General features: G+C 36.9%; 3 protein-coding genes across 6 annotated transcripts in view; 2 read left to right on the top strand and 1 right to left on the bottom strand.

Moving 5' to 3' along the window:
- Window positions 1–6,593: 6,593 nt before the first annotated feature.
- On the bottom strand, window positions 6,594–22,084 carry LOC6038247 (N-alpha-acetyltransferase 60). Of its 3 annotated transcripts, none has more exons than XM_038262302.1 (5): window positions 21,687–22,084; window positions 14,238–14,523; window positions 8,325–8,545; window positions 8,151–8,261; window positions 6,594–7,458 (listed from the first exon to the last, which is right to left on the bottom strand). In XM_038262302.1, the coding sequence occupies exons 1-5, from the start codon at window positions 21,704–21,706 to the stop codon at window positions 7,320–7,322; spliced, it is 777 nt and encodes a 258-aa protein (XP_038118230.1). In that variant the 5' UTR covers window positions 21,707–22,084; the 3' UTR covers window positions 6,594–7,319. The 3 variants fall into 3 exon arrangements, with proteins under 3 accessions (XP_038118230.1, XP_038118231.1, XP_038118232.1); XM_038262303.1 differs by lacking the exon at window positions 21,687–22,084 and adding an exon at window positions 14,640–14,827; XM_038262304.1 differs by lacking the exon at window positions 6,594–7,458 and adding an exon at window positions 7,992–8,010.
- A 12,637-nt stretch (window positions 22,085–34,721) lies between these two features.
- Window positions 34,722–46,612, top strand: LOC6038246 (nucleoporin Nup188). The gene is made up of 4 exons (XM_038262269.1): window positions 34,722–35,204; window positions 35,289–39,696; window positions 45,228–45,608; window positions 45,670–46,612. The coding sequence occupies exons 1-4, from the start codon at window positions 35,179–35,181 to the stop codon at window positions 46,564–46,566; spliced, it is 5,712 nt and encodes a 1,903-aa protein (XP_038118197.1). The 5' UTR covers window positions 34,722–35,178; the 3' UTR covers window positions 46,567–46,612.
- A 4,509-nt stretch (window positions 46,613–51,121) lies between these two features.
- Window positions 51,122–70,709, top strand: part of LOC6038240 (glutaminase kidney isoform, mitochondrial) — a 20,984-nt gene continuing 1,396 nt past the window's right edge. Inside the window, exons 1-5 of one of the 2 annotated variants that reach the window (XM_038262286.1) lie at window positions 51,122–51,776; window positions 55,797–55,888; window positions 69,646–69,681; window positions 69,808–69,904; window positions 70,066–70,709. The exon at window positions 70,066–70,709 is cut by the window's right edge and continues 1,396 nt beyond it. In XM_038262286.1, coding sequence (XP_038118214.1) covers window positions 51,531–51,776; window positions 55,797–55,888; window positions 69,646–69,681; window positions 69,808–69,904; window positions 70,066–70,709 — 1,115 coding nt within the window. In that variant the 5' untranslated portion in view covers window positions 51,122–51,530. Of the gene's footprint in view, window positions 51,777–55,796; window positions 55,889–57,386; window positions 57,549–69,645; window positions 69,682–69,807; window positions 69,905–70,065 lie in introns of those variants that run through there. The other variant, XM_001848014.2, reaches the window with a different exon arrangement.

Raw genomic sequence — 70,709 nt, forward strand, 5'->3', positions numbered from 1 at the left:
CTTTGGGGCAATGCACAGAATGGTCAACCAAACAAAACGTGTTTGGCTCTATTTTTCGTTTATTCATGACCAAACATTAAAACGCGTTTTTCTCGGAACGCCAAAAAGCGACAAACGACAAGATAACACAACAACGTCGATTTTGTAGTATCCACGATCAGAGTGTAAAACTGTTATACGCAAAGAATTCTCTCAGAGAGAGTACCTCTCTTTACCCAACTGTACTTTGAATCTGAAATACATCGTTCTTCTTAGTTTGACCACACACGCGACTGGACGTATTTTTTATTAACACCTCCGACACCGACTTATAACTTTACATTATCCAACAAAGTAAGTTAATTTAACTGGCGACGAGTGATAAAATTTCGGAGATTTCGCGTTATTTGGTGCCTCGCGTGTGAAATTTTGGCGAGTGAAATTATCGCAAGCAGTATTTTGGGCAGTGATTTTTTTTAAGAAACCAGCGGAGTTAATTTTTTGTGGTGCACATACAATTGCACGTTTGATTGGCACATATTTTCTCGCTGTAAATTTTAAAGCCCACTGATAATTATTACTGCAGTGTTCAATCGTTTAAAAATATAAAAAAATTGAGAACAAACGTTTAACAAAGAAAGGGCTTGAGGTGACGCCAACCAGGCGCCATTTTGTAGCATTTCTTCATTTCGCCTCCACAAAGGAGAGGAAGATTTATTCTTCTTTTGTGCTTTGTGTTTTTTTAGCGTTGGTTTTGTTCGCTGTTGAGGAAAGTTCTTCTCAACCAGTGATTTGACACACACACAAACACACGTGTGTGAGAAGCTTTAGTGAGCAGCGGCTGAAAAGCGAGCGGCGGCTGAAAGGTGAGCAGCGGCTGAGAAGTGAGCAGCAGTTTCACGAGGGAGTGAGCATCAGCGGCGGCGGAGCAGCCGGTGCAGGGTGCAGTGTTGCGTGACATTTTGGATTTTGATTTTTCCTCCGTCTGGTGACGTTGAGTTGATTTTGACTATCGACCAAGGTGAATAAGGATGCCTTTGACGGGTACGACTGATCCGTACTTGCCTGGATCAATTCCTTTTCACCAGTACCTAGAACAACTTGAATGGGTGTTTCAGCACAATAAGCTAGCTGCAAATGATTATAAAATTTCATTTCTTGCTGTTTGTGGGCAAGAAGTTTACACCATGCTTAAAAAACTATTTCCGGGGGAAGATTTTAAGGATTTAACTTACGCTCAACTCACGGACAAACTCAAAAAGCACTATGACAAGAGTGACTCGGAAGTCATTCACAGTTTTAAATTTTGGTCTCGCAAGCAGGGACAACATGAAAAAGCAGAAGATTTTATTCTTTCTGTGAAAGTTTTGGCTGAAAGATGCTGTTTTGGTGATTTTAAAGACAGAGCTGTGAGAGATCTTTTAGTCATGGGTGTTTATGATCGTTCTTTACAAAAGCGTTTGTTTGATGAGGAAAATTTGACAGCTGAAAAGGCGGAGAGGATCATTTTGAACCAGGAGTTGTCCACTAACAGAACCAGAATTTTGAACAACGATGGTGATCGTGGAACCAGTTTGGTGAACCGTTTAGGACGAAGGCCTGAGCGAACTCACAGGAGGGTTGGTTTCAGGAACAGAAGTAGGAGTTATAGTAAAAATCGTTCGTTTTCGTCTGACAGAAATTCTGGCAAGCCTGTTTTTGAATGTTCGTTTTGTAAACGAACAGGACACACCAGAAAGTTTTGTTTCAAGCTTAACAAAAGTCCTCGTAAACAAAAACATAGTGTGAAGTTCATTGATTCGACACCTGCTAATTCAGCTAGTTCAGGGCTATTCAAACGTTTGAAGAAGGATTTGAGTGATGATGACGACATGCCCTGTTTGATGATTTCTTCGGTGAACAAAGTCAATGAACCTTGCTACGTCGAAGCTGTCATCGAGAAGCGACGGCTGACCATGGAGGTCGATTGTGGTTCAGCAGAGAGCGTTATTTCCGAGGAATTATTCAACAGGAACTTCAAGAATCTGGTGGTGAAACCCTGCAACAAGCGATTGGTGGTCATTGACGGGAAGCGTTTGACCGTTTTGGGGAAAGTTTCGGTGCATGTCATCCTGGAAGGTGTTCAACAACAGTTAGACTTCGTCATCTTGCGCTGTGAGGTTGATTTCATCCCTCTGATGGGTCGCACCTGGTTGGATGTCTTCTATGGGAATTGGAGATCAACTTTTGCTAAACCGACTTTGCCTACGCAACGAGTCAATGCAGTGGAGAATGACCAGGTTGTTGTTGATTTGAAAAATATCACTTGGCGGTAGAGTGCTTTCGGCGCACAAACGCCAGATCAAAATCCCCTCGCAACCTCGCAAGAACACACCGCATTTTGTGTTCCATGGCGAGCAAGTTTTGTCACCGCAACATGCACCGCACACAAGTAACAAACGAAGCCGAGAAGATGCATTTGAAGATTCTGATGCAGAATCAGATTTTTATGGATTTGCTGCTGATTCGTCGATTTTCGAGGAATCTGTTTCGACGTCATCGAGGCCGGAACCTGTACGACAGGATGCTGAACGAGTTTTACCGGTTCGTCGATCGGCGAGACAAATCAAGAAGAAAATAAAAGTGGATTTCAAGTACTATTAGGAGAATTTTTGAATTTTAAAACGTTTAGCTCTAAATGTAGAATATTTGTTATAAGTTGAATTTTGTGGAATATTACTCCAATCGATTTAGTGTTAGCTAAACAAGCTTATCTGAAATTAGGATTTTTTTCAAATTGTTTGTTTTCAAACCTTTTAAAGGATAAAGGACTGTAGTATCCACGATCAGAGTGTAAAACTGTTATACGCAAAGAATTCTCTCAGAGAGAGTACCTCTCTTTACCCAACTGTACTTTGAATCTGAAATACATCGTTCTTCTTAGTTTGACCACACACGCGACTGGACGTATTTTTTATTAACACCTCCGACACCGACTTATAACTTTACATTATCCAACAAAGTAAGTTAATTTAGATTTCAATGCTGTTAATCGTTGAAATCAACGGCGTTTATATCATCGATGTCGATGATCGTTGATTTAAACGTAATCGTAATCGCAGCCATCGTTGATTTAATCGTCAACGTCAACGGACTCGTTGATTAAAACGGCGTTGATCAACGCGTTGATTATCGATAATCAACGAGTTGATCAACGGCGTTCTTTTATAGTTTTCTAGAGTTTTATGAGGAAAGAACGATTTTTTCATAAATGTTTTGATTGGGAAACATTCTCAAATTGATATGGCATGGTTGTTCGGGGATCCGGGTGTACCAAGAGGACCGAAGTGACCGGATTTTAAACGTAATTTAAGCCCAAGTTAATTGCTGGTCACTTCCATCTCCACTTTGGTTCCCAAGTCCAACCAGGATTTTCTTATGTAAATGAAACCGAGAACGGACAATTGGGAACCGAGATATGGTCGAATTTTCACCGGAATTATTGTTCCGGCGGGTTCAGTAAGAGTCTCGCGTGGCTAAATATCGACACAATTTGTTTTTCTATGATACAATACTGAATTGACCACATGACCCATGTTCCAGAACCCAGATTAAGATTGGCCAAGATGTCAAACTTCGTGACAGACCGGAGTAGCCTACTGTTATTGATCAATGAGTAAACAAAATATGTATGACCTACTGCGATTGGTTTTCGAAACTCATTGATCACAAACAGTAGGCTACTCCGGTCTGTCACGAAGTTTGACATCTTGGCCAATCTTAATCTGGGTTCTGGAACATGGGTCATGTGGTCAATTCAGTATCGTATCATAGAAAAACAAATTGTGTCGATATTTAGCCACGCGAGACTCTTACTGAACCCGCCGGAACAATAATTCCGGTGAAAATTCGACCATATCTCGGTTCCCAATTGTCCGTTCTCGGTTTCATTTACATAAGAAAATCCTGGTTGGACTTGGGAACCAAAGTGGAGATGGAAGTGACCAGCAATTAGCTAGGGCTTAAATTACGTTTAAAATCCGGTCACTTCGGTCCTCTTTGTACACCCGGATCCCCGAACAACCATGCCACATCAAATTGAGAATGTTTCCCAATCAAAACATTTATGAAAAAATCGTTCTTTCCTCATAAAACTCTAGAAAACTATAAAAGAACGCCGTTGATCAACTCGTTGATTATCGATAATCAACGCGTTGATCAACGCCGTTTTAATCAACGAGTCCGTTGACGTTGACGATTAAATCAACGATGGCTGCGATTACGATTACGTTTAAATCAACGATCATCGACATCGATGACGTTGATTCAACGATTAACAGCATTGGTCGATTTGATACATTGGTCATTTCGCAAAAAATGCATTTAGTTGAAAATCAAAATACAGTCCAGACTCGATTATCCGAAGGCCTTGTCAAAAGTTCACTTCGGATATATCGAATAATAAAAAAAAAAATAGTCGTCTTTTTTTTGGCTGTCGAGTCCCTAAACTACTTTAAAGTGATTTAGTAATTTTAAATCTAAAATGGCGGTGATGAAATATTCAAAAAATGCATTTTGTAATTCAATAATCAACTATTTAGATTTGATTGGAAGGGTTGGTCGCAGAACTCGAATTGGACGTAAAAAAAAATGTTCATCGCCTTCATCCAGCTAAAATTTATAGACAAATCAGTTCAGTTAAACAAAATCTAGAACAAATTGAATCCTGCGCATCGAGTCGTCGCATTAAGCTATCGTTGCTGTTCAATCCTTACCACGTAGATACCGTTTTGGAAAATTGTCCTTTGCTGAAAATCACCGCTACAAAAAAAAAACTTTTTTTTATGGAACGTCTTGAAGCGTCCGCGTGGTTTATGGATGGCCTTCTACGGTTTTAATCTTAAAAAACACGTAGGAGAATTTAATATTAACGTCATACTTTTATAAAAAAAATCCCAAAATAACAATTTAGTTTATATCAAGGTTATCATTCGGGAAAATTAATTTTTCGGTGAAGTAACCATTCGGGTATATGTAAATTCGGGAAAACGACAGTTCGGTAAAATGGCCATTCAGGTAAATGACATTCGGGGATATGGAATTTTCGGGAAAATGATTTTCGGGGATGTGGAATTTTCGGGAAAATGATTTTCGGGGAAGTGGAATTTTCGGGGAAATGATTTTCGGGGTTATGGGATTCGGGAAAGTGGGATTCGGGGATAAGGGATAAAACCACTAGCGTGCCCAGGTCCTCAAGGAAGGTGGGGCAAACATATTAGAGTTTTGAAAATTTCGTCGTTTATGGACACCCCCTGCCCAATTTTAGAACAAATTTCCGAGGATGGTGGGGCAACTGCCCCATGTTGCCCCACCCTGGGCACGCTAGTGGATAAAACCTATTGCATGACCAAAAATATTTCTGGAATAATTGCGTAGTTGGCTATATTCTGGGTTCCACCGGGGTATCTGGAATCGGTCAGATTGGTCCAAAAACGGTTCTGGTGATCATTAATGATATTTAATTTGGAAGTTTTAAAATAAAAATGCTGGATAAAATATTTACCACTCCATAGGTAATTAGTCCAGTCCCGGGTTGGCCAGTTGCCCTTAAAAGCATTCCTCAAGACTATTTTTGAGTTGATGCTTCAAAATCATGAATTTTGTTGCCCATATTTTATGGTTCATACCGGAAAATGTGCGTTACAAAAGCAAAATACTCGCTTTTTGAAAATCACGTTTGATGGACTACCCAGTTTTCAGAAAAATCATCGAAATTGCTTCAAACTTTCACTAAACATTCTCAAACATGTATACAGCAAACTTATATATTTGGATTTTTGGTACAATCATTAAAACATTCTAAAAAATAAAACGTAAAAAATATAAAATATAAAAAATATAAAAGTAGAGACAATAGTCAATAAAAAGAGATAACAAACAATCTCAGATTATATTAATGACAAGTTATAGAGCAGATAAAAAAATATTCAAATAAGTGAATAACAAGTATAAAACAAATAAAACAATAGAACTGACATTGCTACCAAATTCAGGGAAACTAATTTTGTTAAGGAACACAGTTTGTTACAGCAGTATTAATTGGGCAAATAGAGTGAAAAGGCGTTTAGAGGTAAACGAATCAAAGGTAAATAAAATCAAAATAAAATGGTGGATAATAAACAGAAGTCTTATTAGAGAGTCAGTAAAACAAAATAAAAATATAAAGAAAGAAATGGGTAGAAGAGAAACCCAGTTCTGCGTTGTTTGAGGCACTTCCACAACAGTTGGTTCAACATGCTGCATATCAAATCAATACCGTCTACAATGATCATTCATATATTATTTTCAAAGTTGGTTTCGACAATACCTGCAAATAAATAAAATCCAAACACAAACAAATCACAATAGGGTCCTAAAGACCTGTGTTAATTTTAAACGGTAAAAACACAAAATCAAAAATCATTTCTTATCAGTTTGGCAATGCTAAGACAACATTCTACGATGGATCAACTATGGTCCCGTTTGAACGATCTATCTGCAATTTAAGCTTAATGTTAGTACCCAATTGGCTGCTAGAAAACAGATGCAGATGTAGACAGAAGTGTGATATGTTGAAACAAAATTGGCAACAGTCGTTTTCACTTCATATCATTATATATTTGGCATAACTATGTATCTGTCCTCTTCTCAAGAGCCTACTTTTCACCTATATGTTCACATCTTGTTTAAATAAATAATAAACTTTCAATATTGTTTTTCTTATACGATTTACAATTTTGCTTTGTGTCATTTTTGTTGAACTATTCAAACTCGACGTCCGCGCTTCCTTTTTTCGCTTAATGATTTAATAATACAGCATTGCTTACGTAATGACTATGCGTGGGAAATGTGGATGTGTGTGTATGTCCGTGGGTTTGATTGTTTTGTGTAATTGTCTATTGTTGAAAATGGTCATCTGGCAATGCGTTAAAAAAGCTTAACCTGACATATGACATATGAGTGGATGATACTAGTGAAGTAAAATTTGGTTTATGTCAATGCTGCATTTTCGCAACTCTCACAATGTTTAACAATCGTTTCGTTTTGAATAGAATTTGGGTCACGAAATTTAATCTAGCTGATGAATAAAACTTTCTCACTATAGTTAAAACGGAAGATTAAAATAAACATTCCTGACTCTATACTAAACGCATTAGTAAAAACAACTTAAATTATTTAAAAAAAAACCATTTTCATACATCTTGATCTGTCATTTTGTCGCCTATCTTAACTGTATAGTTGTGCTGTTTTTTTGTTTTGTTTGCTACTGAACTTCAGTAACTATTTGACTAAACCACGTGATCCAAGGCCGCAGCGCCATCTCAGTTGTCCTGGGTGAACGTGAACCGCGAGATGGTCCGGTAGCAAACCCACCGGAATGCACTCCGCACCCGGCAGCTGATCCAGGAGCAGAGGCCCCCGGCCGTCACGACCAGTGAACACCAGTACTTGAGGTGGTCAGTATTGGTGGGTTGGTTAAGGTCGATTTGAGGTTTAGGTCACTTTATTTTTCTAACTAGCATCGATCGCCAAGCGTGCACACAAATAAAAAAAAATGCAAACGTGTGAGGATGTGTTAGTGACGGTTTTTGAAAAGCATGCGACATTTGCGTGAATGAATTAGCTAAAGCGAAAGCTCTCAATCTCTCTCTCTCTCTTCCCGGTTGAAACACATTCCCATACTCTCTCTTCTGAGCCGCTCATGAAGCAAAGCGAAATGAGAACGTGAAGTTCTGTATGGGAATGCAATTCTGTCGAAGAGAGGTATTGAATTACATGTTTTTTTTTCTGAAACAGGATTATTTCAAGTAAAGACTTTTTTAAAAACACACTTTTTTTAAAGGCCCAAGAAATACAATAGAGTCTCAAAATCTGATGACGAACATCCAACGTAAATATAGATAATAAATAAATAAAATGTGCACGAATACTCTGACCTTTTCACACGCAACAATACAAACACGATCAACAATTACTAAAAAATAATTTAACAGCAGCACATTCAATAAGCATGTGGGATTAAGGTTAAGGAATCTTATGGTAATGACATGCGTTAAGGGTTGCAAGTAAGTAGGAGTAAGCATGCAAATGATTTTAAAGCAAAAATGGTGAAATCCTGAAAAATATTGAATAATTTCTTTTGAAAAGGATATTATAACGTCCACGGCGAGTGGCCCCCGTTGATGTACGTCACATAGGTGAAGCCATCTTTACACTTCCCCCGAATCGAGTAGTAGTAAGGCAGGAACGAGTGCAGTACGAACCTACAAATTGCAATAGTTTACCTTTTCGCACAAGCAGCCAGAAGCACCTTCCACAAAACTTACCCTCGTCGCTCGTAAAACAGTATGGCGGTTTGGTTGGTCGTCAGTACGTGAAGGAAGATCGCCTTCACCTTGTGGCGCTCGGCTGTGGTGAGGTGGTTGATGAGTGAGTCCAGCAGCAGTGAGCCGATCCCGTTCTGGCGGTACTTGCGGTGCACGCCGAGCGACAGGATATAGCCGATGTCCGCGTCGCGACCCATCGACTCGGACAGGATGCCGCGGTCCTGAAGGGAAATGAGATTTAAGTGAACATCATTGGAACCCCAAATCGAAATCTGAATCGAACACTAGTTTTTCGTTTTTCGCGCAAGTATTAGTGTACCTCGGCAAAGTCCTCCTCATAGCATTTCCGCTCAAAAGGCACTGCGACAAGTATATTTTCATTTGTATCGCATCTCGGGAAGCATCAGAAAACCAACACCAACACAAAAAAACTTTACTTTATCCACCTTAAGGTGGTTTATGTCTTCCTCGAATTGATATACTTTGGATAGGGTTATCAAATCTTCAATCTTTTAGGCTCAACAGAAGGTCTTTTGATTACACATCTTACGATAAGTTGCAAGATGGATCCGCTTATCTTTTTTATCAAAATATCTGAGATCCGGCCTGAAAAAAGTGTATGAATAACACTTAAGTGCTCATAACTTTTGGTAGGGTTATCAGATGTTCGAATTTTTGGACTCGTCGAAAAGGTCTTTTGGTTACCTATCCAATGAAGGGTCGCATGATAGATCCAGACAATGTTTTCATGAAATTATCTGAGAACCGGCCTAAAAAAAGTGTATAAATAATACGTAGGTGCTAAAAACTTTAAATAGGGTTATCATATCTTTGATATTTTCACCTCCGTGTACGCACGAGAGCAAGCAGCAGTCAAGTGCTCAGTGCTCCATCGTTTTTTTCGATTTTTTTTCGCCGCAACTGATTGTGATTACCCGCGAGTTTGCTTATCCAGCATGCCAAAGGCCGGCCGTGGCCGTGGCAGTTCGAGTGCGGCCTCGAAAAACCCGCGAAGTTCGTCTACCGGCCGTGTGCAAAAAGGTAAACAAACCAACGCCGTGTCGACCGCCATCGCGCAGGGGAGCGTGAGCGCAGAAGGCATCGACAAAAAGCTACTACATCCCGGATATGTTCCGAGATCTCCAGTGCGAACCCGTTCCGGTACTTCCGGTGCCACAACCAGTGGCACATCAACATCCGCCAACATCCCCATCAGGAACGAGTTCCAGATGCTGAGCGACGACGAAGAAAACAACAACACCGACGGTAGCAGCACTACCGACGACGACGACGACTACGATGGTCGTGCACGGAAAAAAGTGCCGCCGTCAAAAAAGAACAATTCTCCAACTGAACGAAGACCACCTCCAATTTTTGTTTTGGACACGTTGGCGGACGATGTTGACGAGTTGCTGGAAGGCCTCGGATATTGTCTGAAAATCGGTAAGTCGGCAGTGCAAGTGATCACACTGAACAGAAAAGATTTCGACTTGGTGCTTGAAGAACTGAAGCGTAGCAACTTCAACTTCTACACATACGACCCAGAGAAGCCCCCTGTTAAGGTCGTCTTGCAGGGATACCAAGACCGTCCGATCGCCGACCTGAAGCGACACCTCTCGAACGCCGGAATAAAGCCACGGGAGATAAAAGTGCTCTCGCGAAAGACAACAGTCACAGGTACACACACCCTGTACCTGTTGTACTTCGACCGCGGCACCGTCAAGATCCAAGATCTGCGGCGGACTAAGACGTTGGACGGTTTTGGGTAAACTGGCGGTTTTACACCAAGAACCCGACGGACGTAGCGCAATGCCACCGTTGCCAGAAATTCGGCCACGGCTCGCGGAACTGCAACCTCCGGCCCCGCTGCGTGAAGTGCGGTGAGTCACACCTCTCGGAGGCGTGCGCACTGCCACGAAAGGCGGACTTGGGGGAAAATGCAGAACAAACTAAGCCGCGCGTAAAGTGCGCGAACTGTGACGGCAACCATACCGGTAACTACCGCGGATGCGTCGCGCGCAAGTCCTACCTCGAGGAGCAGGAAAAGAGGAAGAAGAAAGCAGCAGCGTCCCACTCTCCTCAGCGAAGTACGAGCGCAGCCGTTCCTGCAGTTGGGCAGCGTACGGTTCCAGCGGACAACCCAGCGATCCCTCCTGGATGGGGGCGGTCGTTTGCCAGCGTGGTCGCTGCCGGTAGTGGCGATGCGGCCCAGCAAGGAGTCACCGGGGAAGATCTCTTTACCCTGCCGGAGTTCTTTGCTCTCGCGGGGGAGATGATGACGCGGTTTCGGAGCTGCCGTAACAAGGCAGAGCAATTTCTGGCCCTCGGGGAGCTGATGATCAAGCACATCTATAATTGATTATTTTTGTCTGTGATCTAGTTTTAAGCTTTCTCTTCATCTATCCTTTTCCCATTGCACTTTCTGTAAGTTTTTTGAAAACTTTTTCTTACTCTTGTCTATTCCATAGTTATAAGTAATAATTTTTCTATTGAATTATGATGTAAAACACAGCTGAAAGGAACTCCAAAACTCTGTTATGTACCTAAATGAACTCATTGTAACTTGATTATTCACAAATAAAACCGAATTGAATTGAATTGGAATCTTTGATATTTTGAACTTATTGGAAAGGTCTTTTAAATTTATTTCTAAAAATGTATAACATGACAGGTTTTCTTACAAAAATCACCCTTTTTACGACCTTCCGGACTTTCTTCAAAATGTTTTTTTTTTTTGCATAATTTTTGAAGTACTTAACTAATCTTCATGATTTTCAATAGGGACTTATAGGACCCAAGAACAGACATGGCAAACCATCACCATCACACTATCATTGATGAGTATTTCGCAGCGTTCCTCGATTCATATTTTCTCTATCCTCCTTCGCAACCGAACGAAGGTTTACTTGCTATCGCGAATATCGTGAGAATATTTCACTTTGAAGCTATATAGTTTGAAATTTATCATTTCAATTGAGACAAATGATTTTGATTTTTCTTAGCTAGAATGTTTCCTTTGGTTAAAAAGATACCAGTCGAGCACTTTTTGATTAAGGGACCATCCTTAAACCTAATGGCCACATGGCAAAAAAACCACGCTTCCTACAAAAAGTTGAAATTTTGTACAGAGTTTTCTCACGCAGACCGCAGTTTCATAAAATAATAAGACATGAATTCTGCAGATTCAATAATGTGAAAATGCAAGTTTTCCCATAGTAATTTCCATACAAATTTCATTCGCGTTGCGACAATCGTGAGCTTAACCAATCGCTCCCAAATTTTGGGAGGATGTTTGGGACCCTAAAAAGGACCCACATAATGTGTTGCTGATTGGATTTTTATCATTTTAAATTTTCCCATATAACTCGATTCCGCCCTAACGGTACACCCTCATTTCAAATCACTCAAAACCGAACCGGAAATTAAAAATTTAAAATTTAAGAGTCCCCGCGTTTGGATCGCAGCAACCGATGCGCGAGGTTGACTTTTTTTCCCACCACGCGTCATTTTCCCCAATTTTGGAATTATTACTCTTGAAAAAAGGAAATTTTGTGTTAATTCGTCGAGAACTGACGCGAATTTCTCACATCCGGCCTGGATGGATCGCGGTGCTGGAGGAGGACAGGTCGCGGAACTGAAATGGAACGCGGTGGTCGTCGAAACTTTCCAAATAGTGCGTCCATCCCGGGAATTCCCGAGACAAAAATCCCGGGATTTTTCCTAAACCGGGAATTCCCGAATCCCGGGAATTTCTATAATTTGTCCCGGGAATTCCCGAAATTGAAAAAATAATCATATTTTGGTCTGGAAATTCAGATTTGGTTGTGAAAATAGTAGATTAAAAAAATTAATTAAAATTTGTATTCAGCAAATCCCAGCATTAAATTGACTTTTTAGGATGTTTTTAATAATTTTAATTAACAGGTTCGCAAAATGCCTAGTGCTTTAAATTTTTTTCTCCATTATTATTTTTTTTTGAAAGACTGGATATATTTATGTATATTTTCGATTTTAAATAAAAAAAAATCTCATATCAAATTATTTATAATCAAACACCGGCATCTAGGGCAAATACGTACAAATGTAACAAATAAATACAGCTATTTAAGCAAAAAAATAATTGCATGACGTTTTGGATGACTTCGGTTAAAACAGGAACAGAACAAAACAATTTGTACTTCCAAATGTATTGCTCTAAAATCTCCTGTACCTATTTAGACTGTAATTCTGATTTTCCCTCGGTTGGCGGTAGTAACTTGAAGATAATTTGTAAAATATGTTTTATATAAAACAATGAATTCAAAACTTATCTAAAATTTTACATTGACTGGTATCATTTTATTTATTGTCGTTTTTTGTTTTTTAGACATATGAAATATTTTTTTTAAGCTGTTTTAGTCATGTCATTTAATAATATATATAAAAGAAAAAAAAAGAATTCCAAAGTTTTTTTTGAATAGGTCCTATAAACATATGGAAGACAAAAGCTTATTGGACATTTTTTAAAAAAAGCTCAAGAAGTATGTAATTTGATTCGCAAATAAAAAAATTATTAATCATACTGGAATTAAAAATAGTAGTTGATATAAAATCCTAAAAATCACAAAGACAAAAAAATTCTTTTAGGCTATTTTAAAACTGTCGTCTTTGTTTAGATTGAAGTGACGATTATAACCATTTGATATTATTAAGCTAATTCAATGATTTTAAGCTTGAAAACATAACAAATATAATGAAACATAGATTTTATTACTGATTAAAAATTTCCCGGGATCCCGGGAATTCCCGGGATTCCAAAAATATTTTTCCCGTTTCCCGGGAAATTCAAAACCCGGGAAAATTGGACGCCCTATTTCCAAAAAAACCAAGGTGGTGGTAGGTTCGAGCGGGAAATAGACAACTACCGGAAGCCTGCGGGACCTGGCCCGAATTGGAAAAGTGCGAGCGCAGAGAGCAAAGTGGTTCTCGGTCACCACGTGAAGTTCTTTTTAGCTCGTCATTTTCATAAGACAACCATTCTTTCATTTATTCTGACATACACACACATCATTCAAGACAAGCACGCCGGGGTATGCTTATTTATTTCTCGTCGCTCCATACCTTTAGTGAAGTGATGGGAGCAAGGGCGTCTATACGAAGTGTCCCTACACCCGCTACAAATGCCCGGTGCTTGGGGACAGGAGAGGGTTTTTTTATTCTAAGCGCTAAATTTCGTGTAAAAAAACTTATGTACGTAGGTGTACAGATTCCGGAGTGAAAGATGATCGAATTGTTCACCTAGCGCTCACATTCGATTCCAGGACCAAGTTGCCTGCGGGTATGGGGATCATACATACAGTAATTTAGAACCCCGCGATGAACTCGAAGTGCTGTACAAACGGGTTCCAAATGAATTTGATCTTAATATCCACCGAATAAGCACTTCCCTAAGTCGGATGTGAACTCCAAGTAACATGAATGCACGACTGTTAGAAGATAATCTTGCGATTACCATAACCATTGATGAATTTCCAGTACCTCTCGAGGAACTCAACATACATGAACTACGTTATTCCACGCCATACCTGTTATGTCGCGGCATAACTACTTTGATTTTTTCTTTAAAAAATACGATATTGTTATTTCAATCAGCAAATGTTAGAAAAATAAGCGTATGCTATTTCTTGTTTATCAGTATCTCTGCTATTACAAAGAAAAAGGTGAATCATTCAATCACTAGAATTGTAAACAGAACCGGTACGCAAAGTTGTTTTTCTAATTCAAAACAACAACCAATATCTTGCCGGTCGCTATTGAATTCCCACACGCGACCGCTCCGTTGTCGTCGCGCTCCATCATTTCCTAGCCATAATAACGACACGCAACGCTCACTCTCACTCTCCCCTTTTTCCCGCCCTCCACCACTCAACTCACCTCTTTGTTGAGCTTGCCGTACGGCTTAATCTCGGCGACGATCAGCCCGATAATGGTCAGGTTGTACACGGCGGCTAGCGCGAAGAACCGCGTACTGGACGTGATGTCCTCGTACCAGGACAGCGGATAGTCGATCGGGAACCAGTCCTGGCACAGCGTCCGAACCTCCTCCAGGTCATCGGGGCAGAGGAAGCGCAGCTGGACGTCGTTCACCGAGCACAGCGGCACCGATTTCGCCTTCAGCTGGTCCTCCGTTTTGGTCGGCCCGAGGTGGTTGTGGTGGTACCTGCGGAAATGGGAGAAATTTACTCAAAACGCAATTGACCTTTGTTATGTGGTGAAACTGTTCTCGTTAGTATCTTTTTTTTTGGAGGGTAAACCACCAGCAATTTTCCAACTTACAGCCGCATACCGACGACAAACGCAAAGTGCACACAACACACAATATTCCAGTTTGACCAGAATCACGGTGCTACCTACTAGCAGATCTTCTCCGCACACCTATCATTAAACGACCCCGGCGCGACTCAAAAGTGCACCCGCGCAAAGCCACCACATCGATACGACTACTGACAAGGGAGCGACGGAGCCAACGGTCGGTCGGTGCTGCTGCTGCCTACTAAACCAACAAGCAGCGTGCTCGTGCTGTACTATACTTGAACTGAGTTCTCTCTCTTCTGGAATAGTACTGTGGTTGGTGGTTGTTGAGAGCAGTAGCGTGAAGGGATAGGCGAAAATAAACTAACCGCGACGCGACGACAGAATGAAGAACGTTAAACAGCAAATATGGAGTAACGCACAGTGGGTTGCAATTGCGATTACATCTTGGGGATTTTTTTTTAGTTTTGTTTCGAGTTAATAATTATTATTATTTATAAATGATGACTATTGTAGTGTAAATTTTTCCCCATTTCAACCAGATTAGTATATTATTTAAACATTTAAAGCCAAAAAATGTGTTAGAAATAAATTACTAAAATTCAAAATTGTTTTTAGCGAACGTCTCAATATTTTTCATAAAACAGACAAATAAAAATGCATTGATGTAGAAAGTTCTAAAATGCATTGCATTAGAACCTTAAAGATCGTAATCTGTCAACGGTAAACGCGATTTAAAAAACAATCTAGAAACTTAAAAACAAAAAAAAATCGAAAATTTTAATATATAAATGAAAAAAAAACATATGAAAAGCTTCAAACATTACTAAATTCCAGAATTTTAAACTTTCTAAATTACAGTATTTTTTTCAAATGAGGCTATTACAAATTATATTTCATTGTCCTTAAATTAACATGGGGCAATAATGATTGATTAAATTTTTTTTTCATTGAAAAAATACTTGTAAAATTAATCGTTTTTTTCTGTTCCTGTTTTCCATTTCGGATCTCCAAAAACTCTCAACCGTACTTACCAAAAACATAATGTTAAATGATAACTAAAGAAATAAACAGAATTGAAACTTGTGAAATCAATTCTCAACTATTCAGAATACATTGACAAAAAAGTTTAAGTTAAATGATATTTTAATTAATCAATTGATATTTTCTTTTAAATTTCTTTAAAAATCAGGCTTGTTTGAACCTTAGTTTTTTTGTATTTAATTTTTTGATTTTTAATTTTTGAAAATATTTGAAATTAAAAAAAAATTAAGAAAAGAAGTTACAAAATATTTTAATTTTTTTTTTTTCGCAATTCGCAATTCGCAATTTTCAGTGTAAGAACGGGCCTTGACCGATCTTATGCACCAGGTTCCCGACGAACACGCACTGCCCTTACACCTAAATCTCACCCTTGCTCTGAGTCAGTACGAGCAGCACGCTAGAACACGCTTTGAGTGATCGTGCCAGGCATGCACACCTTCTTTTCCGGTTACGCATTTTAACTCGGCCGGGGGTGGTACATAACGTAGGGTTTGATGTAAGTATAAGCGCCTAACCATTTAAAGTGTGCCTATCAACATTCATTTAAGCGAAAACTGTTTTATTTTTAGTTTGAATTCAAAAACTAATTGTTATTTACTGTGTATTATTTTCTCCTGAAATCTTTCCTAGTGTTGAGTCGTGGTTTTATGTTGCTATTTCTTTTGTCGCGATGTTTTGTTACAATATTTTGGTCCTAAGCATTTTAGAAAAGTTTTTCAAAAGTACAATAGTAATATTTGAGTTAATCCTCTAATCATTCCAGAAATTGAGTAAGGGCTCGAACCTCACTTGCTTAAGAAAAAGGCGAAGTTTCAAAACAATGGACAGTGATGTAAAGAATCAATAGTAAAAGAAAGATAGTAATTTATGAAGTAGATAAAGAAATTAACAAAAGTTAATAAATAGAGGTAACAAACAAGCTTAGATTGTATTGAGGGCAATTTACAGGGAAGATGAGAAATTATTCAAATAGATAAATAAGGAAAAGGCACATGATAAACCAAATTGACATCGCTGCCAAATTAAGGGAAAGCAGACAGTTTGTTAAAGCAGCATCAATTGGTAAAATAGAGTGGAAAAGCGTTGAGAAATAAGAGAATGAAATAAGTAAAATCGAAATCAAATGGAGGATAGCAAACAGAAACCGTTTTAGAAAATCAGTGAAACATAATAAACAGAAGATAGCTGTTAGCTGAAATGGAAAGAAGAGAAACCCCGTTCTGCGATGCTCAGGTACATCCACAGCAGTTGACTCAACACACTGCGAATCAAAACAATACCGTCTACAATCACAAATTACTTCCCTTTCCCACATTGTCGCGCCCCTTTCTTCTAGCCGTCTCGACTCTGATCCTCGCTGGTCAAAGGTTTACGAGTCGTTTCCACAGGCCACCAGCTAGGTTTACACCTTGTCATCATGATGACTAAACCAAGCCAACGTGGAGGTAAGAAAATAGGACACTTGCAAGGAACCAGAGCTATACTGTCCTGATCAAGAATGATCTAACAGGACTACGGGCGTAGTCTGTGACGCTCCTTGCAGGATGTTCCTCGCCTGAGCGTCAACTGAAGAGGCATCATATCAGTATCATTCACTCTTGGCCTGCAAAAAAAAAAAAACTCTGAACCGTACTTACCAAAAAAATAATGTTAAATGATAACTGAAGAAATAAACAGAATTGAAACTTGTGAAATCAATTCTTAACTATTCAGAATACATTGACAAAAAAGTTTTAGTTAAATGATATTTTCATTAATCAATTTATATTTTTTTTAAATTTCTTTAAAAATCAGGCTTGTTTGAACCTTAGTCTTTTGTATTTAACTTTTGATTTTTAATTTCTTTTTTGAGTTTTGAAAATATTTGAAATTAAAAAAAAATAAGAAAAGAAGTTACAAAATATCTTGATTTTTTTTTTTTTTTTAAACACCTCCATCATTTATCCGAACTTAATTTTCATCGAAATATCTGAAATCCAGCCCTAAAAAGTGTAACACATAACACTTAAGTGCTAATAACTTCTGATGAGATTATTAGATCTTCTATGTCTTTGGCTCATTTGAAAGGTCTTTCAATTATCTAACTGACGATGGGTTGCATGACGGACCCGAATATCATTTTCATCGGAAAATCTGAGATCCGGCTACCAAAAATGTATAAATAACTAAATTACTAAAATTCAAAATTGTTTTTAGCGAACGTCTCAATATTTTTCATAAAACAGACAAATAAAAATGCAGTGAGGCTATTACAAATTTTATTTCATTGTCCTTAATTTAACATGGGGCAATAATGATTGACTAAAACTTTTTTTCATTGAAAAAATAATTGTAAAATTAATGGTTTTTTTCTGTTCCTGTTTTTCATTTCGGATCTCCAAAAACTCTGAACCGTACTTACCAAAAAAATAATGTTGAACGATAACTAAAGAAATAAACAGAATTGAAACTTGTGAAATCAATTCTTAACTATTCAGATTACATTGACAAACAAGTTTTAGTTAAATGATATTTTCATTAATCAATTGATATTTTTTTTAAACTTCTTTAAAAATTAGGCTTGTTTGAACCTACGTTTTTTGTATTTAGTTTTTTGATTTTTAATTTTTTTTGAGTTTTGAAAATATATGAAATTAAAAAAAAACTAAGAAAAGAAGTTACAAAATATTTTGATTTTTTTTATTTTTTTTTGCAAAAAACACTTACATTTTTAAAATAAACTCTTATTCTGATTTTTGTCAAAAATGTTAATTTTATACATTATATACTCATAAAATCTGACAGGGTTGTCAGATTTTTGATATCCTCCCATCATTTATCCGAACTTAATTTTCATCGAAATATCTGAAATCCAGCCCTAAAAAGTGTAACACATAACACTTAAGTGCTAATAACTTCTGATGAGATTATTAGATCTTCTATGTCTTTGGCTCATTTGAAAGGTCTTTCAATTATCTAACTGACGATGGGTAGCATGACGGACCCGAATATCATATTCATCGGAAAATCTGAGATCCGGCTACCAAAAAATGTATAAATAACCCTTAAGTGCTAATAACTTTTGATAGTGTTGTTAGATCTTGATCGATGTTTTAAGCTAATTTTTTTTTATAAAATATTGGTTTATTGATTTTGATTAGCTCATTGAAAAGGACGAATAAAATGAGACTAAAATGGTACAAATCGGTTCACCCAGTCCAGAGTTGATTGAGTGCATTTTTTTGGTGCAGTGAGCCAGTGTACAGACAGACGTACAGACATTTGTTCAGAATTTGATTTTGAGTCGATAGGTATACGTGAAGGTGGGTCTACGTCAGGCCTGCCCAACCTTTTTGGCTCTTTTTTCACATTTTTTACCGTAAAAATAGCAATTGCTTTTTTTTTCATAGATTTCACTAATGAAATCGTTTCTCAGATGACTAATGAACATAAATTTGGCAAAAAATGGTAAAAATATGTTTACATGTCGATTTAATCATAATTTTACGTCAAAAATCAATCCGGCCCGCGGGCCGGACCATTTGTTCGCTTTAAACTTTTATAAAAACGACCTGCAAGAATATTTTTACAAACTTTTCTAGAGTTTTGTTCATTGGTCATCTGAGAAATGATTTCATCAGTGAAATCAAGGAAAAAATAATAATTGTAATTTTTACGGTAAAAAATGTGAAAAAAGAGCCAAAAATGTTGGGCAGGCCTGGTCTACGTGGTCGAATTGAAAAGTTCATGTACCCCGTGATTTTATAGCCTTTTCTCAGTAATGTCAACAATATGGAATACAAAATAAGGATGGTTTTATTTTTTGTAGTTTTTGATTTTATTAATTAATAAAAAAAATTAGGACGTTAGGCCGGGACAAAAATTAAAAAAAAAAAACATTTCAATGATAAAAGCGTTAAAATGCATTATACAACGATACAGGTTTTTTTTTACAATCATCAGTCTAAATAAAAATCTATGTTTTTACAAACAAATATTTTTTTGTGAAAATAAAAACCTTTCCAGAACGGTACATCAAATTTTAACAAAACATTTTAAAACTGTTTCAATCATGCTCTTAGTAATTATCAACACAAAAAAATGCATTTAAAATGGTTTTCAGTTTAACACACGTCTAATTCCATTGAAATTTAAAAAAAAAAACTATTTTTTTGCCCTTTTGATTTTTCGAGCCATTATTGAAGGAGATCGGGACCGTGGTGTAGGGGTGAGCGTGGTTGCCTCTCACCCAGTCGACCTGTGTTCGATCCCAGAAGGTCCCGGTGGCATTTTTCGAGACGAGATTTGTCTGATCACGCCTTCCGTCGGACGGGGAAGTAAATGTTGGCCTAACTTAAAGGTTAGGTCGTTAGCTCAGTCCAGGTGTAGGAGTCGTCTCCCTGGGTCCTGTCTCGGTGGAGTCGCTGGTAGGCAGTTGGACTAACAATCCAAAGGTCGTCAGTTCGAATCCCGGGTGGATGGAAGCTAAGGTGTAAAAAAAGGGTTTGCAATTGCCTCAACAATCACTTTGAAAAATATTTGCAACGGCGATATTTTGTTTCATTTTTTTTAATTTAGGAAAAAGATTTTTTTTTTAATAAAAAAAAAATGCGAAATATTTAGTCTTTTTTTAATTTTTTAAATATTTGGAGTAAAAAATGTTTTTTTTTTTATTTCTCAAATGATAAAAAGTATACATTTTTAAAATTATTAAATCATGGGAAAACATAAACTAGTACCCAAGTCCTCAGAATCGTGTGCTGATGCTTTTTTTGCATTACAAGGTTAATGTAGCCTTTTATGGGAGGTTGGCAGCCCTGCCATCGAGAGCAGAGGCTGGCGGTGTGCGGTCCGCTGAATTTGAATTGTTTAGTCGGTAGTTTTTATAGTAAATCGCGTGAAAAGTAGTGAAGATTGTATAATGTGTAGATTTCATGTGGAAAGTGAAGATTTCCTGCAATTTTGGGAATTTGGACAGTTTTTTCGCGATTTTTGTTTTCTACGCTGCTTGGTCAAGGTTTGACAGTTCATCGCGGCGGCTTCGCTCTTGCAGTAGTATTAGTGTGATGTGGGCTAGCTCGTTCTAAGGGTGGTATTCAACTAGTTAAAAAATCAAATAGTGCGAAAGAAATAAAAGCAGTTTGCCAAGGAATATTTTCGGAAGTGTCATCAAGCAGCGCTCAAGGGGCCCGGGTGCTTAGGACTACCAGAAATCAGAAACTTGGTGAGATCTATCCAAACTGAAATTTTCACATTTTGCCTACTTTTCAACAATCATTAAATACGCGCTGATCCCTGTTTTGCCTGATGGGATTGGAAGTTTAAAGATAGGTCGAGGACCCGTCTGGTTCTTGTACTATGTTTAGGCGGGGCCAGACAATGCCCAATGACCTCGGAATTGGGCCGCTAGGATCTCTGCCATTCTGAAATGGGTCATTGGAAGCAGCGCGAGGGCTGTCACCACCTAATACCCGGGACTGAGATAAGCTGTATCAGCTCAACCCAAGTCTGATACAAACTATACTTTCCCATAATTTCGCTGCCGGCCAGCGGGTATTGGATTGGACCACACACACCACACACACACACACACACACACACAAGGTTAATGTAGCCTTTTATGTTGAGGTGATGACAGGGTTATATGAACTGGTACTGCTGCTCGCCCATAATCAAGCTGAAACCTCTAAACCTAGAAGCGTAATTTTATGACCAAATTCTGCCCTCCCAACGCTCACTGTTCCCCTCGTTCAGCAAACGATAATTGGCCTCAACTCGTGCTCCCGAGCGTTTGAATCAATTGGAACATATTTATTAAATGACGGAGTCACGACGGCGGGGAAAGGAGAGCGAAAAAAAAGAAACAAACTTGCGAGCACCGCAACTGCAATTGAGTTGATGACAAAAATGTATGATTAGATTAGGGTCGATTCTCATCGGGATGCGGGTGTTTGTTGGAATAGCGAAGATAGCGAGCAAGCCCCTTTTGGGCAGTGTGGCAGTGGCCATTCAACCTTCTTTCGGTGAAGTGATTCTCATTGCTCTTACCAGCTGAAGGATTGCGCCATCGCGGACGTGCCAGCAGGAATCGACGCCAGCTGGAGGAAAGCTCGCTCATCCAATGCGGCAGCAGCAGCCTCCCGGAGAGGTCGACCAAAAATTACAGTTCCGTACAGAGTGTGCCAATCAATCAATTTGTTTCTTCACAATTTCTTTGTTTTGAAACCTGCAGCGACACTTTGCACATAGTCACATTATTGTGTACGCCGAAAACCAAAATCAAACACGGAAATGCACTATTTTCGCAGTAAGTGGCACGGTAATACTTTCATGGCTAGTTTTTAATGCACAACATTTCATTTACACTGAATTTCACTGGAGATTTCCAACTTGACTTTGGGAAAACTTGAAAAATCACTGAGGAAAATTTCGTTTTGACAGCTGACCTTGATATTTTGGTTTTTGTTTGGTATCATTAGTACAAAACACGACGTGTACTAAAACCAGAATGCCCAACGAGTTTTTGCTCCCTCGGAACATTAGGTCCATTCCCGTACCTGCAGAATTGCAGAATTTCTGCAACTTCTGCAGAATTCTGCTGCCAGTATAAGCCACTTTATTGCAGTACACTCAAAATCAGAAGTACCCTTCAAAAAGGGTTTTATCTACCCTTTATCTGTCATCCCATAGAAAAAAAACCCTTTTAGAGGGTTACTTCCACCCTTTTTTCAAGTTTACCGGTAGTAACCCTTTTCAAAAGGGTGACGACGGGTGAACTTGAAAAAAGGGTGGAAGTAACCCTCTAAAAGGGTTTTTTTTCTATGGGATGACAGATAAAGGGTAGATAAAACCCTTTTTGAAGGGTACTTCTGATTTTGAGTGTACGTTCCCATACTTTTCAGCTCGCTCTCTTCATCTCTCTCTTTTGCAGAAGTTCTGCAAGGAGAGGGGCCGCAAAACTTTTGTCCTGGGTAGCGCGTTCCAGTTCTTTTTCTGCAATATTGTACACAGTTGAGTGGATTTACTCAAATTGGGTATTAAAGTTTTTTAAATTATTTAAAAAAAGGGATTGACAAAAATTGTAATTGAAAGAAGTTTACCTCTAGAACGGGGACTTATTTTTTTATGCAACTCAACATTTTATTTAAAAGATGCTTATGCTTAGGTAGAAATTATACATTAGAAACAATTCAAAACTTTTACATTAGGTAAAAAAAAATAGAAATGAGAGTTGCAGGTACGTTTAACAAATATAATTAAAAAATGACAAACAAAGGTTTAATATAAAAGGCATCATAAATACATGTTTTGATAGCAGACCATTTGAAGGACTTTATTCAGGATAACATAAATAAATTATGGATGCCACATGGAAGAACAACGGTGAAAAATAGCAAAATTGAAAAATATTAGAAAGTAAATGAATCACAAATTCAAAATTTTAAATTATTCAAAATTAAGTATTCAAAATGTTTAAAATTAAAAAAAGCGTTATTTCAAAAAATCAAATTAAAAAATATAAGGTTGAAAAATATAAAAGTTCAGACCTGAACGAAATAAAAACAAACAATTTTGAATATATCCCAAAATCCATCAATTCCAAATATCCAGCTTTTTAAGCGAAAATGGCGTTCGAATGGTAAACGCCCGAAATGTCAAAATCACGCAGTGGTACCAACATAACGAAAAAAGTGTGCCATGGCATGACAGCCGCATTTTTTTTCTAATGTTGGTGCTCTTGCGCGATTTTGACATTTTGGACGTTCAACATTCGAACGCCATCTTCGCTTAAGAGGCAGTATTTGTAAATATTGCTCGGTTTGTTCTAGAGGTCGTATCGAGGTGCTCCGATTTGGATGAAACTTTCAGCGTTTGTTTGTCTATACATGAGATGAACTCATGCCAAATATGAGCCCTCTACGACAAAGGGAAGTGGGGTAAAACGGGCATTGAAGTCCGTAAAACTTCATCAGATCCAACTCTCTTAGATGCACTCGAAAGGTCTTTTGAAGCCCTTTAAAATGTGCCATAGACATCCAGGATTGGTTTGACTTTTTCTCTTAGCTTTTGCAAATTACTATCAAAAATGGTTTTTTTTAAAACCTTAATATCTTTTTGCAACAGCCTCCAACACCCATACTCCCATAGGTCAAAATATAGGTAATTTTATGGACTAGAAGCCTACCGAAATAACTTTTTGGCCAATCGCAGTTTTTCTCATAGTTTTACGATTTTTCTAGAACAAACATTTTACAACGTTAGTTTTTGCCCTGTAGGCCAAGAAGACGGCACTTTTTGGTCTCAATTTTGTCATATTCGGAATCCTCAGAAAATTTCACGTAAGTTAGAAGTATTGGAGTTGTAAATTGGATTTAAAATATAATTAAATAAAACATTTTTGAAAAAAGAAATAGATCTTATTTACCCTATCATTAATACGTCAAATGCTGTATCAAGTAGGCGAAAACCTGTTTTACCCCTAATTAAACAAATTGTTAAAAAATATTTTAATTCATTCTAAATGGCAATTTTTCCAATCAAATTTACAACTCCAATACTTCTAACTTACGTGAAATTGTCCGAGGATTCCGAATATGACAAAACTGAGACCAAAAAGTGTCGCTATGGCGGCCTAGAGGGCAAAAACTAGCGTTGTAAAATGTTTGTTCTAGAAAAATCGAAAAACTATGAGAAAAACTGCGATTGGCCAAAAAGTTATTTCGGTAGGCTTCTAGTCCATATAATTACATATCTTTTGACCTATTCGAGTATGGGTGTTGGAGGCTGTTGCAAAAAGATATTAAGGTTTAAAAAAAATCCGTTTTTGACAGTAATTTGCAAAAGCTAAGAGAAAAAGTCAAACCAATCCTGGATGTCTATGGCACATTTCAAAGGGCTTCAAAAGACCTTTCGAATGCATCTAAGAGAGTTGGAATTGATGAAGTTTTACGGAAATGCGAGCAATTTTAAGATTTTTTAGGTTTTTTGGACCTCAAACTTCAATGCCCGTTTTACCCCACTTCCCTTTGTCGTAGAGGGCTCATATTTGACATGAGTTCATCTCATGTATAGACAAACAAACGCTGAAAGTTTCATCCAAATCGGAGCACCTCGATACGACCTGTTACACATTGGTGAAAAACTCGCTCTTAAAAACCTGGATACAAACGTCCCTTTCAAATGACTACTTAAATTTAGTAATAATAGAACATCAAATTTATTACAACTACATAATAAATAATAAAATGCTTGATTAATCCCAACTTTCAAATTTTATGTAAGCGTGTACTCACACCAACTTGCAGTTACTTTTAAAGGCTAGTATGCAAATCGGAAGGTAAGGGGTCAAAAAACAGCTTTACGAACAGCAGAACAAAGGAGAGGGAGCGATTTCTTGGGGCTTTTCTTCACCCTCTCTGACTTGCTTGCGCTGCTGCTGCTTCTTGACCGGTTCCTTCCGAAGTGCGTATACCGCTTAAACATGAAAGAGAAGAGAGAGCTTGCAGAAAATTACGGGAACGGTTTTGCTGCAACTTCAACCTCTCTCATTGCAGAAGTTCTGCTTGAGAGAAAAGTTACTTTTGTTGCAGAAAAGTACGGGAACGCTCTGCTGCCGATTTCGTGCAGAATTGCAGAATTCTGCAGTACGGGAATAGACCTATAGAGTTATTTACGTGCGCATGTATTGCGTGTACGTACACGAAAAAAAAAGTGAGGTTATTTGTCCGGCCAGCAAAATCAAATGCGCTAGTGTGCGTATGCGAAACGTCATAAAGCTCTATTGTCATGATCTGCGGCAGACTCTTTGCAGTACTTTTAAAGCTCTGTAAAAAAAAATAATTAGGTTCAACGGCCGAGTTTGGTTGGCCCAATATAGGTAGGGGAAATATACCCTTTCTAATCAAACACCAATCTTAGCCATATGGAGAGTTTGAGTCGTCGGTTTGATGCTTTATTAAAGCCTAAAGCCTGGTCTATTGTGCAAGCAGACAAAAATCAAAATACGAGCGCAACCTGTCAAGCCTGTTGCGCCACAGACTGATGTACACGTTAACGAAAAACCACTACATTTTTGTTCGGCACAACAGATTTTTTCGCGCAACAGAAGTGATGCGCACTTCGGTTTGGTGGTGCGCGGATAAGGTGGTTTTTGTAAGAAACCCCGTCATGTTATATATTTTTAGAAAGGTATTTAATAGACCTTTTTAACGAGTCAAAAAACATTGAAGATCTGACAACCCTATCGAATGTAATAAGTTATTTATACACTTTTTTTGATAATTTGATGAAAACGTTGTTCGGATCTATCATGAGACCCATCGTTAAATAGGCAATCAAAAGACCCTTCCAACGCGCCCAAAAGATTGTAGATCTGACAACCCTATCAAAAGTTATGAGCACTTAAGTGTTAATTTAACACCTATCAGTGCTATAGATCTCAGATATTTTGATGAAAATGTTGTCGGGTTGGTATAGTTGGTGGGTCATCAGAAGTACAACACCCCAAAAGATTGAAGATCTAACAACCCTATCACATGAAAAATAAAACTATTTCATTTTGAGGAAGGCTTCAGCCACCCTAGGGTGGATTAGGTAACGTTTTTCACATCTGTCATCGTGGCGTAGCGCAGGATCGCAGCAGTTTTCCGATGTAGATCAGGCTGCTCTTAAACTTTTTGTTTACACTTCGTCATTGGACCAATTAACGGCAAACTCATTTGGGAACCCGCGTTGAACTTGAATAACGCGTTTTTTATAACGCATAGAATAACGTTTACCCAAAATTGGGTCGTTCGAAACGATAATAGAGTTGTCTACGTGCGCATGTATTGCGTGTACGTACACGAAACAGATTGAGGTTAAATTTTGTCCGGCCAGCAAAATCAAATGGCACGTGCGCTACACGCAAAGCCGACATTAGTCTTTTAAGACTTAAAATTAGGCTTTATCGAACCTAACCGTGTTAAGTCTTTTTAAGCCTAATGATGGGTTAGTCTTAAAAAGACTAGTTTCGTTTTAGTACAAAAAAGGCTAAATTTTAGGCTTAATGTTATCGTCAAAAAGCCTAAATTTTAGGCTTTTTCGAGAATGCGAGGGGATCAGAGCGGACATAATTCAAGATGGCGGAACTTGATTAAGACTTATTTTTAGGCCTAAAAAGACTTATTTATAGGTTTAAAAGACTAATTTTTAGGCTTTTGCAAGAAATGGGAGGGGATCAAAGCGGACATAATCCAAGATGGCGGAACTTGATTAAGACTTATTTTTAGGCCTAAAAAGACTTATATATAGGTTTAAAAGACTAATTTTTAGGCTTTTGCAGGAAATGGGAGGGGATCAAAGCGGACATAATCCAAGATGGCGGAACTTGATTAAGACTTATTTTTAGGCCTAAAAAGACTTATTTATAGGTTTAAAAGACTAATTTTTAGGCTTTTGCAAGAAATGGGAGGGGATCAAAGCGGACATAATCCAAGATGGCGGAACTTGATTAAGACTTATTTTTAGGCCTAAAAATACTTATTTATAGGTTTAAAAGACTAATTTTTAGGCTTTTGCAAGAAATGGGAGGGGATCAAAGCGGACATAATCCAAGATGGCGGAACTTGATTAAGACTTATTTTTAGGCCTAAAAAGACTTATTTATAGGTTTAAAAGACTAATTTTTAGGTTTTTGCAGGAAATGGGAGGGGATCAAAGCGGACATAATCCAAGATGGCGGAACTTGATTAAGACTTATTTTATGCCTGGAATGCCTAGGGGATCAAAATGGCGGGAATAAACGGTAGAAAATAAAATATTGTTATATATTATCTAATTTTTTATAAAAAATGTGTTTATTCGGTGATTCGGTAATTTCGGAATACGACAGATTCACGGATGAGTACAGCTTTTACCTGAAAATAAAAAATCAATATTTTGAAGATGAGTTGTGAGAGTTTGATAGTTATTTAAAAATTGGGTTATTTCATTTAGGAGTTTAGCTCAGCACTGGATTGGCGTAGTTTGACAAGTTCAATTTTTCGAAGATCTGACTTTAAGAATTTAAGAATTTAAGAATTTAAGAACTTAAGAATTTAAGAATTTAAGAATTTAAGAATTTAAGAATTTAAGAATTTGAGAATTTAAGAATTTAAGAATTTAAGAATTTAAGAATTTAAGAATTTAAGAATTTAAGAATTTAAGAATTTAAGAATTTAAGAATTTAAGAATTTAAGAATTTAAGAATTTAAGAATTTAAGAATTTAAGAATTTAAGAATTTAAGAATTTAAGAATTTAAGAATTTAAGAATTTAAGAATTTAAGAATTTAAGAATTTAAGAATTTAAGAATTTAAGAATTTAAGAATTTAAGAATTTAAGAATTTAAGAATTTAAGAATTTAAGAATTTAAGAATTTAAGAATTTAAGAATTTAAGAATTTAAGAATTTAAGAATTTAAGAATTTAAGAATTTAAGAATTTAAGAATTTAAGAATTTAAGAATTTAAGAATTTAAGAATTTAAGAATTTAAGAATTTAAGAATTTAAGAATTTAAGAATTTAAGAATTTAAGAATTTAAGAATTTAAGAATTTAAGAATTTAAGAATTTAAGAATTTAAGAATTTAAGAATTTAAGAATTTAAGAATTTAAGAATTTAAGAATTTAAGAATTTAAGAATTTAAGAATTTAAGAATTTAAGAATTTAAGAATTTAAGAATTTAAGAATTTAAGAATTTAAGAATTTAAGAATTTAAGAATTTAAGAATTTAAGAATTTAAGAATTTAAGAATTTAAGAATTTAAGAATTTAAGAATTTAAGAATTTAAGAATTTAAGAATTAAGAATTTAAGAATCCAAGAATTTAAGAATTTAAGAATTTAAGAATTTAAGAATTTAAGAATTTAAGAATTTAAGAATTTAAGAATTTAAGAATTTAAGAATTTAAGAATTTAAGAATTTAAGAATTTAAGAATTTAAGAATTTAAGAATTTAAGAATTTAAGAATTTAAGAATTTAAGAATTTAAGAATTTAAGAATTTAAGAATTTAAGAATTTAAGAATTTAAGAATTTAAGAATTTAAGAATTTAAGAATTTAAGAATTTAAGAATTTAAGAATTTAAGAATTTAAGAATTTAAGAATTTAAGAATTTAAGAATTTAAGAATTTAAGAATTTAAGAATTTAAGAATTTAAGAATTTAAGAATTTAAGAATTTAAGAATTTAAGAATTTAAGAATTTAAGAATTTAAGAATTTAAGAATTTAAGAATTTAAGAATTTAAGAATTTAAGAATTTAAGAATTTAAGAATTTAAGAATTTAAGAATTTAAGAATTTAAGAATTTAAGAATTTAAGAATTTAAGAATTTAAGAATTTAAGAATTTAAGAATTTAAGAATTTAAGAATTTAAGAATTTAAGAATTTAAGAATTTAAGAATTTAAGAATTTAAGAATTTAAGAATTTAAGAATTTAAGAATTTAAGAATTTAAGAATTTAAGAATTTAAGAATTTAAGAATTTAAGAATTTAAGAATTTAAGAATTTAAGAATTTAAGAATTTAAGAATTTAAGAATTTAAGAATTTAAGAATTTAAGAATTTAAGAATTTAAGAATTTAAGAATTTAAGAATTTAAGAATTTAAGAATTTAAGAATTTAAGAATTTAAGAATTTAAGAATTTAAGAATTTAAGAATTTAAGAATTTAAGAATTTAAGAATTTAAGAATTTAAGAATTTAAGAATTTAAGAATTTAAGAATTTAAGAATTTAAGAATTTAAGAATTTAAGAATTTAAGAATTTAAGAATTTAAGAATTTAAGAATTTAAGAATTTAAGAATTTAAGAATTTAAGAATTTAAGAATTTAAGAATTTAAGAATTTAAGAATTTAAGAATTTAAGAATTTAAGAATTTAAGAATTTAAGAATTTAAGAATTTAAGAATTTAAGAATTTAAGAATTTAAGAATTTAAGAATTTAAGAATTTAAGAATTTAAGAATTTAAGAATTTAAGAATTTAAGAATTTAAGAATTTAAGAATTTAAGAATTTAAGAATTTAAGAATTTAAGAATTTAAGAATTTAAGAATTTAAGAATTTAAGAATTTAAGAATTTAAGAATTTAAGAATTTAAGAATTTAAGAATTTAAGAATTTAAGAATTAAGAATTTAAGAATTTAAGAATTTAAGAATTTAAGAATTAAGAATTTAAGAATTTAAGAATTTAAGAATTTAAGAATTTAAGAATTTAAGAATTTAAGAATTTAAGAATTTAAGAATTTAAGAATTTAAGAATTTAAGAATTTAAGAATTTAAGAATTTAAGAATTTAAGAATTTAAGAATTTAAGAATTTAAGAATTTAAGAATTTAAGAATTTAAGAATTTAAGAATTTAAGAATTTAAGAATTTAAGAATTTAAGAATTTAAGAATTTAAGAATTTAAGAATTTAAGAATTTAAGAATTTAAGAATTTAAGAATTTAAGAATTTAAGAATTTAAGAATTTAAGAATTTAAGAATTTAAGAATTTAAGAATTTAAGAATTTAAGAATTTAAGAATTTAAGAATTTAAGAATTTAAGAATTTAAGAATTTAAGAATTTAAGAATTTAAGAATTTAAGAATTTAAGAATTTAAGAATTTAAGAATTTAAGAATTTAAGAATTTAAGAATTTAAGAATTTAAGAATTTAAGAATTTAAGAATTTAAGAATTTAAGAATTTAAGAATTTAAGAATTTAAGAATTTAAGAATTTAAGAATTTAAGAATTTAAGAATTTAAGAATTTAAGAATTTAAGAATTTAAGAATTTAAGAATTTAAGAATTTAAGAATTTAAGAATTTAAGAATTTAAGAATTTAAGAATTTAAGAATTTAAGAATTTAAGAATTTAAGAATTTAAGAATTTAAGAATTTAAGAATTTAAGAATTTAAGAATTTAAGAATTTAAGAATTTAAGAATTTAAGAATTTAAGAATTTAAGAATTTAAGAATTTAAGAATTTAAGAATTTAAGAATTTAAGAATTTAAGAATTTAAGAATTTAAGAATTTAAGAATTTAAGAATTTAAGAATTTAAGAATTTAAGAATTTAAGAATTTAAGAATTTAAGAATTTAAGAATTTAAGAATTTAAGAATTTAAGAATTTAAGAATTTAAGAATTTAAGAATTTAAGAATTTAAGAATTTAAGAATTTAAGAATTAAGAATTTTAAGAATTTAAGAATTTAAGAATTTAAGAATTTAAGAATTTAAGAATTTAAGAATTTAAGAATTTAAGAATTTAAGAATTTAAGAATTTAAGAATTTAAGAATTTAAGAATTTAAGAATTTAAGAATTTAAGAATTTAAGAATTTAAGAATTTAAGAATTTAAGAATTTAAGAATTTAAGAATTTAAGAATTTAAGAATTTAAGAATTTAAGAATTTAAGAATTTAAGAATTTAAGAATTTAAGAATTTAAGAATTTAAGAATTTAAGAATTTAAGAATTTAAGAATTTAAGAATTTAAGAATTTAAGAATTTAAGAATTTAAGAATTTAAGAATTTAAGAATTTAAGAATTTAAGAATTTAAGAATTTAAGAATTTAAGAATTTAAGAATTTAAGAATTTAAGAATTTAAGAATTTAAGAATTTAAGAATTTAAGAATTTAAGAATTTAAGAATTTAAGAATTTAAGAATTTAAGAATTTAAGAATTTAAGAATCAAGAATTTAAGAATTTAAGAATTTAAGAATTTAAGAATTTAAGAATTTAAGAATTTAAGAATTTAAGAATTTAAGAATTTAAGAATTTAAGAATTTAAGAATTTAAGAACTTTAAGAATTTAAGAATTTAAGAATTTAAGAATTTAAGAATTTAAGAATTTAAGAATTTAAGAATTTAAGAATTTAAGAATTTAAGAATTTAAGAATTTAAGAATTTAAGAATTTAAGAATTTAAGAATTTAAGAATTTAAGAATTTAAGAATTTAAGAATTTAAGAATTTAAGAATTTAAGAATTTAAGAATTTAAGAATTTAAGAATTTAAGAATTTAAGAATTTAAGAATTTAAGAATTTAAGAATTTAAGAATTTAAGAATTTAAGAATTTAAGAATTTAAGAATTTAAGAATTTAAGAATTTAAGAATTTAAGAATTTAAGAATTTAAGAATTTAAGAATTTAAGAATTTAAGAATTTAAGAATTTAAGAATTTAAGAATTAAGAATTTAAGAATTTAAGAATTTAAGAATTTAAGAATTTAAGAATTTAAGAATTTAAGAATTTAAGAATTTAAGAATTTAAGAATTTAAGAATTTAAGAATTAAGAATTTAAGAATTTAAGAATTTAAGAATTTAAGAATTTAAGAATTTAAGAATTTAAGAATTTAAGAATTTAAGAATTTAAGAATTTAAGAATTTAAGAATTTAAGAATTTAAGAATTTAAGAATTTAAGAATTTAAGAATTTAAGAATTTAAGAATTTAAGAATTTAAGAATTTAAGAATTTAAGAATTTAAGAATTTAAGAATTTAAGAATTTAAGAATTTAAGAATTTAAGAATTTAAGAATTTAAGAATTTAAGAATTTAAGAATTTAAGAATTTAAGAATTTAAGAATTTAAGAATTTAAGAATTTAAGAATTTAAGAATTTAAGAATTTAAGAATTTAAGAATTTAAGAATTTAAGAATTTAAGAATTTAAGAATTTAAGAATTTAAGAATTTAAGAATTTAAGAATTTAAGAATTTAAGAATTTAAGAATTTAAGAATTTAAGAATTTAAGAATTTAAGAATTTTAGAATTTAGAATTTTAGAATTTAGAATTTTAGAATTTAGAATTTTAGAATTTTAGAATTTTAGAATTTTAGAATTAGAACTAGAATTTTAGAATTTTAGAATTTTAGAATTTTAGAATTTTAGAATTTTAGAATTTTAGAATTTTAGAATTTTAGAATTTTAGAATTTTAGAATTTTAGAATTTTAGAATTTTAGAATTTTAGAATTTTAGAATTTTAGAATTTTAGAATTTAAGAATTTTAGAATTTTAGAATTTTAGAATTTTAGAATTTTAGAATTTTAGAATTTTAGAATTTTAGAATTTTAGATTTTTAGAATTTTAGAATTTTAGAATTTTAGAATTTTAGAATTTTAGAATTTTAGAATATTCGAATATTAGAATTTTAGAATATTATAATTTTAAAATTTTAGAATTTTTGGAATTTTAGAATTTCAGAATTTTAGAATTTTAGAATTTAAGAATTTAAGAATTTAAGAATTTAAGAATTTAAGAATTTAAGAATTTAAGAATTTAAGAATTTAAGAATTTAAGAATTTAAGAATTTAAGAATTTAAGAATTTAAGAATTTAAGAATTTAAGAATTTTAGAATTTTAAATTTTAGAATTTTAGAATTTTAGAATTTTAGAATTTTAGAATTTTAGAATTTTTGAATTTTTGAATTTTTGAATTTTTGAATTTTTGAATTTTTGAATTTTTGAATTTTTGAATTTTTGAATTTGTGAATTTGTGAATTTTAGAATTTAAGAATTTTAGAATTTTAGAATTTTAGAATTTTAGAATTTTAGAATTTTAGAATTGTAGAATTTTAGAATTTTAGAATTTTAGAATTTTAGAATTTTAGAATTTTAGAATTTTAGAATTTCAGAATTTTAGAATTTTAGAATTTAAGAATTTTTTAATTTTTGAATTTTTGAGTTTTTGAATTTTAGAATTTTAGAATTTTAGAATATTAGAATTTTTGAATTTTAGAATTTTAGAATTATAGAATTTTAGAATTTTGAAATTTTAGAATTTTAGAATTTTAGAATTTTAGAATTTTAAATTTCTGAATTTCTAAATTTCTAAATTTTTGAATATTTGAATTTTTGAATTTTTGAATTTTTGAATTTTTGAATTTTTGAATTTTTGAATTTTTGAATTTTTGAATTTTTGAATTTTTGAATTTTGAATTTTGAATTTTGAATTTTGAATTTTGAATTTTGAATTTTGAATTTTGAATTTTGAATTTTGAATTTTGAATTTTGAATTTTGAATTTTGAATTTTGAATTTTGAATTTTTGAATTTTTGAATTTTTAAATTTTTGAATTTTTGAATTTTTGAATTTTTGAATTTTTGAATTTTTGAATTTTAAAATTTTTGAATTTTTGAATTTAAAAAATTTTGAATTCTTGAATTTTTAAATTTTTAAATTTTTGAATTTTTTAACACACACACACACACACACACACACACACACACACACACACACATACATACGGAGTAGCACACGCGCAAATTTTCAAAATTTCGCTCATAAACACACACACACACACACACACACCACTTATTCACAAACACAAACACAACCACCACCACCATAATTTTCACCGCCACCGTCGGTTGTCCACTCCCGCTTCGTTGCCCTTTTTCGCTTCCACTTTGGATTTCAATCCCCGGCGGATTCATTCCGAGATTTTCTGTCCACACGTCCATTTTCTGTCCACACGTCCACACGTCCACGCCGTCCACAAAAAAAAAGTTGCTTCCCTCCTGCATCCGCAAAAAAACACGCCTTCCCGTCTTCCTCCACCGTACCGAGAACCAGAATTTGGGAACCCGGTAAACAGCAGACATTTCGTTCGGCCGCCGTCTCACTCCGGCCGAACCTTCCGGCAGGAAAAACACAAAAACTTACCTGCAAACTGGCCAAAATCCTGCCCCTGTCCGACGAACAGCAACCACCACCGGCAACATCAACTTTTTCTGATTTGACATGTCAAATCGTGAACCAAAGTTTATAGTACAGAAAAGCCTTAAATTTAGTCTTTTTCTAAGTTTTGCACTAAGTTCTAAAAAAAGCCTAAAATTTAGGCCCAAAAAAAGACTAATTTTTAGGCCTTTTTCTGACAATACTGACCGAACTTCAAAAAAGGCTAAAAATAAGTCTTTAAAGACTAATGCCGGTTTTCCGTGTAGTGTGTGTACGCGAAACGTCATAAAGCTCTATTCACTTCGTATCGTAATTAAAGAATAGTTCCATCTTCAAAACCGGTGGGTAGTTGTACTAAAGCTTTCCTTAAGCCTGATCTACATCGGGAAACTGCTGCGATCCTACGCTGCGCCGCGATGACAGTTGTGAAAAAATTTCGTTCTAAATACGCAGACTTTCCTGCGAGTATCTACAATGGGCTGCGTTGGTTGCTGTGATTTCCCATTTGGAACTGTCAACGCAGAAATCCTGCGAAAATTTTCATTTATTTCAAAATTTAGAACATGCGACCTGCGGTCTGCGATTTTAGTACACAATCGCAGCACCGCAGCATTGTCATTGTAGAAGATCAGATTGATTTGCATGTGTTTAAAACTTGCGCTTGCATCTGCGATCCTGCGAGTTTCCTATTGTAGACCAGGCTTTAGCCGACAGAACCGTCAAACTGTCAAAACAACAAAAATCGCGAAAAAGCAGCAAGACGGGAGACGGTTTTGTTTCAACTAAATTTGTGATTTTACGCGTAAATTAACAAATCCGCAGTTTTCTTTGGAGTTGTTTTAAAGATAAGCCCCCGAATTCAGTTATCTCAACATGGAGGACGTTAACGGCGACGTAATGTAAGTACAAATTCGCATAAAATGCGCCAATGGCCGAGGCGCCCAAACTTTGTTTACATCAACATAACCTCTCTGTCCCGGCAGTCAGTGGAAGAAGCTGTGGCAGCTGATTTCGGGCATCCACTACGAGACACCGTCCGCCGTCGTGCGGGACAAGCTGCTGGACGTGTCGAAGGAGCTCACGGATGGGCTGGTGCAGTTCCGGAAGGCCGGCTCGGACAAGAGTTCCGCCGAGCGGCTGCAGAAGATGATGAAGGAGCGCAAGCAGGAGAAGCTGCTGGGGTTCGCGACCAAGCTGTACCAGTTTCTGGACATTGACGCCGTCCAGTCGTGGAACATTTTGTGTTTTTACTTGGTGAATGAGTACCGCGGGCCGGCGAATGCGCTGGCGGATTACATCTCGACGGAGAGTTCGATGCTGAGCTTGCTGAACGAGATTTGGGCATACTATTCGTTGGAGCGGATGGTGATGCTGAAGATTGTGAAGAATTTGCTGGAGTTTTATAACTCGGGGAGCCATCCGTACTCGCGGGAGTACAAGACGGTGGTGGATAAGATTGGGTTTGCGAATTTGCGCAAGTCGTACATTGGCCAGCTGGAGAGTTTGGTGAACGAGACGATGCCGGGCAAGTTGATTCCGGGAGATATGTTTAACAACCAGGCGAAGATGGTTGCGTGGTCGGAGCGGAAGATGCGGGAAGTTAACGAAACGTTGCACATTATATTGTTGATTGTTCACTACGACGGGATTGGGGTGGAAGAGTTTGCCAGGTTGTTTAAGCTGTTCAAGGGGCATTCATTTGGTCGGGTGCATCAGTATCTGAACAATGGCAATGAAGCACACAGCGATATGGTGAAGAGGATAACGTTCAGTGAGTTGGCCATCGTGTATCGAGCGTTGGATTTGAGCGAGAGTGCCGGTGATGAGCGTTGGATCGACGGAGTAATTAAGGCTTTGGACGGGGAGATTGTAACGCTGCACACGTTTCCCGAGCACGGACCGTTGCTGCTGGCGTGGATGCTGTTCAACTTTCGGCTGCAGAATCGCTTGGACGACGACGATTTGTCCAGCAGATATCGTCAGTTTGGCTCGCGGGCGATTCAGTTGGGCGTTTTCGAATACCTGCTGGCCATGGTGCAGCATTCCACGTTCAACGATCACAGCATTGTTTGTCGCGTCACCAGGAAAGCCATCTTCAACCAGTTGGGATTCCTGTGCCAGCTGTTCGATTCGGACGGATCCGTTGCGCAGCACGCTAAAATCTACGACCTGCTAAGCGAACTGTTGCACAGTCCTTCGATCGCGGCAGAATTCTGCAAAAACGAAGACAATCCCGTCCGCTCGCTGTTCGACACGACGTTGGAGAATTTCCCCGTAGATTTCACCCCACTGGCCATGATCGCGCACGCACTGGCCTCCGCCGGCACCAACCAGAACAAGTACATTCACGATCTGCTGGAAAACCTCCCAGTTTACAGCGAAGTCTACAACCCGGACCACTACGAACTGCGTCCGTCCGCGATGAACGAAGACGAGTTCATCCTGGCGCACGATTACGTTCCCTTCCGGAAGATTGGTTACGTCGTCCCACGTGGAACCTCCACGATCGTGATCGACAAGCGATCGCACACCCTAGCGCACTTCCGCACCAAGTTTAACTTTTACGCCGCGCTTCATCGCGAGATCAACGAGCTGCTGTCGGACGCCCTGTCGTACACGCAGCTCAACGAAGATCGCATTCAGCGCATTACGACCGGACTGCGGTACCTGGCGGTGGCCGTGAAGCGCATTCACCAGCCGCACGAGATTAGCTCGGAGATGGTGCACCCGACGGAGATGGTGTTTGACATCTTGCTCAAGTTTAAGGTGATCCAGGCGCCGCCGATTGAGCTGCTGGCGGAGTGCTTGAACGTTTGTGCCGCGCTGGTGCCGCTGTTTGAGCCGGAAATCTACGCCAGGGTGATCAATTTGAACATCCTGCCGACGGTGAACAACGCAAACTTGGATTTTAAAGACTACGCTGCAGGGACGAGCTTTGAGTCTAGTTTGATTGGGTTCTACTTGGTGAACTACGAGAAGAATGCTGGAAAGTATTGCATCCTGATGGCGTACCTGAACTTCCTGAAGACGTACACAAAGTTGGGGAAGAACAACGTGTTTGGCGTCGAACTGCCCGGGTTGATTTTCCTGTTGCGGGAGGTCTTCCCGCACGCCCACACGTGGCGCTTCGAGAACGAATCCGAGCGGCAGAAAATCTACGTTTTCATTCTGCAGTACCTGTTTGAAATTCTCCAGCTCTCACCGGAAGCCCTCAAGAACGACTACCCGCGGACGATCCTGCGCAACGTGTGCGTGTACAGTCTGCTCGACCTGGACAACGGCATGACGCTGCTCAAGTTCGTCGGCGTCGGCAACGCGTACCTCCAGTCCGTGATGGAGAACGAAACCAGCTGGATGATGGCGCCAGAGCAGAGCATGAACCAAGTGGTTCAACTCTCCATGACGATCCTCATGCAAATCCTGCGCCTCAAGCACCACGTCATCCCGGACCCAAAGCTGCTGTCGCCACTCGAGTCCGCCATCTACACCCAGCCCAAGCAGCGGGACAACCTGCGGATCATCCCGGTGGTAACAGGTTACATGAACAACATCTTCAACCGCCGACTCCCGATCTTGTCCTGTCGCCTGCTCCGACGCTTCTCGATCGAGTTCAAAATGTCCCTGCTTGCTTGTCTCGACATGGAGCCCGACCAGATCCGGGTCATCTTCCTGCAGCGCCTGCGGGACGACCTGGAAAGCGATAACCTGAAAATCGCCGTGCTCGAGTTCGTAGAGGCGTGCATTCACAAGCAACCTGGCCTGACGGAGGCCTTCTTCAAGGTGCACTACGACAACGTCGAGCAGCGGCTCTTCCTGGGCGTGAAGCCGGGCAAGAAGAAGAACATCAGCGACGGCATCCCGACCTACATGGAGGAATATCTGGAGGCGATCTCGAGCGATCCGAAGAAGCTGGAGAGTCCGCTGCTGTCGCGGATTATGTCGCTGTTCCACGCGCTCTGGAAGAACAACATGCAGATACTGTGCAAGGATCTGCTCGAGAAAAAGACCTTCTGGAGTTCGCTGTGCAATCCGCTGTTCGGGAACATTAGCGAGAACGTTAAAGCGTACAGCCAGCTGTTCAACATCCTGGGGATCGAGCTGTTCAAAATAGACTCCGCCAAACAGGTCGACGAGGATCTGAAGAAAGTGTACGAAAAGTTCCTCGATTATGACGTGTTTTCGCGGTGGGTTCGCGCCGTTTTCGACCTGCCCAAAACGACGGGGAAGGTGCATGACGACAGCTCGCTGTGCGCGTCTCCGGTCGTTGACGAAACTCCCGAGTGGCTTAGCCGGCTGCAGTGCTTCAAAGATCTGCTGGTGTTACTCATTCGCAAGAAGGACACCGGCGTCCATCTCCCCGACCGCAGCAAACGCTTCCTGGCGGACCAGTGCCTGAACGTGCTACTCGAACGCGCCGAGTACGCCGACGATCTGCGCCCGTTTGTGATTCTGGCTGAACTCTACCTTGTCGTGTTGTCCGACTACGAGCACAAGTACACCGAAAACGCCGAACAGGACGCCCAAGTCCTCACGAAGATCCAAGACCTGCTCAACGCACTCGCCATCAGCTACAAAGAGCTGCACCGTCGAGCCAAAGAGTCCATCCTGGCCATAGCCATCAAAACCGTCGAGCTTCAAGCGGATCAACTCATCGAACACGACGCCATCATCTCGAGCGTCACCCGTTCCGCCGTCGACGTCGTCTGCCAGGAAGTGTACGACCTCGAAGTCACCACCCGAATCGAACTCAAGTCCCCGAAAGCCCTCACCCTAACGCAACGAGACCAAGTCCCTCTTCTGCTCGCGCTAACCCTCGTCAAGAAGCTCGTCCTGGTGTTCGAGGAACACGAAAGCCCCCCGACCCGCTGGCAGTGCTGGTTCGTGCGGGCAAAGGTCTTCCAGCGGCTGCTCAGCATTACCAGCACGCTGCTGCAGAACTACTCCCGGCGGAAGATCACCGCCGAGGTGCTCGAACTGTTGGTGGTGCTGGCCAAGAGCCGCCGCTGCTCGGCCGAAATGCTGCACTGCGACATTGGCGATTATCTGTGGCTGAAGCTGCTGCCGCCGAAGGAGCTGCTGCAGCGGCCGTACGTGATGCCCGATGAGACGGGCCACAAGTGGAAAACCCAGGACTGGTGGCCCATCTACACGAAGGGCATCGAACTGGTGCGGGTGCTGCTGGCCCAGCATCGGCAGCGCTTCTTCAAGGATGCCATCTTTTTCGCCGGCATCCACGAGGAGTTCCTGATGGACTCGTTGCTGCTGGCGAAGCAATCGATGGAGGGGAATGCGATCGCCTTGATCAAGGGCACGCTCGAGCTGCTTTGTGAGTTGGTGAACTACGAGAAGGAGTGGCGGCTGGAGCATGGGCAGAGTTTGATCAATTTGATGGTGAGGAGTTTGTTAATTTCTTTCAGCGAAAATTGATTTTGAGTTAAATTTTCAAAGAATTCTCTAAGAATAAGTTTGCTTGAGAACATAGTAAGTTTCAAAGTATAAATACTCAAACATTTTTTAACAAATTATCGTATTTTTTGGAAAATATTCAAATTTTCATTATGGGTATCAAACGAAACGAAATTTTGTATGCAAATCGAAAAACAGTGCTTGTTTGGTAACTGGGCGTTGTTTAACTGGGCTGTTTTTTAACTGGGCGTTCGATAACTGGGCTGTACTGCCCATGATCGCATAAATGTCCCATATGCATTTGCATCACTTTTGAGCTAATGATGCAGTTTGGTTCAAAATTGTATGCTCTTTCTAAAGAGCCTATAACATCCAGCACTTTGTTCTAGAAATCAGGAGGAAATCCAGTTTTTTCGTGAAAACTTAACACGTAGCCTTATGTGTGGGACAAACTTGTCTTGCATTTTTCTCAGATTGCTGTTTTTGCATATGGGACATTTATGCGATCATGGGCAGTGTAGCCCACATAAAAAGCATACAAACGTCAAAAATAAAAACAAACCAAAATGGCCTAGGGGTCAATAGATGCAAAATCAAGTATAATAAATAAAATATTTATTTATGTTTTTGTGAAATTTAAAGTCTCAATCAAAAAACACTAGAAAAAATAGCTCTTGACAAAGATTTATGAAACTTTTATTTTTATATTTTATTTAAAAGAAATAATGCATTGGTGGTCCCCTCGGCACTTTTTGTTTACCCAGTTAAGGAGGTATTAGACTATGACAAACAAACAAAAAAACTCGCACTTTTACGCGTTTGACAGTTTGCCAAACTCGCAAACTTGTTTGCGGCAAACTCGCTAACAAGACAAAATGTATGCAAGCTGACGTTTCTGCAAACATATGTTGGCGAACAAACAACGCAGACGAACTGGCAAACTGTCAAAATGTGCGAGTTTTTTGTTTGTTTGCTTGTTTGCCGCAGTCTAATGCCTCCTTTAGCGAGTAGCATTCGGTAACTGGGCTACGTTCTCGGCCCAGTTACCGAACAAGCACTGTACTTACATTTTCATTATTCACTATTTTTATAATTTGTAATATGGGTATCCAGGGCTGTGGAGTCGGAGTCGGAGCCGGAGTCGGTGGAGTCGGGTCTTTTTGGGGACCTGGAGTCGGAGTCGGAGTCGGAGTCGTCAAAACTCAAACAGCTGGAGTCGGAGTCGGAGCCGGAGTCGGCTAAATTTTAAGAGCTGGAGTCGGAGTCGGAGTCGGAGCCGAAGATTTCTGATAACCCGGAGTCGGAGTCGGAGTCGGAGTTATCTTAAATTCAACAAAAAATATGATTTTTTATTGTTCAGTATTTCCTATGTAACAGCATAATTTATAAAACTTTTTATATTTTTTATTATTTTTTACGTCGCATGCACTGCGTCGCAATTTTTTTTTCATTTTTATTATTTTAGAGATTTATCAGATGCCATTATGTTTTTGAAGCTGTTTATTGTGATTGGAAAGCTCTAATTGTGTTATTTCACTAAAATCACTAAATGATAACCTCTTACCCAAGTATGTAGTATCATAATTTAAAAAATAATAAAAAATATAGGTTATGTAGTCAGACATATCTAATTGATTCTTGACTTCTTCCTTTTGCCTATATTTATGTGCCCTTTCAATTCAAATTTGACCGAAATTTCATCCAGTCATCTTTTACCCCGATAGCGAATGTCTTGGAGGTTTTAAGTTGAATCATTTTTTAGGAAAAAAAATTACGAGGTACATAAAAAGATTAAAATAGTAATCACTGTTTTTGGAAATCCAAAAAGAGTCACTGACAGTAACAAATAATCAACGTAATAACAATGTCTAACTTGGAACTCAACATGCGCATTTTGTTTATAACTGAGTACAAGAAAATCAAAGTGTTGCATTGAAAATAATTAAAACTAACAAAAATATCAAAAGAAGTTTTAACTAATTTTTAAATAATCATTGAATGTTGATGTTGATGTTGATTTAAGATAGACTATTTTGATATCGTTCCAAATTATCGTTGAACAAATCTCAAGATTTCAGTACAAAAATGAGCTAATAAAAAATTGTATAGAACAAAATATAGGATTTTAATTTATTTTTCAAATATTATTAGAAAAACAAAATCAAAATATTATCAACCGGTAAGAATTTTTTTCATACTGTATGTCCCACGTTACGGACGGAAGCTTATTATCATTGCAAATATTTTACTTGTGGATATTTGTTTTTTTTTTTATTATATTTTAAATTGTTTCATTTATTTTGATGGAGGCGCAAGATCATTCATAAAGTTTCGTTTAAGGTGAAGATTCACGAAGTATCGTGCGCCTCCTTTTAAATGCATATTGAATTTTAAAATTAAAAAAAAAAATTCCAGGGTAAATTTTTTTTCATGTCACAGATATTTGAAAAGGAACTCTCAAGCGTCCTTTCCACGAAGAAATTGTTTAGATACATTGATTTGCAATAATAATTTCCTTCAGTCATGGCGTGATGTCCATGTACGTTAGGGTGCCCAGAAAAAATGACCCCCTGCTCCTCAAGCGGAAAACGGTTTTTTGGGTTAATTTTAAGCATCTGTATAAATTTTGAGCGAAATTGGATGAGAATTACCCATTGATACCCGAGCCTAAAGTCGGCGAAAAAAATGTTTTTCATACAAAAATGACTTTTTTAAATTGCTAATAATTTTTCAGGATCGAGTTTTACAGCTTTGGTATGTTCTACAAAGTTGTAGAGCATTAAATTTCCAATAAGAATCTCACTTTTGAGAATATTTGGATGGAAGTAGCGCACCGTGCAGACCAAACCGTAAAAAATGGGTTTTCCATACATTTTTTCGATTTTTTCCATACAAACTTCACCTCCGAGTATCAATGGGTAAATGATGACCGATTTTGCTCATATTTGGCCTAGAGTCCTAAAATAGGTCAAGGAACAATATTTAGCTTGTGGAGCGAGGTTTTGAAAAAAAGTTTCATATTCTGGGCACCCTAATGTACGTCTTAAAAAAAACAAAAAAAAATGTTTCGTTTAAAATTGTCATTTAAAAAAATGGTGCCTGTCACTGTGCTTCTTATAAATGTCAGCCTGAAAGTGAGCAAATTGAATTTTTATGTTCAATAGATCATTAAGGCCAGGTTTATTTTAATTATTCATTCAAAAATAACAATTTAATATTTAAATTTATTAGCTATGAATAAATTATTTGCAAATTTGAGGTTAAGCAAATAAATCCAAATTTACTTACAAAACTGTTCTTCTCAAAATGCCTCTAAAACTGATATTTTTGATTTCTGTTTCCATAACGTATAAAACTTGTAACCTAGAAACTTTTTTTCCGTTTTGTGATTCGAACTTATTTTTCTTGAGAAAAACATGACGCTTAGCGAGTATTTAAATAATCCTATTTATCAATGTTTTAAAAATAATTAACTATAATAATAATTAACTAACTTTTGAAACATTTAAAAATATGTGGAGTCGGAGTCGGAGTCGGAGCCAACCATTTGTTAGAAGCTGGAGTCGGAGTCGGAGTCGGAGTCGGCTAGAGTTGGTAGGCCGGAGTCGGAGTCGGAGTCGGAGCCAACCATTTGTTGAAAGCCGGAGCCGGAGTCGGAGTCGGAGTCAGCTAATCAAAGAAAGCCGGAGTCGGAGTCGGAGTCGCTTGAAATATGACCCGACTCCGCAGCCCTGTAAGGGTATCAAACGAAGTCAAATTTTGTAGGAATTTTCACATTATTAGAGTTTTGTTTGTAAAATACTCAAATTTTCACAATAACACCGTACTATTTAATGTCGAATACTCAAGTTTTCAGAAAATACCTTGCAAAATACCATATTTTTTCGAAAATACTTTAACATTCATTATGTGCAACATGGATATCAAACGAAACGATTTTTTTAATTCATTTTCACTTTATTAGATTTTTTTGTAAAATACGAAAAAAAATCACAAAATACCGTATTTTTGTTAAAATATGTACCTACTCGAATTATCATAACATGCAATAAAGGTATACTAAATGAAATTTTGTAGGAATTTTCACTTTATTAGAGTTTTGTTTGTAAAATACTCAAATTTTCGCAAAATGATTTCAAACGAAAATTTGTGTACATTTTTACTCTTTTGGTTTGTTTTATAAAATACTTAAATTTTCACAAAATAACGTATTTTTGGTAAAATCTGTACTCGAATAATCATAACTTGCAATATGGGTTTTTAACTAAGTGAAATTTTGTATGAATTTTCACTTAAGTAGAGCTTTGTTTGTAAAATTCTCAAATTTTTACAAACACCGTATTTTTTTCACAATGCAAAATGTATGTATTTTAAAAATAGGTATGGCATTTTTGAAAATTTCAGTATTTTATTTTAAAAAACTTTAATAATTTGAAAATACATACAAAATTACCAATTATTAAAAATGTGAGTACGTTTGAAAAATACATTTTTTGTGAAAATACTTAAAATATTTCACAAAAAAAACTGTGGAATAGTTCTCCTTTTACTTTTTTATGTCCATGCATTTCCTTTGCCAAAAGAAGTAATTTTGCATTATTTTTATTAGTTTTTCCTTACAAGTCTCCATACAATTTCATACATACAAAATGGGTTTTCTAAAAATAGGTACAAGGCAAAAAACATAGCGACTTTAGGGTACAAAAAAAAAACAGCCTTGATGGTGCAACATAAAGTACTTTAATTTTTTTAGGTACAATTTTTCCATTTCTTTTCGTTTTTTTATTCATTTTAAAAACACTTTTTGATAGAAAAGTAACCCCAAAAAATATTTTTGAAAATCTGAAAAAAAATTCCTGCAATTTTTTCTCTGGCACTTTGAAAACCGGGCAATACAGCCTTACAAATAATACGAATCTATGACAATGATTTTTCTGAGTGCCAATTAGCCTGTAATTTTTAACCGACGATATCTCGGAAACTATTGGTTCGATGTTTTATGTTGAAAATTAAAACTATTGTGAAATTTTCTTATCTTTTCAAAAAATATGTCATACATTTATCTTCCCATTTATTATGACCAGCCCCCAAAATTGTATGGAGAGTTTTATGGAAAAACTAATGATGCAAAATGACTTCTTTTTAAATGAGGAATGCATGGACAAAGTATCATCCAAATCAAAAAATATAAAGAAATGTAGATTTGCGAAATCATAGAGAATAGTACTCTAATAAAAGTAAAAAAGCATACAAAATTTCATTCGTTTGATACACATATGGCAAATTATGAAATTTTTCGTTATTTTCAAAATATGGGGTATTTTGTAAAACATTTTGAGTATTCATACTTTGAAACTTACTTTTATAATATAATCGCTGGTAGAATGATCGAAATAACTATAAATCGTTATTGTCCCGACGATAAAAATAACCATTATCGTTATCGTTAGACACTAATATTACAACGATAATTATAACGATTAACAACCTTGATTTCAACGATTGTCTTCTTCCAGCGTTGCGTCCAAATTCTGATGGACCACGCCGTGTCGCTACTCTACCGTCCAAAAATCCTCAAACGTCTCGCCGAGGGCCCATCGGTGCCGGATTTAACCCACGAGCAGCACGACGACCCGAACGCCGTGGACACCTCGGACGAGCTCGTCACAGCGATGAACAACTCGGTGGAGATTGTGACGTTGTGCGCCAAGTGTCTGCTCAAGTTCAGCCCAACCCTGTTGAGTTTGCTGTGCGATGTGCACTTTTTGCCCGGCAAGTGGTACCCGCTGATTGAGATTCAGTTCGGGGTGCCGAAGATGAACGCCGAGAGTGCCTCCCAGCTGAGCTTCGGAACGGTGCTGCGAGCGGTTTGCATGTTCACTAAGGTGTTGAACGTGGTGAGTTGAACCCTTGTTAAAAGTAATTTGACCGATACATTGACCATTCTCCTACTTCCAGCAACACTACTCGTTCCAGGAGACTCCCCTCAATCAACTCCCACCCTCGAAATCCGGAGAATCGGACGGCTTCGACGTCACGCCCTCGCTCTCCAACTCGGCCCTTGCTCGACTCAACAAGTCCGCTCTTGCCGCCGCCTCCCCCGACGGAACCCCGTCCCGCCCGTCAAGCAGCGCACGCACACCCTTCTCCAAGTCCCTCTCGATGACCTCCGTATCCAGCTTCACCTCTACCAACGCAATCGCCCTCTCAAACGAACTGCTCACCCACCTGGACTCCAAACTCTGCATCAGCGGCCTCGAATTCGTACTCACCCTACTAGCCTCCCAAAGCTTGCTCGCCCTCAAAGACGCAAACCTTTCCCAGCGCGAGAAGCAGCTCATCAAGCGCGAACTCAGCACCGAGCTGCTCATCTTCCACGATTTCGTCAAGAAGCGCATCCTCAAAGACTCCAAAGAGATCCTCACCCGTAAAAAGTACGGCTCCGTGCCCATCCTCAACAGCTACGACGACGACGAAGACGACAATGAAGACAGCCGAGCAAGCCCTCTCCAACAAGCCCCGCCCAAGAAACCCGACCGCTCGATGCGGGTCAACGTGGTCCGGAAGCAGCACCTGCAGCAAACCGCTTCCACGCCCAAGATGTCCTCGTCGACGCCGGCCCCGCGTGGCATCCTGAAACCATCCACATCAGGTCCAGTCAAGCGCGTCATGTTTGAGGACGGGTTGGAGGCCGGAATGAAGACGTTTGCGTACGCGATGCCTGAAGAGGATCCCATCTACTACGAGCCGGAGGAGAGCAAGTACACGGGGCTGTCGTACGTGCGGATCGTCGAGGAGGACTATCTGCATCTGTTTTCGAATTTGTTTTTGATTATATCGCAAAGCGAGAATTAAACGGCTTTGGAGGGTGGACGCGTGTGTTCCGTTGCGATGTGACATTTTTTTTCTTGTTGAATAAATTACGTTTTACGCCAAATGAGAAATATTTATTTTCTTGCTTTCGAAAACGCATTTTCTGATCAATTTGGTGTCTTCGGCAAAGTTGTAGGTATTGTTGAGGACTATCTAATCTAATCTAATCGAACACAAGCGCAGCCAGTCCGAAGAAAGCATCCTGGAAGAACTTGTGGTTAGATTACGCCCCAAGTTCTTTCTTGTCAATATTAATAATTGCAGTACTTCCGAGTTACCCCGAAAAAGTATAGCAAAAATTAAAGCGGCCAGGCCTACTGCGTTGCATTAACCGCAGAGACAGATTCTGTGAACGGACCACATTTCACAGAATCAACAGGGGAGGAAGGATGCGTGGACATACCGTACCAAACGCTCCGAATAAGTTGGGTGTGGTGTGTTAGTGTAAATTGGCAATTATTTATAATTTTATGGGGGAAGTGGAAATGGGGAAAATGGGGTTGGTGAAATTGGGATTGAAGAATGGGAAAGGGGTAGGAGGGTTATTGAATTTATAATATTATATTATAATAAAGGAAAAATAGTCAAATAGCAAATAATGATGGAATGCTCTCACCAAGCAAATCTTCAAAGACACAGCCAGGCGGGGTATTGCTGAGGTATTGTTGAGGACTATTGACAATAAAAAGGTATACGGGAGATACAATTTTTCCGATTTTTAATTAACTTTTTTTTAACAAAAACTCAATTTCCCAAAATACGTATCTTTTGATTTTCGAGAAGTATGGTCAAAAATTCTGTCGCCGAGCTATAATTTTTTGAAAAAAAACTGATTTTTGAAAAAAAAATCGAAATGTCATACCAAAAAAATATGACCTGATTAATTTTATGTAAAACAAGGCCCTACCCGACAAACTTCGTCTTGTCTCCGCGCGCGAGTTGTAAACCATTTTTGGGATTTTTTTGTTGTATGAAAACATTGTTCCTGACATCCTAATCTATCATTCTAGGGGTGAGCACCGAAGATTTGACAACTTTTCATTTTTTTGGGACGGCCTAATGAACCAATGATACAAAATAGCTTCTTTGGTCATAGGGAAGGCCCCCACAAAGTTTGAGCCAAATCAAAAAATACAAATAAAATCCATTTCACGAACACCAGGATAGGGAATTTGGAAGACGGGGATTTTTGTTGCTAGACTTTTTCAACACGATATTTAACCCTCTACTGCCCAAATTTTTTTTTCGAAAATTTTTATTTTTCCCGTGTTCAGGAGGTCATTTTGAGCAACTTTTGTTCTACGAAAAACTTTACTTCTCTTGTTTTATGTTTTTCTTGTTTCATTTTTAGTATTTTAATTTGCATTTATGTTTGTTTTTGATAGTATTTGGCCTACTCTACCACCTCCTATCATTACATTTTGCCTATCTAATTTTTTCATGTTTTTACAGTCACTTTTTCAATTTTTTGCATGTTTTTCACATTTTCTGCTATAAAATGGAACCATTATCATTTAAATTGTAAATAAATGCGTAGAGGCATAGTCTGGGGCACTAAAAAAATTACTGCATACTTCTTTTTACTTAAAATATAGGAAATGTTAGTAAAAAACACAGCCAAAGTTGACCCCTAAAAAAAATACATTTTTAAAAACATTGGCAAAGTCACATAAAACAAGTCAAACTTTCAACCCTAAAATTTTCCATAATTTTAAAAGTTCTTCTTTCCAATGCTTTTTGAAGATCAAAAATTGGTTGAAAAATGGATTTTTGGCGATTTTTTAAATCAAAGTCCGTCTAGAGGCGGGGTTGGGTTGTAGAGGGTTAAGGGAAAATCTCTACGGTATCATCCTAAAGTAAGTTTCGGTGGAAGTTTTTTTTTGTATATATATGTGTTCGGAGGGCCTCGTGGCGCGGTGGTTAGCGGCTATGGCTGCCGATCCCTAAGTTGCTATGGGGCGCGGGTTCGATTCCCGCCTTAGCCTCCCGGAGCTTTTCGTTCAATGTTTGTCCCGGTGTGGTTGTCTTTTTTTAAAAAAAGATTATGAAAATTTGTATTTAGGGGTGGGGCCAGAATGGCCCACCTAATTAAAATGCACCAAAAACCATAGAAAAACAAACAAATTTATGCATTTATTGTAGTAGGCTTATGCTTTGGCATGTTCCCTTCAATGTTATGTTACTTTGTTGATGAAAAAAATAACAGAAAAAAATGAAAGAAGGGACCACTCTACGGGGCAGAATCGGCCACCTTATTAGAAGAGCCATTTTGTCTAATACAACGCTGAAGGGTGATAAAAATGACTTTAGGGACCCTTCCAACATAGTTTCTTTGAAGTTTGATCACTTTTGTAAAAATAGTCACTAAACAAAACAAACAGTTTTGAAAATAGTGTAAATCTGTTGAAATAAGACACCATTTTTACAAATAAGCATCAAAACAACTAAAAAATCAACTTATGTAGCATTAAGCGTGATTTGTGATGCGTGAAATGAATCCATTTAATTCAAATTAAAAAAAAAATGATTGGAAGAGGGTGGTCCATTCTGCCCCCAAGTGGATTTTAATTTAGCACTTCCCCCACCAATCCCCTAAAGCTCCCGGTAACATTTCTAAGCATTGAACAAACTTTTTCAAACTACCTAACTTTTTAGAAAACTTATTTGAAAATCTCAAAATAAATAGAATTTTTGTGGTTATGTAAAGAGATTTACATTTTTGCTCATAATTCGAAAAATACAATGAATTTAAACGTGGCCCATTTGCCGATTGAAAATATGTTTTTTAAAGATTTTTTGAAAATTACGTTTTTTTTTCGAATGCTCAAAAATAGAAAGGGGACATACTGCCCTTCCTTCACGAGATATCGAAAAACGGAGCTCGGATTTGTGATCAGGTACAAAAGTTACCTCTTAGGACAAAGTTTCACGCAAATTGAAGAGGGGTCGGCGCAACTGCTGTGTGAGTTGGCGGAGAATTACCCAAATAGCAAATTTGGGAAATGTATTAGAAAAAGTGATACCATTCTAGAATTCGTTACGCACATTTTGCTGTGACCATTCAAACTCAACAAAAAAAAAGCTTTCATTTAAGTGTACGAAAAAGCGATCATATTTAAGATTTCAAGTGTTTTGCGGACCTCGAATTTCTATGTTCGTTCTACATCATTTCCCCTAGTCGCAGAATTACAACAGACGCGCAAAAAACAAGAAAGAAAAAGAAATCAACTCAACGGTATTTCGATTTTTTCTAGAATTTCAAATTGTTTTTTTGCAAAATATATTTTTTTGTCAATACATAGTTTTTTTTGTAGACTAATGATTGTAAAACAACTGTTTTGGTGTATAACACTGAATAACAAAATTTATTTTTCACATTTCTTACAAAATTCTAGAATTAACGGCCAACGGAAACGAACGGTGTTTCACAACCAAGTCACTTTTTTACGATTGTAAACGATTCATAGAAACTGTAATTGAACGTCAAAGTGTTGATTAGTCAACATTCTAGCACCTTAATATATATATATATTTTTTAAATTATGTTCCCCCCTTTTAAAACGAGATTTTTTGCCAATACTTCATTTTGTTTGAACAAGTTTTCATACAGAGCCGATTCGCTAATTCAAATTACACTTCAATCATTTTCGACTTTTTCGAATTAAAAAAGACTCAAACTTCAAAATCAGTTGTTTGTCAAATTTTCAAAACACATCGCCAACGAAGACGCACGGTGGTTCAAAATCCACCAGCACGATACAAAGTTTCCAAAGAGAGACCAATTTCGTTACGGTTCAAATGAAATTCTCTTTCTCTCACAGAGTTCATTCTGTCCAACGTGGTGATGCGAAGCTGGTGTTTACCGCGAAACCGCGAATTCCTCCCAATTAGCGTCTCCATGCACAGGTAGGTTAACATTCATTATCCATGATACGAGTGAGCCAAATGAGTCAACACTATTTTTCGTCACACCGCACATGCTGCTTCCGTTTAGAGGGGATAAAGCCAAATTTTTGTTTGTCTTATCTCAATTATGAAGAGGGGATGTATAAGAGGGAGAGGGGAAAGAGGGGTGGTGATTTTGGGCGCGCAAAAAATTCCAGTCAACAAGAGTCAACTTTTTCGAATCTCAGTTTGAAACAATCGAGTGAACGAACAGCACGCGCGCGCAGGTGTTCTCTCGTTCTGGAAAATCTTTCTCTCTTGTTGGAAAACGTTGGGTTAGTGGACCTAGTTTGGTGCTAGGTGGTTGGTTAGTTTATTCACAAAATTTAGATGAAGTGTATCAGCTTCTAACAAATTCAGTTAAAGTACTACAGAAAGTTGGGGTATCACGCGTCTCCATTGGTACTAATTGAGATAAAGCAATGGAGACGCATGGTGCTTTATGTTAATAATATTTAAAAAACGATTTTTGAGCACATAATGTTGATTTCTATACAAAATGCATTATGTTAAAATTGAAAATGATTTCTTCAAAATTAATGTACCAATTACCAAAACAGGTTCGCTAACCCTAATAAATCGAGTGAACGCACGAAAAAGGACACACAGTGCAAGAAGTGGATAGTGGGTGTTTGACGTCCTGACGAGCACCATTCTAGCACACCCTTGACTGATATTGGAGTGTCCTTAGCGAGACACGAAGCAACGTTGCCTGTGTAGTGAAGTCACTTTTATCACATTTCACTTAGATTGTATCTACCATCCAATTAGCACCCTCCGACTACTTGAACGTAGTGATTTTATTTAGATATTCAGTGAATTGAAGTCAGCACGAGTCAACAGAGATTTCTACCAAAAAGTTACGAAAGAAGCTGACCTGCGTGAAGAATATCGATTTTTACTTCCATCCAACGAGCACCTAGTTAGAACCATCGTCATCTCAGCTGATTTCAGCATCGATTAGTTGCGTGAATTGTGCGTGAAGAGAAAACAGTCGAACGATGCATCACCTTAGGAGCAGTTCATCGATACAACTGTTGTTGGCGCGTGGGTTGCAGAATGGGTACACTAGTGGCGGGGCAACGGTGACTGTTGTAACCAAGCAAAATGGATCAAATAATGCACCGCTGCTGGAGGGGAGCGGCAATCTTGCGAAATACACACGCACAACCTCTGCTGGAATGGCTAAGGCGGCGATACGGAATCTCCACGACGATCGGAGGCGAAATCTCCATGACTCTTATGTGGTAAATATAATAATCACACAAGCTTGTATGATGAAAAATAATATTTTCTTCAAATAAAATAAAAAGCGGAGGGTTTGGTCCACTTTTAACAAAAAAAATAGCCTTCTCGGACGCAACATTTAAAAATAGTTTTTTTGTCATCTCTAGATCAAGATATATCAAGATATCTCACAAAAGAAAGGATTTTATTTAGAAAAAACAAGTTCTTCCCGGCAAACTTCGTCTTGCCCTTGTTTGGTTTCCTGACATTTCTTGCTTGTTTGCTAATTCAGCCTCCTGAGATCAAAATTTGATTTTACGAAAATTTTCCCATGCAATCTGTATTTTTTTCCGGAGTGAGTGGCCAAAGTGGCATTTTTTTAGCATATAAACCTTCCTTGGTCTTACACGAACCTAACGCAACAAAAAGCACCTCGATATGACGTTCCGTGTTGAACTGATTCGCGTTCGAACAAAACCATCGAATTTTTTTATATATATAGATATAGATGATCTGTTCATAAACTTCAAGCAAACCAAACACGTGGCTCTCGTTTCGCAGCACATTTTTTTTAGTTTTCGTATTTTTTCGCATGTTTTGCTACAAATCTAGAGTTCTATTCGAAAAGGTCCTATGAGCTATTGTATTTCATAAGTTTATAGGTCTTTTAAAAAAAAACTCTTGAAATATAATTTAAAAAATGCAAAGGGGTAATTCTCTACCAACTCACACGAAATCGGGAAAAGTTGCCCCGACCCCTCTTCGATTTGCGTGAAACTTTGTCCTAAGGGGTAACTTTTGTCCCTGATCACGAATCCGAGGTCCGTTTTTTGATATCTCGTGACGGAGGGGTGGTACGACCCCTTCCATTTTGAACATGCGAAAAAAGAGGTGTTTTTCAATAATTTGCAGCCTGAAACGGTGATGAGATAGAAATTTGGTGTCAAAGGGACTTTTATGTAAAATTAGACGCCCGATTTGATGGCGTACTCAGAATTCCGAAAAAAAACGTAATTTTCATCGAAAAAACACTAAAAAAGTTTTAAAAATTCTCCCATTTTCCGTTACTTGACTGTAAAAATTTTGGAACATGTCATTTTATGGGAAATTTAATGTATTTTCGAATCTACATTGTCCCAGAAGGGTCATTTTTCATTTAGAACAAAATTTTTCATTTTAAAATTTCGTGTTTTTCTAACTTTGCAGGGTTATTTTTAGAGTGTAACAATGTTCTACAAAGTTGTAGAGCAGACAATTACAAAAATTTTGATATATAGACATAAGGGGTTTGCTTATAAACATCACAAGTTATCGCGATTTTACGAAAAAAGTTTTGAAAAAGTTACTTTTGCGTTTCTCTTTGTTTCGTCGTCCGTGTCTGTCGCGGGTGACCATGAACGGCCATGATCGATGACGACCAACTTTTTCAAAACTTTTTTTCGTAAAATCGCGATAACTCGTGATGTTTATAAGCAAACCCCTTATGTCTATATATCAAAATTTTTGTAATTGTCTGCTCTACAACTTTGTAGAACATTGATACACTCTAAAAAATAACCCTGCAAAGTTAGAAAAAACACGAAATTTTAAAATGAAAAATTTTGTTCTAAATGAAAAAATGACCCTTCTGGGACAATGTAGATTCGAAAAGTACATTAAATTTCCCATAAAATGACATGTTCCAAAATTTTTTACAGTCGAGTAACGGAAAATGGGAGAATTTTTAAAACTTTTTTAGTGTTTTTTTCGATGAAATCTACGTTTTTTCGGAATTCTGAGTACGCCATCAAATCGGGCGTCTAATTTTACATAAAAGTCCCTTTGACACCAAATTTCTATCTCATCACCGTTTCAGGCTGCAAATTATTGAAAAACACCTCTTTTTTCGCATGTTCAAAAATGGAAGGGGTCGTACCGCCTTTCCGTCACGAGATATCAAAAAACGGACCTCGGATTCGTGATCAGGGACAAAAGTTACCCCTTAGGACAAAGTTTCACGCAAATCGAAGAGGGGTCGGGGCAACTGCTGTGTGAGTTGGCGGAGAATTACCCAAAGTTTTTTTTTAATTCTTGACAACGACACAAATTTCATGAAATTTGTTAAAATTTTTAAATTAACGATTCAGTCAAAAAAATCTTCGTAATATTTAAACACCCCCGCTGAGCAAATCAAAATTTAAGAGAGGCAAAATCGAGAGTGAAAAGATTGAAATAAAAAAAAATCGCCAGAATAATCCGAATATGATTAAGAGCGCGTTTTTGTAAAGTGTGTCACAGGTCGTATCGAAATGCCTCGTTTTGGATGAAACTTTCAGCGTTTCATCCATGTCAATTATCAGCCTTCTACGACAAAGGAGGTAAAACGGACATTAACATTCAAGGTCAGAAAAACATTAGAAATATAAAAAATACCCAGTTTTCGTACAATTTGATGAAATCAAATTCCCTTTGCTTTTAATATTCAAAATGTGCTATAAAGATCTTGGAATGGTTTCACTTTTCATATATCTTTTGCAAATAATTATACAAATAATAATAATATAGCTTGTAATATAGTCCAGACTCGATTATCCGAAGTTTCAACTATCAGAGTTTTTTTTAATTTCTTGTTTATAACATAAAATTCGAGTTCTGCGACCTCATTTTTGTAAAATTTGAGTTGTTGATTGCCTATTAAAAATACGATGCATTTTTTCAATATTACATCCCCGCCATTTTGGCCACCATCTTGGATTAAATATTCTAAATAATTTTAGCGTAGTTCAGGGGTCATACTAAAGCTCGACAATAAAAAAAATAGACAACGAAAAGTTTCTTGATACGATTATCCGAATTTTGCCGAGCGCTTCGGATAACCGAGTCTGGACTGTATATATTTTTAACAGCCTCCAACACCCTTATCAAAAGTTAAAAAAATGCGCACTACAAGCTGTGTGATTAACTTTTGAGCAAAACAGTTTTTTTTTCATAATTGAGTAATTTTCCGCCAAATCTCATCAAGTCAGAAAAAGTTGCCCCGGCCCCTCTCCGATTTGCGTGATTTTTTTTCCTTATGGATAATTTTTGTCCCTGATCACGACTCCGAGCTCCATTTTTCAATATCTCATGACGTAGGGCGGTTTTTTTTTGTAAAATCGCGATGACTCGAGATGGTTATGAGCAAATCCCTTGTATTATATTTATAAATAATATTTTTTTGTAATGGTCTGCTCTACAACTTTATAGAACATTGATACACTCTAAAAAATAACCCTGCACAGCTACAAAAATATGCGAAATTTTAAAGTGAAAAAAATGTTCTGAATGAAAAATTGCCCTTCTGGATTGTTGCAGATTCGAAAATTACATTAAATTTCCCATAAAATGACATGTTCCTCATGTCAGAATTTCAGAATGTTTGAAACTTTTTTCGTATTTTTTTTATTTTTTCGATGAACTATACGTTTTTTCAGAATTCTGAAAATATGTCTTATGTCACGAGATATAAAAAATTAAGCTCTGATTCGTGATTAGGGACAAAAATCACCTCTTAGGACAAAGTTTCAAGCAAATCGGAGAGGGGTCGGGGCAACTGCTGTGTGAGTTGGCGAAGAATTACCCAATCAGATTTTTCTGTAACAAATTTTGAACACCATAAACTTTTGCCTTGTATGCGTGCATTTTTTGGTCTCAATTTCTACATATTTAGAATTCCTGGGAAATTTTACTTGTGTTTTGTTACTGCCAGAATCTTTATGGGATAGTTTGAAGTGCTTTAAAGACCTTTTAAACATAAGATAAAGATTTTGATTTACGAAATTGCTAGGCAATTTAAAGAATTTTAAGATTTTGCGGATCTCAAATTTAAATGTCCGTTTACTTCACATCTCATTGGCGTAGATGGCTCATTAGATCATCTCATGATAGACAAAAAAAGGCTGAAAGTTTCATCCAAGTCAGGACAGCTCAAAATTACCTCTACAACAAACCGATCAATTTCAATAAAAAAAAACTGCCTTTCAGCCATCTGAATATTTATAAAAGCAATGTTTTTCTTTTAGATTGGTGTACCTGTTCTACCAAATTTCTACAATAAACGAGCGGCGTTCTACAAGGATATTGATTATGGCAATCAAGACTTTTTTCTTTCTAAGTAAGTAAAACATTAAAAACTTTTAAACCAGTTCAGAAACTAAGTTTAATATAAGATTTTATTAGGTGCCTTTAAGTTTTCATCAAAAAGAAATGACGAGGTTCTTCTAATTGGCTAAAGTAGTTTCAAGACTCAATGAAACACAGAAAAAAAAATAGAATCAGTAAACCGTACGTCAATATGAACTAAATTTGTGAGATTAATTTTACTACACTGAATTTCGGTTTAAATCTAAACCAACTCCCAGCGTGCCAATTTTTTTTAGCATTTTATATAAGAATGATTTAGAAGAATAAAATACTAACAATATTCAATCAACAACAATTCAAAATTTTTTAAATATTTTAAGAGTTATATTAGTTCGCTGAAAACAAAATGTTTCCTAAAGTATTAGTTTTTCCTACGTCGTACGATCAAAGAAATTTCGTCAGATTTCACGAAATTCTCTCTAAACAATTCAGTAAATTTCACCGGTTTTATCCGCGTCATAAATTTTCGGAGGTGTCATGTGTGCTGCTGTGTACAAATATCGCGATAAATACCTACTCAGAGTGTGTGTACTTATGGTACTACGTCACCCCGCGGTATCATATGTCGCAACTTCTGTGCCCAGTGTCATGTGCGAAAAAAAATCGCTTCTTTGGATAATCAACACGATTACATGACACGGTTGCCCACTCACGCATCGTTGTTGACAGGCACTTTTAATCTTATCTCTAACCACAGAGTGCTGTGCTCTAACCGTGAACTTGCGATAGTTATGGAAATTTTCACATGATATCGTGGTAGGCGTGGCAGGAAACGGTTGCTGGGTTAAAATTAGGATTATGTGTATTTTTGAGGGAAATGCAACAGTTTCAAATATTTGTTGAAGTTTATGTCGGCTGGTGAGGTACATTAAAATTTCTAAAACGCATTTTAAACAAAAATCAAGTAATATTCAAGCGTTTTAAGCAAAAATCAGGAAACATTGGCTGCAGCCAACTATACGAGCATTTCCTCTAGACTAGATTCTTTTCTCACTTACAAGCTTAATTTATGGACAGGGCGATCTTTTTCCTTTTAATTCAACTTCATTTTATATAGCTCATACAAGTTAATAATAAACTGTAATGATTTTTTTGATATATTTATATTTGCCATAGGAAATTTCCAAAACTTATCTAGACGCAATTTATTGCAAAGAGACCATGAAAATTAACATTTTGCGCGAGATTCAAAATATTTACCGTAGAACTTACTCCGATCTCCTACACACACTCACTGTCCATCACCAGCCCAAGGATGGCATTACGAATTATCACATGATAAATTTGCAAATTAACCGCCATCATCGACGCCTATCGAGGCGCTTGGCGACGTTCCTCTTTTTCGTGCCATCGTCTCTCCAGATGCCCGGGCCAAACTTGATAATTGCAGATCAAATCGATCGAAAAGTATAAAAGGATGTCCACGCTGGCCGGGCCGGACCAGTTGGGCAAGGTTTGGCAAAAAGCTAGCACTCTCCCCAATAATAATTTTGTTTTTCGCGTGCAAACATGGACAAGTTAACCGACGTGGAGAATTCCGACCGCGAAGAGGAAATTTTGAGCGGAAAGGGCACCGCCATTCCGCCGAAACAGCGGGAAGCTTTCGTAAAGTTGCTGGCCAATTTCATAAGGTGTGTGATGTGTGGTTGATTATTACATGCTAAGTGATTGTTGTTTCCCAGAAGCTTTCATTGATATTGAAATGTGTGAATTTGGTGAACAACAAAAAAGTCGGTTAATTATAATGATGTGTTTCTAAGGATGAAATCTGGCGAGATGCTTGATGCTTTCGGAACATCTACTTATCTCAAGTTAAAATGTATAACCCAAGATAACAGATGACACGTTTTTCACATGGATACAATCGTGTGTTTTTTTGTGAATTAAAATTCAAATATTATGCACGTTTTAGGTTACACAGGAGATGGTGTGGATTAGGATGTAACAAAAATGACTTTTTGGCGGGCATTCAGGGGTTTGTTCCGGTGGGCATACTGAGCCCAAATCCCAAATATGAGCTTGATTGGACGTAACAGGAGCTGGCGCTCCGTCCTTCAATTTTAAATGGGATTTAACCCGTAAAAGATTTTTCAAAATGTCACTTTTTGAGGCATTTTGGCCACCAATGCGTTTACAAAAACATCACTGGCGTGTAGGCCAGATCCTTGCGCATCTTTTGGTATATATAACATTGAAGTTTGGAGCACCCTGGAGGTCGGTACAGATCTTCAAAGTTTGCCATTTTTTCGAAAAATCGGTCCCAGCAAAATCAAATGGCGTCTCGGGCGTCGCGTGGTGCGACGCATATCTTTTTTGCCGTGGCCGATTTTTCGAAAAAATGCCAAACTTTGAAGGTCTGTACCGACCTCCAGGATGCTCCAAACTTCAATGTTATATATACCAAAAGATGCGCAAGGATCTGGCCTACACGCCAGTGATGTTTTTGGTAAACGCATTGGTGGCCAAAATGCCTCAAAAAGTGACATTTTTGAAAAAATCTTTTTTTACGGGTTAAATCCCATTTAAAATTGAAGGACGGAGCGCCAGCTCCTGTTACGTCCAATCAAGCTCATATTTGGGATTTGGGCTCAGTATGCCCACCGGAACAAACCCCTGAATGCCCGCCAAAAAGTCATTTTTGTTACACTCTAGTGTGGATACAAAATTGCGTTCTAAATCGATGATAAATTAAAATAAAATGCAGTGATAAGCAATATCTCAATTATTTAGAGTAAAAGAAGAAAAGAAAAATAAGAAAGACATTGAAATATTCTTTTTTTAAAGCTTGTGAGGTATTTCCCAACGAACGAAGAAATGTGTGCTAACCAACCGTAAACATAACTGAACTTTGTGTCATTCAATGATGTTGAAGAGAGAAGATAAAAAAAAGTCAATAGAGAACAGAACACTGATGAAGTCTGCAATTAGTAGAGGAAACACGTTAATCATGATAATTTAGAGGTGTGCAAAACCGTTCTTTTTTAGGGACCGGTCATTTTCGTTCGCTCATCAAAAAGAACCGCTCTTTTGAACGGCTCTTTCGCTCTTTTTCAAAATTTGGATGAAAAGGTTTTTTTTTAGAATTGTGTGATTTTATAAGTTATTTCACATTGGACTTTTATAAATTGTTTGATAAAACAAATTAAAACTGAAAACGAGAAGATGCCCTTGAAAACCATAGGTCTTGGTGGTTTCTTTGTCAAGATTTCTACTCGAACCTAAACATTCGAGTAATTAAATCTAGGATGCTGGAAAAAATGTTTTTAATTTAAAAAATGCGTTTATTTCTGCAAGAATTGAACTAATGCTGATATTTTATTTGGAGAAAATATTCTGTGAACTCTTTTTTACATTCTGATTTAATCGATAAAGTCTATAAATGCTAAAGTTTGATCGGACAAAAGGGGTTTGTTTAGAAAATCATTTACTTTTGGGATTAATTTTTATAAGCATTCAAATATTTAAAATAGCATTTTCAATTCTCAAAAATAAATTTCAATTTTCAATTCGGTTTTATTGGTGAATTATCAATAAACAATAAGTTCTTTTGAAATACATAACAGAGTTTTGGAGTTCCTTTCAGCTGTGTGTTACATCATAATCCATTTTGGAACAATTGTTGCTTGTAGTTAAGGGGTTACCGAACGTAAGAAAAAGATAAGAAAAAAAAAAAACTTACTAAAATTGCAAGGGAAAGGGGATAGAAATAGAGAAAGCTTAAAACTAGATCACAATTTTTTATCCTTTATAGATGTGCTTGATCATCAGCTCCCCGAGGGCCAGAAATTGCTCCGCCTTGTTACGGCAGGTCCGAAACCGCGTCATCATCTCCCCCGCGAGAGCAAAGAACTCCGGCAGGGTGAAGAGATCTTCCGCGGTGACTCCTTGCTGGGTCGCATCGCCGCCACCGGCAGCGACCACGCTCGCAAACGACCGCCCCCATCCAGGAGGGAACGCTGGGTTGTCCGCTGGAACCGTACGCTGGCCAGCTGCAGGAACGGCTGCGCTCGTACATCGCTGAGGAGGATGGGACGCTGCTGCTTTCTTCTTCCTCTTTTCCTGCTCCTCGAGGTAGGACTTCCGCGCGACGCATCCGCGGTAATTACCGGTATGGTTACCGCCGCAGTTCGCGCACTTGATGCGCGCCTTGGTTTGCTCTGCCTTGTCCCCCAGGTCCGCCTTGCACGGCAGTGCACACGCCTCAGAGAGGTGTGTTTCACCGCACTTCACGCAGCGGGGCCGGAGGTTGCAGTTCCGCGAGCCGTGGCCGAATTTCTGGCAACGGTGGCATTGTGCTGCGTCCGACGGGTTCTTTGAGTAGAACCGCCAGTTTACCCAAAAACCGTCCAACGCCTTAGTCCGCCGCAGGTCTTGAAGTTTGACGGTGCCGCGATCGAAGTACAACAGGTACAGTGTGTGTGTACCTGTGACTGTTGTCTTCCGCGAGAGGACTTTTATGTCTCGTGGCGTTATTCCGACACCCGAGAGGTGCTCCTTGAGGACGGAGGTCGGGCGATCTTGGTACCCCTGCAAGACGATCTTAACAGCGGTCTTCTGCACGGGGTCGAATTTGTAGAATTTGAAGTTTTTACCAGTGTTCCCTGCACCGCGTTCAGTCTGCGTGCGCCAGGTTTTTGTACACAAACGAACACCATCGTCGTGTGTAAACTCGAACCTATGAACTCGCACGCGAACATGCCTCCAAGTACACGAACACGTCTGAACAGCACCTCAGGTTTACACGCCGTGCATGCACTTCGAGTTTAAACCCCGGGTGCAGACTCCGAGTATTCAACTTCGTCGTTGCCGAAAATATTTTTGTTACCAATACACAGCCCTTCTCTAAGTTGCACGTATACACCGACAGACGGCAATGAGGGCCTCGTCGGAGCTCGACCATTCAATACGTAACTCAAAATTCGTATGGGGAACTTTTTTTTCGTGACGGCTTTCGCGGCACGCTCCCACCAACTGTTATGGAACAATATTTGAACATGGCGTATCTCTAAACAAGTTTTTCAAGAAAATGATCTTATAATGCTTATTTAGTCATTTTCAGCCGAAACAAGGCAAACACTTTATTAATTTAAACAATTCGCCACATTCAAATATTTGGCTAGTTGATATCGCATACGAAGAGTGAAGAGTTTGAGTGACGAGTCATCGCCGTGAGTGCCTGCTTATTTAACAGCGGTAAAGTGTTACTTTGTGGGTAAGTAAAACCTTTGATTTGTGAATTTTAATAGATTCTGATCATTAGAAATGTCATCTTCAAGTGATAGTCTCACCTACATTTTTGTAACTTCATATGTCCAAACATTTCATTTTGTTTCGCCAGATATATATGCCTTGAAAAATGCTTTCACTTACACAAGTAAAGCCGTGTTTGGAGCAATATAAACATGTCATGTAGCTGTGTTTGTCAGGCAACTGTGTACAATGAACAGAGCTCTGAGCCGAGAGCAAATATTTGAGCAAGGTTTTGCATTTTTGATATCAATGGCTTATTCAACAACGTATTATCAATCGTGCAGCCCTCATTCCCTACAGAGACAACTTTTGATAAAAAAAAAGATAACGTTGTATAGATTCTGTCAAAAAAATCCGGCGGTAAAAATAAATAAACTGCCAATCTAAACTATCTGAATTATAAATCTGATGAAACTTCTTTTATAAATGGCTAAGTGAACCGCAATGACAATGACCATTGTAGGTACCGTCATCTGGGATGAATCGGGACTATAGTCTGTATAGAAACAGCAGTGTTCAGAGCGTTTAATGATTTTAAATTTCCAAATATATGTACACATTTTGTTGGTCTGAGTCTGTTCTAACCGAAACCAACCAGAAAAATCTAAATATTGTGCTCCTGCATGGTTAAAACTGCTGTCCCAATTCGCCCCATGTGACCTACTTTTTATTCTTTATTTAGGAATATAACCATTTTGCCAGTTACTGACACTTACTGACAATACCGATGGCTGTTTGATTGTATTGAAAAAAAATAATAATTTTAGAATAACGAATTAATCAGTGACTTCAATGTTGAGAATCAAACACGTTACCACTGCGTTACGGGCGCTTGATAAGTTGAGAGAGACAAGCGCAACCATATTCTGCCTTTTCCCACTGAGAAATGAAACGACCCGATCAGTCTGATGGTAGAATTTAATCGGGCTGATGGTAGAATTTGAATCGGACTTTCTCTTGCTACATATTCTGTACAAAAAGATAACACCATGTAACGCCGTCTCCCTATCTATAGGATAAACTGTTTGAAAGACTGAACAATCACAATTCTTTATTGGTTTGCGTGTTATTCACTAGCCAATCCTCTCACTTTTTCCTTTTGATTTATCCTCTCGGCCTTTTATTGTGGGTGTATTTAAAATATCTAATGGCAAATTACAGATGGATGTTTCTTCATTATTGTGTTATTTTCAATTGACAGCTTATGATGGCGGGCATCGACATCAAGAATAAGTATTTTACATTCGACGAAGCAGCTCAAGTATATCGATGCAATTTTGAAGGATGCATGGGAACAGTTAAGAACGCGAGCAGCAGCTTTAAGCGGCACGTTGCTCAGATACACCCAGATGAAGCAGCACGCATCGGGTTGTCCGGTTATAAAAAGCCTAAAACGGAGACCGAAGCTGACCCACCATCGATTCAGCATGCAACAATTACTGTTGACCTACATCGCCATAACTTTTTCCAAGCACAAGTGGAAATGGTTGCGATCCACTCTGTTTCGTTTAATTACTTTGACAGCAACAGCTATCGAAACTCCACTGGAATAATGGCACAGAAATTGAAGCTCCCAGCTAACGCGGATGCGATGGCCGATGCCGTCTCCCGAGTCGCCAACATGGTGCGTAAACTTATATCTGAAGAGTTGAGCTCGAAATTGATTACGATCAAATTTGACGGTGCAAGTCGTCACAACAGAAAAATCCTGGGGATAAATTCCCAGCACCTGCACAAAGGAAAGCAGGTTATCAGGACGCTGTCGATGGAGGAGATGACCGATCGCCATACGGCGGTCAATTTAAAGGACCGAATCATGCACGTGCTGGAGACTTATGGGCTTGGCATCCGACATCTTTACGCAGCCGTTACCGATCAAGCAAGAAACGGAATTAAGTGCACTGAACTGATGCGGGCGGAACAGGACAAGGTTATGGCACCAACCGAACACGATACTACAGCGGATGAAGTTGATGGTGTCTATGGTGATCATATCACACAAGAGGACCATGATGATGTGGCCATGGACGAAACCGTCGAGGGAATTATTTCCATGGTGGATGACATCCTCCAACATGGAACTGCCGGATGTATAGAGGTGATAAAGTGCGGCGCTCATTCACTTAATCTAGTGTTTAAGGATGCGCTGAAAGGATCTCCGAACAGCTGGCTCGGAACACTCCGAAAAGTTGTGAAGGCCGCAAAAAGGACTGAGAACCGGGCCTTTTTTTCATTGGCGAAAGTTCCATTGCCGCTCATAGATGTTGAGACAAGATGGAACTCTGTTTACAAAATGGTACTCAGCGTCTTTGCGAACAAAGAATTCTACATCGAAGTTGGAGATAAGTGCCCGGACCTGCTCGTTTCCGAAGAAATTTGGATTACAGCTGGACAGTTTGTGGAAGCTTTCAAACAACTTTACATCGCAACAACCGAATTTCAAGCGGATACGATGGTTATGGGTGATATGTTCAAAATTCTCAAACATTGCCAGTGGGAGCTCAAAAGGCTGGATAAAGCGAACCCGTTTGTAACCCCCCTCCTCTCAGCATTGGACCGTCGCACGACAGCGTTAAAAAGTAACAACGCCTACAAAGCAGCGATGCTGTTTGACCAACGGTGGAGTTTTCTAAATTCCACTTTTTTTACTGATAAAGATAAAGCTGAGGCAATCGTGAGTATTTGCTTTAAAAAGCCAAACGAACAAACAATATTTATTTTTTTATAGGAGCACGTCCTTAAGGTGGCCAAAATGCTAGACATGCTTAAGGAACCCGTCAACCCGGAAACCGAACATTCTGCTCCACGTGTCATCGACGATTTCGCTGCAATGTTGGAGGAAGAATGCGGCTTGCCCGCGACCGAACGAGAGGAGGACGTGGACCTCAAGTTAGCGCTCATAAATATGGCAAATGCTACTACTCGTCTACATCACGACACAGACATCATCAAACATTGGGAGTCCAAAGCGTCGGATAATAAGCAGCTATATGAGCTAGCTTGCGTGGTGCTCGGTGCGCCTATATCGCAAGTTTCCGTCGAGCGTTGCTTCTCGTATATTAAGCTGCTACTTGAAAACCATCGCCTTCGTATGAGCAACGAACGCCTTAACGATCTCATGATCATTCGGTGCAATCGTGATTTGCTACCGGCAGCCATCCTAAAGATGCAGTTGTGAGTTAAATAAGTTCGAATTTCTTGTTTCATGATCTCGTGAGTTCCAAAATAAAAAAAGTAATCCTCTGAAAAGGTTTAATCAAATATACCGAAATAAAAAATCTTACTTAACCTTCCGAAAGTCGCGTTTTTTGGCCTTTCTTACAAACGTCATTACAAATGTTGCATAAAGTGATCTAACGCGACGTATTGCCTATCCAATTAAAAATCAAATTGTTACTTTTACAGCATGGCTTATTGATACAACTTTGCCGAGATAGGATTTTGGACTCATCCACAGATAAAAAAAACCATGTCGCGCCTTCGTCCCTGTATATAAGTGTGGTTCAAAAAATCAAATTTTTCGCTCTACAGCATTGCCTTGGCGTTCTAGATTGCAAGATTCCTACTCGAAACTAAGTGTCCGAAGGCTTGATTGTTGAGGCAATAGCAAACCTTTTTTTACACCTTTGCTTCCATCCACCCCGGGATTCGAATTGACGACCTTTGGATTGTTAGTCCAACTGCCTATCAGCGACTCCACCGAGGCAGGACCCAGGGAGACGGCTCCTACACCTGGATTGAGCTAACGACCTAACCTTTTTAAGGTTAGTCCGGGGCCAACATTTACTTCCCGTCCGACGGAACGCGTGATCAGACAAATCTCGTATCGAAAAATGCCACCGGGACCGTCTGGGATCGAACCCTGGCCGACTGGGAGAGAGGCAATCACGCTTACCCCTACACCACGGGTCCCGGAATAAGTGTGGTTCATAGTAGCTTACTTTTTCTTCTAGTTCAAAATAAATCCTGATGGTATGCAGAGCTTAAATCCCAAGTAAAAGCAACCCAAGCCAAATCAATTGTGAACGAGATTCAACTACGAATATCGATGTCATTTTGTTTTTTTTTCTCTTGAAGATTTTTTTTTAATTCGAAACAACTTTACTGAAGACTGCAAAGAGTTTCGTCCACCCAGAAGAAATGTTCAGATCTTATTTTATCCGTCCTCGAAACCCATTTTTTTCTTCAAGCTCCATTGGTATTTGAAGTTGTCGCACTTAGAGACTTTAAAATTAGTTTTAGTTATAAACTCAATGAAAAACTATTGTTTTGTTGCATAAGTTTGTATAAAAAAAGCATTCAATCCGCAACCTGTAAACTTTTCTACCATTCTGCTGAATTCAATAAATTTTTATATTTTTTTGTTGTAACTTAATATGGCATCCAAAAAATAATCTCCGGATTACACACGCGTAATATCGGATAAATTTCCTCGATAGTATTTAAAATATTCCTGGCAAAACATTGTGAAAGGACCGAATAAGATTTAAAATGATACAGTCTACTGTCTCCCTCTTTATATAAACGTCAATAATCGACAGTTTCTCCTAAAGGTATCCCCCAAATGCTTATACCCCAAACCCCTCTCCCCCTCTCACCCCTGCATTATTATGAGTGGATGATGCCTTGCGTGAGCATGTTATGCCTATGAAAAAAAAAACACTTCAAAAACGCCGATAAAAAAGATTTTGAAAACGTCACTTATGTTATCGGCACAGAGCTCTGATCTTCCCAGCAACGAAAATATTTTTGTTACCAATACACAGCCCTTCTCTAAGTTGCACTTATACACCGACAGACGGCAATGAGGGCCTCGTTGGAGCTCGCCTGTTGAATACGTAACTCCAAATTTGTATAGGAAATTTTTGTTTCGTTACGGCTTTCGCGGTACGCTCCCTCCAACTGTTCTGGAATAATATTTGAACATGGCGTATCTTTAAACAAGTTTTTCAAAAAAATGAATCTATAAGGCTTATTTTATCGTTTTAAAGCAATACAAGGCAAAGGCTATATTAATTTTAACTAATCGCCATTTTCAAATGTTCGGTTAGATAATACCTTAGGATGCCATCTTAGACCCACAGACCTACAAAACAGTGGGTACGCTTGTATGTATGAGAGCAATCAACCGTTTCCCGGGCTTCTGGGAATAGGGGGTCGAATTCAAATTACGTGTGGGCAATATTTCATACTAAATTATACACGAATGCCGTCACCCCTGCAGAAATTAGCCCTGGGGGTGAGATTGAGCCATACAGATATATGTAGTCTCAGATGGCCCAATTTTACCCCTGCTGAAAATTGTCGGAGTGTCATTTAAATTTAAATTTTAAAATATATATCCGTTTAAGTATGGAAATAGCAAAAAAATATGTTACTACGGTATTCAATGACAGACCCCGATCTTGCTTATGCAAAGCGACTGCTGTATGTATGAAACATCTAACACTACTACATTCAAACTATCCGATCATCTTCGTTTGAACGCCGTTTAAACCTGAGGTTCTGTACATCAAGTTTACACCGGGTGCGCGTTTGGTGCAGCGTTCGGCGAGAACTCGAACATAGCGACGAGACGTGTTTGAGGTTCATGCGCACGGAGAACTTGTGCTCGGGTGCAAAACTGTACCATGTTCGGGGAAGACTGGTTTTTACGCTTCAATTTCTCCACAACCAGGTCGAAGTTCTTTTGGTCAAATGTGAACACTTGCACTGACGATTTACCTATTTTGAGGCAGTACACGAAGCCTTCCAGCTGCTCGTCAACATCTTCCGCCAACGTGTCCAAAACGAAAATTGGTGGTGGTCGTCGTTCCTTTGGAGTAATTACTTTTTTTGGCGAAATCACTTTCTTCCGTGTACGACCATCGTCGTCGTCGTCGTCGGTAGTGCTACCGTCGGTGTTGTTGTTGTTGCTTTCCTCGTCACTCAGTCTCGCGAACTTGTTACTGGTGGGAATGTTGGCGGATGTTGAAGCGCCATCGGTCGACGGATTGCCGGAAGTAGCTGAACGGAGCCTAATAGGGCTGCGATCCTGGACGCGGTAATTAGCGTGTAATAATTTCGGGTCGAATCCTTTGGCGCACACACTCCCGGCGCGATGGCGGACGACGCGGCGTTGGGTTGTTTACCTTTTTGCACACGGCCGGTAGACGAACTTCGCGGGTTTTTCGAGGCCGCACTCGAACTGCCACGGCCACGGCCGGCCCTTGGCATGCTGCAGGAGCAAACTCGCGGCTAATCCCGGTAAATTACGGCGAAAAATTTCGAAAAAACGATGGAGCACTGAGCACTTGACTGCTGCTTGCACTCGTGCGTACACGGAGGTGTCAAAAATAAATTTAATACTACATATTTTTGGAAATTCAATAAATTATATTTATAACATAAATCATGCCATCTTGAAAAGGATCTTTCAAGAGACCGAAGTTTAAAAAAGAACCGTCTCTTCGTTCCTATTTTTTTTTAAACTTCATCATCATTTTAAATCAAAGAATGATTAAAACATAATTGCTGATATTATTCATTCAAAGGATTTAGAAAGATGTCAAAGAATTTATAAATTTTTTTTGCCAATTTCCCTTTTTAATTTTGTAATTTTTGATACTGTTTTTTAATCAATGTTAATTTATCTACACAGAAAAAAAAAATCATGGTAATATTACATCTGGGAATGGGTACATCTTTTATGTCAGAAAAAAGGTGTAATTTTACCTCTGAAAATGTGTAATTTTACCACTTTTCTGGTGTAATGTTACTTTTTCAGTCTAAATTGAGGTAAAATTACATCATAAAAGAGGTAATATTCAACCTTCCAAATTAGAGGTAAAATTACACCTTTTTTCTGACATAAAAGATGTACTCCTTCCCAGATGTAATATTACCATGATTTTTTTTCTGTGTAGTGGTCAGTTTTAATCTGTTTTTTTTTCAATGAACATTTAGTTTGATATGATTTTATGTTTTACCACTTATTTTAAGCAAAATGTTTGAAGAGACAAGTTTTTTTAACAGTTTTGCAATAACTTAAAATTTCTTGGATTTTCTTATGCAATTTCAAAGTTTTCTTTATGTTTTCAAAACGTAAAAAAAGTTTTTCAATTTTGGATTTTATTCGATATTTAAGTTTTCTGAAAACTGAAAATCAAGCTTTATGTAGAGTAGGTAATTCACTTATACTCTCAAAAAAAGTTTAAAGGCAACACTTGAAAAAAAAAAACAACATATTTTTAATTACTTAATGAATTTAGTTCAACAATTAAACATATTTACCAAAATAAAACCATTGCCAAACTCAAGTTGAAATCTGTTTTCAAATATTCAATCTATGTGACAAAATGCTATAGAATCATAACTCTAAGCTGGCCATTAGGCTCTATTTTTATATTAGTTTTCCATTAACTAAACCTCTTGTTTGATAAACAAAAATTAATAGAGATCATATGATTCATGAAAAATATTATGAAGATCTGTGTCAAAGACTCCAATATTAATTAAGATTTTGAATGTCCTAAACAGCCTTTCCATACTCAAATATATTGAAATAGTGAAAAGAACCATACATTTAAAGTATGTTACTAAAGCAAAATTAAGCGAATTCAATTTGAAAATTGCACAAAATGTTAAAAAATTATTCAAGAGTTAAAAAATAATTTTCAAACAAGTATGCTTAGAATTCCCGACTTTTTGACAAAAAAACATTAATTCCCGACGTATTCCCGATTTTTGGCGGATTTTGGCGAATTCCCGACTTTTTCCCGACTTTCTCGATTTCCCGACTTGAGTGGACACCCAGCTAAACTTTGAAAGATTGTAAAAAGGGCGGTTTTTGTATATTGGTAGAAAGGTATTTGAAAGACCTTTCCAACGCATTCAACCCATCAAAAGTTATGAGCACTTAAGTGTTATTAGTTACATTTTGGACAGTCTAACTAACCATATCGGTGTTATTAATTTGGCGAAATAACTCCCCTTCTACAATGGACGTTTTATAACTTATTTATATACATTTTTTAGGCCGGATCTCAAATATTTTGATGTAAAAGTTGTCCGGATCTACCATGCGACCCATCGTTGGATAGGTACTCAAAAGACCTTTCCAACGAGCCCAAAAGATTGAATATCTGACCCATCAAAAGTTATACGTACTTTAGTGTTTTTAATACACTGTTTTTTAGGCCGGATCTCAGATATTTTGATAAAAATAAGTGTTATTTATACACTTTTTAGAGACTGTGTTGTGTATTCACTTTATGAATGTGAGGAAGGCACCAACCATCTAAAGGTTGATTAAGTAACGTTTTTTTTTAAATTAAGACTAACATTTCAAATGGTCGTAATATTGAATGTTTTGCCCCATAGTCATCATTGTTTAATAGTAAATAAACACTCATTAAAATAAACTAAACAAATAATTCATCTTTTGCAACTTGCTTTACTAACATTAGAACCAAATTCACTTTATATTTTTATGCAAAGCTTCCAAAGTAGGAGACACTATTCAATGGTGTTGATGTAAGTATATAGTATTTCGCACACATTGAAGCACAATTAGGTAGTTTTTTAAGTTCCAGTAGCTATTTTTTTTATTTTGATACGTTATAAAGAAAATGGCATTAACATTTTTTAAACAATTTTCAGACAACGTGACACGGACAAGAAACATGCGGAAGATCTCCTATTCGATATGTTTAAGAATGAAGAAACAGGTCTCCTCAACATTGGAAAATTTCTGGCGGTAAGTTACAGATACTATTCAGTTCAATTGAATTAGATTTGCAAACTCAATTTGGACTGTAGTGAGCTGGCTTTTTTAATGGAGCAGCATGGTAGTTAACTCATGCGTCTCCATTATCCTCATTTTCTCAAAACAAATCTAAAAGTGTCCTTCTTTTTCAGGCGCTTCGCACGATCGGTATCCGTCGGAACGACCCCCGCATCGGCGAGATGATGGACAACCTGAAGAAGGTCCACAAGCTGAACAATTACGACAATGGGTCTCCGCTGTCGCAGAATCTCAACGCGGAAACGTTCAAGGCGGTCATCGCGCCCAACATCGTGCTGATTGCTCGGGCCTTTCGGCACCAGTTTGTGATTCCGGACTTTCAGGGCTTTACGAAGGACATCGAGGAGGTGTACTGGAAGTGCAAGAGTAATACAGATGGCAAGGTGGCGAGTTATATTCCGCAGCTGGCGCGTGTCAATCCAGACTATTGGGGAGTGAGCGTGTGTACGATTGATGGTCAGCGGTTCTCGATCGGGGATTCGAACGTGCCCTTTACACTGCAGAGTTGCAGCAAACCGTTGACGTACGCGATCGCTTTGGAGAAGTTGGGACCAAAGTTGGTGCACCAGTACGTTGGCCAGGAGCCCAGTGGACGGAACTTTAACGAGTTGGTTCTGGATCATACGAAGAAGCCGCACAATCCGATGATCAACGCTGGCTCAATTTTGACCTGTTCGCTGCTGAAGACGTTGGTCCATCCGGAGATGACGTTGGCGGAAAAGTTCGACTACACCCAGAATTGGTTCAGCAGAATGGC

This window comes from Culex quinquefasciatus, chromosome 3 (assembly GCF_015732765.1).
Source record: "Culex quinquefasciatus strain JHB chromosome 3, VPISU_Cqui_1.0_pri_paternal, whole genome shotgun sequence".
NCBI lineage: Eukaryota > Metazoa > Arthropoda > Insecta > Diptera > Culicidae > Culex > Culex quinquefasciatus.

Excerpts from the sequence above, each read along its gene's own strand:
- LOC6038247 (XM_038262302.1), bottom strand. The coding sequence starts at position 21,706 with ATGGCGCAATCCTTCAGCTG. Across the intron at positions 8,546-14,237 it reads ACGGCAAGCTCAACAAAGAG|GACCGCGGCATCCTGTCCGA; the intron begins GTGAGTTGAGTG and ends ATTTCCCTTCAG. Across the intron at positions 8,262-8,324 it reads CTGTTTTACGAGCGACGAGG|GTTCGTACTGCACTCGTTCC; the intron begins GTAAGTTTTGTG and ends TGCAATTTGTAG.
- LOC6038246 (XM_038262269.1), top strand. The coding sequence starts at position 35,179 with ATGGAGGACGTTAACGGCGACGTAAT. Across the intron at positions 39,697-45,227 it reads AGAGTTTGATCAATTTGATG|CGTTGCGTCCAAATTCTGAT; the intron begins GTGAGGAGTTTG and ends GTCTTCTTCCAG. Across the intron at positions 45,609-45,669 it reads TCACTAAGGTGTTGAACGTG|CAACACTACTCGTTCCAGGA; the intron begins GTGAGTTGAACC and ends TCCTACTTCCAG.